The sequence below is a fragment of the Ambystoma mexicanum genome, chromosome 4q (assembly GCF_040938575.1).
Source record: "Ambystoma mexicanum isolate Mex_15411 chromosome 4q, UKY_AmexF1_1, whole genome shotgun sequence".
Lineage (NCBI taxonomy): Eukaryota > Metazoa > Chordata > Amphibia > Caudata > Ambystomatidae > Ambystoma > Ambystoma mexicanum.
In genome coordinates this window covers 423,116,404-423,188,492 of record NC_090928.1, presented here as the reverse complement: position 1 = coordinate 423,188,492, position 72,089 = coordinate 423,116,404, and positions in this window count along the sequence as shown.

Genomic DNA, 72,089 nt, shown 5'->3' with positions numbered 1-72,089 from the left:
ACTGAGGTCATGTCCATTGGAATAGCTTCTGTATTCGTGCCATCTGTGCCCTGCAGCTCCCATTGGCCCCTCTTGAGATGAGCCTGGCTGCTCAGTCACTCTGCCAACTTGTGTGGTACATGCTTATGCTGATGGTTGGTTTGTTTACTGGCAAGGGTACAGGGCTGGTGCAGTCTCCCTCAGGATACTGCTTTGAATGTTGCCTTACACTGGTGTCAAAAGATGGGGGCCTGTTGTTGTTTTGTCTCATGTTTCAGTTCATATTGCTGTACTTGGACCTTCACATGCCTGTGCTGCATCAGTACGGCAATGGTGCCATGCCAAATATGGATGGCCACTCACAAGGCACTTGGGGCCCCTACATTCATTTGTTCGTTGGCATGCATGGGTGACTTGTACATTTCACTGGTTGCATTGTGTGACTTCATTGCACCTACGAGGAGTTGTGCAATGTGGGCAGGGAGTGGTGTACAGGCACTCAGTAGGGCCATTTACGGTTGGTTCACGATGCCGTAATTCTCACCATGGCGGAATGGTACTTTCCGCCATGCTTGATGGCGCTGAGTAAATGTCCGCTAGGGTCAGCATTCGCGTACCGTTGCGCCATGGTGGTAATTACGGTTTTGCATGGCGCGCGTGCGCGTACTTGGTGCAGTTGGCGTTGGCGTTCACTACGGTGTCGCTAATGGCATCGTACTTTACGGTGACGGGTCATAATCGCACCGAGCGGTATTCGATGGCGGTATTGCATTTCCGCCATCGTTTTTCGATTTCTGCCAGGGTCATAATGAGGGCCAGTGTGTAAGCCTTAGCAGGCCCCCAACGCAGTGCAGCGCCAAAACGAGGGACACGAAGCCGTGGAAGTGTGATGCGTTATCTTTATCATATCTTTTCTTTCTGCCCGACACAGCAGGCTTTCTCTGCGCATGGGTGAGCATGTGCAAACCTGATTCACTGTATTCAGTTTGACGAGAGTAGTCTCATCACGCCAGGTTAACCGTGTCCCCGCCAGACACGACATCTCCCCCTTTCGGGCGAATCAAAATCCCAGGCACAAAGCGAGGCCTGGAAACCAGTGTCCCATGGCAGCCAGGCGGGGGTGAGGGGCAGCAGCCCAACAAACAGGGCTGGCTCCCCCTCTCCCACACCATGGCACAGACGACACGCTGTTGCAGCCTAGCATGACATGAAGGAAGGGCGAGGTGAGAAACAACACCTTGCCCTTCCTTCCCAAGTAGACGCTAAGCACCCCGGACGCAGGGAAGTAGGGAGCCAGGGCATAACAAAAGTATGCACCTCCGGGTGCCCAGACAGTCGGCGCCATGCCGGCCTGGGGGATGGCCTGACAGCCCCCACACATACACAACAAGGACCCAGGGCCTAACCCTTGCTCCTGTATAATGAGCTGCATTACAGCAGAAAAGACAGTTTGGGACCCAGCACGAGGACCCAAACACAGCGAGTACACTGCATACGCAGAGTCTCGTTACTTTTTCTTCTGAACATCGTTCCGTTCAGACTTTTTTCACAATCCGACTGGGGTTCGAACTTACTCCGTCTACTTGAAATAAGCAGCTGATCTTGCACAAACGTTTCAGGAACGTATTTACTGCCGACTCCACGTTGCGTTTTGAATTTGCATCGGATACGGCGCGTAATCCAAAAACAGCGATTTGCATGCCCAGCACACCGACAAGCACCACAACCGGAACCATGTAGCCGGGAGTTTTTGGGAAGAAGAGTCGCTGACGGCAGACCGGAAGATTCCCACAGACCAAACACACTGCGAGCTGCGTTAGGTCTGCCAGCATCTGAAGGCGGAGGAATTCATCGATACATTCTAGCAGTACAGGGCCCCGGCCGGGGTTACCTTGACAACGTACTCGCACCACTAAAGAAATTGGAAGCAGGACGACACAGAGCTTCCTTCAAGAGAAGGTAAAACTTGTACAAAGTAAACTTTGGATCGGAAGCAGCAAAGAAAAAGCTAACGTGCCTTTAACAAGCTTTAAGCTTGTTTGGAACATTTGGAACATTTTAGAAAACATTAAGCCCACAGAGCCCGTGACTTACAGAAACACACGAGAGAATATAAAAACACGGGCAGCGTGTTTTCAACGGTGCACAACGACGCAGCAAATTTTAACGTTCACACAGTGGCACAGCAAACAGCAACCAACAACAAGCCAAAGAAGAATATTTCTTTTCATTTCAAACAACACAAAGGGCCTCATTACAAGGAAGGCGGTAATGGTTAACGGCCACTGTTAATGGTAACGGTGACCGTTAACCATTACCGCCTTACTACGAGGTCCCTTAGCGGGTTGGTGCTTTAACGCCTGCTTTTTGCAGGCGTTAAAAACCAACCCGCTAAGGGACCTCGGAGCTAATTAAGGCAACGCAAAATTGCGGTGCCGTAATTAGCGCCTTCCCCATTCCCATAGAGCCCTATGGGGTAGAAATGGGAATGGGGAAGGGCAATGGCGGAAGGGGGATTTACCGCCCCTCCAACCTTGGAATGGGGCGGTAAATCCCCTTTCCGCCAAGGCGGTGCCGGTATTTTACCGGCATGAGCCATGGCGCTAATAGCGCCATGGCTCACCGCCTTCCGTGTAATGAGGCCCAAAGAATATCCCGTAGTGAGATAAGCGCTTACAAGCTTGAAACTAAAACCGTGCAGCAGCTAAGCAAACAAGACTCCAAGCAGACTGGTGGTACATTATAAACAGTACCCTGATTACGGAGCACAACACAGCAATACCCTGAACAAGGGGGACATTTTTCAACTTTGTTTTTTCTCACACTTGAGGAGAGTCATGGCACCCAAGAGAAAGCTACAGGAGCCAAAATCCAAGCCTCAAAGGCACATTAAGGGAGAAAGAATCCCTGGCGGGCAGTTTAAATTTTGCAGCCAGGATAATACCAAAGGGGAGGGTATTCTCCAGGAGTCTGGAGTTTAAAACAAAATCATGCAAAAAAAAACACTTGCACACCAGATTGGGGGAGAATGTGAAAAAGGACTTAAAAGTCTGGGAACATTTTGTCACAGATTTCAACGGGCCGCACTTTGGCACACGCCATTGAATTCAGGGGCCAACAGGGTCCTTTTCACAGATGCAGTTGGGAGCAAGGGCTTTGGGCCCCTGTTAGAAACAGAATGGGTGGTAGGATAATGGCCTGATGCAAGACATGCAGCAGAATGGACCAAAAACATTACCCTGTTAGAAATGTTACCCATCTGGTTAGCTCTATGCATATGGGGCAGGCGCCTAGCAAACACTGAACTCACTGCTTTGTCTGACAACATGGCGGTAGTATGGATTATCAACAAAAGAACAACCAAATGTCATTTGGTGCTCAGAGTCCTAAGAGCCATCACGAAAGTCACACTTTATGAAAACATTGTCATCAGAGCAAAGCACATCGCAGGAGCGGGTAATAACATTGCAGATGCTTTATCTCGCTTTCAGTGGACAGAATTTTAAGAGCTAGCGCCGCACGCCCAGAAAGAGATAACATCAATCCCAGGGGACTGCTGAGCGATACTAGAAGATTAGAAAAATTTGCATCAATGCCGGACGGCCGGGGCCGGGATGCACAACTTCATCCAGGCACCGCAAACACAGGTGCCTGCATTGTTCTGCCTACAGAAATTCCAAACCCTGACACAGGGTCCCTGGTAGAGATGTCAAAGAAAGTCTTGGCGGGCAACACTACAGCTCAATACAGTAAGTGCTTCTAAACCGTATTAAAAGTGACAGGGCAAAACCATATCGAGTTATTAACAATAAAAGACATACATTCTTTTTTAGGGTGGGCTCACAACCAAGGTTTTAAAAGAGATTGGGCAAAATGACACCTTGTGGCAGTATCTTATTTCTCTACCCCTGGGTCCTATATAATGAGCTGCATTGCAGCGGAAAAAACACAGACAGTTTGCGACCCTGCACGGGGACCCAAACATAGCGAGTGCACTGCGTACGCAGAGTCTCGTTGAATTTTTTTTCCACAGAAACCCTCCCACCCTAGAAAAATGGAGACAACAAACAGAAGAAAAGACAGGACACCAGGCGGTAACCACACACAAGTCGTGGGACAAGGAAGGCGGCACCAGCCAGACGGGGTAACCCGGTGCCCAAAAGTACAATATACTATGATATGTGATTATTACTATGTTTGTTATGACCACATCTGTACAAATAAAATCCCACAGCCTTTTATTTGCCAACACCTGAGCAAACGTGTTGTGTGATACTTGGGGGGGGGGGTAAGAAAGAAGAGCATTTTCAGACACCCGAATATAACAATGTACATTTTCTGCATGCATATGGGTCCACTGGTTACTGTTACTGACAGTTGCCCTCACATTTCCTCGATCAGGCTCACAGGCCGTGTAAAGGATCCCCTCTGTCTCATCGGCCACTCCATAGGCTGCCCATTCTCTGTCACCACCTCCTCCTCATTCTCAGCTAATTTCTCTGCAATCTTCCTCACTCGTTTTCTCATCCTTACCTTCCATCTCTTCTTCTCGGTAAAGCCTGAACTGTGACACGTTTTGTTTGATCACTCTGCTTGAGGATCGGGCTGTTAACATGGACCCCTTTATCTGCGTGATGACTAGGTGAGCGGGATCAAATCTTGATACTGATTTCCGTTCCTGATTTCGGCACACAAGACCTGTGTCCCCCGGCTGCAGTGATGATGACTGCGCCCTCTGTTTTTCATCAGCATATCTTTTCATCTCGAGTTTCCTGGCTGCATCCTCAGCCTGTAACTTTGTGAGGTCAGGCTCCTCTCTGTGGGGCAGTCTCGTCTTCACCTTTCATTGGAACACTAGCTCTGAGGGGCATCTTCCCGTTGTCACATGTGGTGAGTTTCGGTAATCTCGGAATATGCTGCACACTGCTTGGTTTAGTGACATCGGACTCAGCTCGTTTTGTTGCAGCACTTTCTTCAAACTCCACATGAATTTCTCAATCATTCCGTTGGCTTGCAGCCACAGCAGCGTGATCTTCCGGTGCCGTATGCCCATGTGGCTCATGAACCGAGCAAACTCCAGGCTACTACATGGAGGCCCATTGTCTGACTTCAGCGTATTGGGGATGCCCCATGCAGAGGATATGATGTCCAGTTCCGGGATTATGGTGCTGACTGATGTGGATGAGATAATTTGTACAAGGGGAATTCATCCATTAGCATCATCCAGTACTTACCCCCGCCAAACGGTCCCAAAAAGTCAACCACCACATGGGTCCGTGGAGCTTCTGGCAACTCTGATATTCTGAGTGGTTCCGGATTGCTGAGCTTCGACGTGCACTGACATAAGCTACATTTCTTTACTGTGTTTTCCACCATTGAGTCGATCCTTGGGAACCACATGGTGTCTCTTGTCTGCCGTTTTGTGGCTTCCATTCCTCGATGCCCCTAGTGTGCCAGGTCCACTAGTTGCTGTTGCAGGTCCGTAGGTATAATGAACACCTCCCGTGCATCACAAGGCCGTCGGCCATGACTGACAGCTCATCCTTCACCTGTCTGAAGGCCTGCAATTCTTGCATCTATGCCTCTTGGTCTTCTTGTCTGGGTCCTAGTTCACTGTCCCTCCATCTTTGTGATGTAATAAGCTCCTTCACCTTCTACAGTATCCTGTCTCTCATACTGTGATCTGTCACCATGATCATCATGAGCGTCTTCGGGGGTGGTTGCTGAGTGAGGAAGTTGATATACTCCTCCGCCATGGATGGGTCATGGTGTGGTTTCACAAGTGTGTGCCGGGACATGAAATCTACCGGATTGTACTCCTTTCCTGGCTTATGGACAATGGTGAAATTGAAGTCCTGCATTCTCAATCCCCATATTTAAACCTGTGAGGATTTCTGTAAATTGTCACTAAGGCCTGGTGATCGGTCACTATTGTGGATGGGTTTCCCAGTAGGAACATCTGGAAAAGTTTGCATGCCCAAACGACGTCCAATCCCTCTTTTTTGGAAGTGAGTACTTTTTTTTGATCTCTGTCAGGCTTTTGGCGGCATATGCCACAATGCATCTGGGACTGTCCCTGATGGGTTCGTGCTGCACAAGGATAGCATGCAGACCTACCAGGCTTTCGTCCACTGTCAATTCAGCGCATTTGGCCGGGTCAAAATAGGCCATGCACTCCGCAGAACCAATAACTCTGATCTGTGTGAACGCCCTTTTGCATGCCTCGTCCCACTGAAATTTGCTGCCTTGCTTGGTAAGTTCTCTCAAAGATGGGCTAATGGTAGGAACATTTTTCAAATATCTGCTGCAATAGCTGTCCATCCACAGGAATGACCGTACCTCACTCACACCCTGCAGAGGTGCAACATTTTCAATTGCACTTACTTTTCCCGGATCAGGATTCTTTTTATGAAATGAGCACTTGTCAGCATTTAACGACAAACCTGTTTGAGAGAGAGCTGTACAGACTTGATGTAGTGCCAGATCGTGTTGTTCTAGATCAGCTCCAAACACCAGAATATCGTTGCTGTAGTTGAAACAATTCTTTATGTGCCGAATTACCTTCCTAATGCTCCCCTGGAAAATGTCAGCAGCTGACAATATCCCAAAGCTAAGCCTTCATGAGTTGCGAAAGTAGTTATGTAACGTGAATGTTCATCCATCTGTATTTGGTGGTATCCCTTATATAGATCAAGCTTCGTGAATACCTTGGCTTCATTGAGAGACACAACATCCTTTCATCGCAGGAGGTTTTTTTGCAGGGGTTTTTACCTTGATATTTTAATGAAAAAAACTCATAACATTTTTAGAGGGGGTGCAGGCAAATATATATATGGGATGTGGGTGTTCAAGAACAGCAAAATAAATAAAGGGGATGGGGGTTGAGGGGAACACTCCCAAAAATAAAAAAATAAAAAATTCAATGAATTTTCTTTGTAAATAAATCTGAGGTAAAAACCCCCACCAAAAAACATCCTGCAATGAAATTACAAGGAACCCATTGAGCATGCTGATCATGGCCTCCAGATTCATGCCAGGATGTCGTTCCTGTTGAATGGTTTTGTTGCCCTGGCGCAGTTCCACACAAAGTCGAATCTTTTTGAAAAACCCTTGTTGGGCACTGCTACTATGTGCAAGACTCACGGGGTGGGACCACATGCCGGTTATATACTTTCCTCCTTTAACATGCACTCAATCTCTTTCTCTACTTGCGGTTGCAGGTGGATGGGTATCCGTCGGAAGTGTTGCGCCACTGGAGGTATTGACCCATCGATGTGAAGGGTGACCGGTTCTCCCTTCAGGCATCCGATTCGATTGAATATTTCTGGAAACCTTTGCATCACCGGGATTTCGTGCTGCATTGTATACATCACGGTAGCATTTCCAGGGCCGTGGGCCAGCCTAGAAAGTTCTTTCCCGGCACTTCTCCTTGAAGAACATGCAGCTCTGACATCGCCAGTCTCCCTTTGTAGTTTAGTTGTGTCGAAAACTTCCCATGGTCTGAACTGGCCCTCGGTTGGCCCACTGAAATAACTTCAGTACTAATGGTTCTAATTTTGCGGATGTGGCGTCTTGCAAAATTTCGATATGCACATGATATTCAGTGTGGTCCCAGTAGTTTCCATCTGCAAATCCGCTATTGCTTCTGTCCATGCCATTTGTAGAATAGTTGGCGAGGGGAAAGGGTCTCGGAGTAACTTCTTCCTGAAGGTGGATGACAAACAGCCTCCCATGATCCTTAACCTAATAGCTTCATCATTCGCAAATTTATGAAAATCGTAGTGAGCCATCAGCTTACGGAATCGAGTCGCAAATGCGTCCATGGACTCACCAGACTTTTGACAGGCCATGTTGAAAGTGTGCCTTTCATAGTCTATGTTGCACTGAGGGTCAAAATACATACATAGCTCATCCTGGAGCCCCTCATAACTCTTGACTTCATCAGGCAGGAATGTAGGTATGAGGTCTTCAATGTCAGCTCCAACCAGGTTAATAAGCAACATCCTGGCAAACTTACCTGGGGCCTTTTCATCCTAGGCGGCCATGTAGTTCTCAAACCTTTGTAGTCATCTCTCCCATCTCTGTTCCATTAGTTGTCGATCTCCCATGTCAAAAGGGCCTGGTCAATGAAATGCAGCTGCACTCGGCTATTCATCATCAGACACACCGCTTGCTCACCGCTGGCCATCTCTCTCCGCACTCCCCAACATTCTGCTGCAATCAGACACAATCAGTTGTGCATGTGTTGGAGAGACTTACAGGCATTCACCACTTGCTGTATTTTCCCTGTATTTCTCTCTCCTTCTTTCTCTATGTGGGGAGGAGGTATCAAAATCCCATCCTTGTCGCCCGTTTTCCTGTCCCCAGTTCAGTAAGACAGTCTGTAAGCCTTCCCAGTCCCACAATGCGCTGCACCACCAAAATCAAGGACATGGAACTGTGGAAGTGTGATGCATTATCTTTATTATATCTTTTCTTCCTGCCCGACACAGCAGGCTTTCCATGCGCAGACCTGATTCCCTGTATTCAGTGTGACGAGAGTAGTCTTGCCATGCCGGGTTAACCGTGTACTTGCTGGACACGGGATGGCCTATAGGGCAATAGGGCAATTCCTGAACTAAAAACACAAAATGCTAGTGTGGGCCAGTTTTTTTGGTAAAAGTGGGCCACTTGTGGGCCAGTTTAATAAGTTACTTCACCATGCCGTTAGTAGTTTTGATGAATGTTACTGAAAAAAATATTCTTTAAAATGCAGAATCTGCATCACGTTTTATCAAAAATCTCCCTCTTTGGTACTACTGAAACAGTCTCTCACGAAAGGAATGAGTTGCCTTTTTTCAACTGTGGGCCACTTTTTCATTGGTGCCCGATACAATTGTATGCCCCAGTCTGACCCTGGACAATACTTGCAAGTTGGAGTTGCAGAAAAGAACACAAATAGGAAAATAGAAGGGCCCCAGAATTTCAAAGGTGGAGGCATCCCACAGGATCCAAACAGCCACATTAAGGATTTGAAAGATACAAGCATCCACTGTGGCATATACAGTGTGTCTCACAATATGTCTAAATAGTGGGTCAGCCATCTTTGAATGGGGGTACAAAGGGCACTATAAACCATGAAAGGTATTTCACCTATAAGCAGTGCCTTTTTCTGCCATCTCCCTCACTACTGGAATCTTTCCTGCTTGCTTCAAGTAAGTCACTCTTCTACATATTCTCAAGAATCCCTCTGCTGACCACAACAGTCAGGCAAATTACTAGCCTGTCTCTCTCCTCCATGATTACTTAAAAATGATTGAGTGCATGGTGGTTTTCAAGAGGATTGCTAGTTGCTTAAAAAGGAACAGACTCTGTGACCACCTTTGTTGGGGTGGTTCGGAAATGTCCCATTGGGGAGGAGGGGTTCATGTTGCGCGCACCATATTTGTGACTGGGGGTGCAGTGAAATGGGTGTGATGTTGCAATTTCAAATGTATCTAGTGGAGTTAAATGTGAATGGGATATGTTACTTTAAGTGTTTATTTTGTGTTCAAGTTGATACATACTAGATTTGCACGCACATAGAAAGACAAATGTCAAAACCGTCAAATGAAATATAAAACACGATCCAAATATGGTGTGCTATGAAGTGCCTGGAAACTGGATGACAGGGAGTTTTGTAATGCGCATGCAAGGAAGGGGACTGGTCATAGAAGGCCCATTGTAAAGGAGAGACAATATTTATTAAACATGCATGCACACTGAGAAACATACAAAGGAAATGTATAAATGTATACGTAGGCTTTGATCAATTAATTTAGACTCTGCAGCCAGCAGTTGCGCTGTGAATCTCAGGTATCTGGAAATATCTGGTTCTGCAGGCTTGAGGGATGGGGGAGGAGTAATGATTAACTGAGCAGATGGAAGCTAGCATCTGACCAAGAATGTATGGCCTGGCAGTATCGCAGAAAGCAGATGTAATCTCTTATAAATACAATGGAACTTGCGGAAGGGGTCCGACCATTTGCTTTGACCAGTAATAAATGTGGGGTGAGATTGCTCTCTCAGGATGTGACTAGAGGCCATGCGTGCCAAATTGGTAGTTGTATAAAATAGAATGTTCCAGGAATGCCAGTAAACCGGGGCGGATAAGATAGCTCTCAATAGTTCAAAGGGAACCTGTTGATTCTGCTTTCTCTCATGTTGCTGAAATATTTATGCGAACCGTGTGCAATTATGATCAAGGTTAAAGGGCTCAGGCAAGTTGTTACTTGTAATGAATCTTGTTTATATATGAATGTGTAACCATGTCATGATGTCACAACCTACCTTGGCCGAATCCCAAGAAAAGGTGTGCTATGAATCCAATCTGAAGATGATAGTTAAGATAATCGAGGATCAATGAGACTGGAAGAATTGGAGAAAGATGGGATTTCTTTGTATAGGTTTTGTCCAATCAGATGTGGGGGTGGATTGTAATAGAATATATGGGAGTGTTTTAACTGTTGTTAAAATGTATATAATGTGTCAACTTATGTGGTTCTATGAAACTTGGGTTAGTTTGACACAACAGGGTCATCTAGCACTTCCTCAGATAACTGTACAATAAACTTGCTTTACGTAGAAATGTGCACTTGTTCCTGGAGTGGTGGGCCTGCTGGGTCATTATGGGCCCAGCCATACACCTTCAATCTAGATTCTGCCACCACCACTCCACAGAAAGGCCCTTGCCCTATCTCCAATTTCTCACTACTGCCCATTACCTCCATCTCCTTTCCTCTGGAACTTTCAGCAGCCTTCAACACTGTGGATCACCCCTCTCTACTTCTAGCCCTCACAAACCTTGGTTTCCAGGCCATTGATCTTACCAGGATTATCTCCTAGCTCCCTGACAGTACCCTCTCCATCTCCTGGACCACAGCCATCTCTGATGGCACTCTCTCCCAATGGGAGTCCCCTAAAGCTCTATCTAAAGCTCACTTCTTGCTGTTCTCTGCTCCTGTCCCCTCAATAACTTCATTGCTTCCTTTGGGTTTTCTTACCACTTTATTGCAGTTGGCATACAAAACTTCATTTCTTTTTCTGCCTTAATCTCGGAACTCTTCAAAGATCGCTGACTGTCTCTTGACCATCCATCACTAGATGGCACTTTGTTATCTTATGCTCAACTCCTCTAAAACAAAGTCATTATTTCCTAACCTAGAACACCCAGCCATCATCCCTTTGTCAATATCCTTTGCACCCCTTACCTGCTCACACCATGTCTTCAATACATGGAAATAAAACCACAGGTTTTACAAGCTCTGGATTTTCTTTGACCGCGATCTGAAGCTGCAACAGTTCATTACCTCCATCACTGCTAGGATCTTGCTAGTGAATATCATGATGATATACCCTCCGTTCACTTCCAATTTAGTTAAAACTCTCACCTTCACTCTGGCACTAAATCAACCGGATTACTACACGAGACTCCTCTAAGGAGTTTGCCTCTTGTGTACCCCTCGACACAATACTCAACTTGAACTCCACACACTATACAACCTCCCCTGTTCTTTATCCGCCTCTATGCATGGCCAGACCCTCTACACATTTCTCATGCTCATCTTCAGTTCAATTAATTGGCTAGCTCTTCCTCTTGAATGGGTGAAGTGGGTCAGGACATTTTTCACAGTTATCTTGAGTGATAACCTGAAGATTATTTTAACGATTACACAAGACGTCTCCTTGTAAGTCTGGTAGGGAATTAAATAGCAGACATATTCATCAGGTTTTCTGCAGATAAGGTGACAACTGACACCAGCCTCTGAGTCTCTGAATGTATACATTTAATTAACCCTTTCAACTATCTGGAGGGTCTGTGAAGGCCTTTGTAATCAGAATATGCAATTCGTTATATCCTTGCGACTTTCAAAATGTTTCGAATGGAGAGGCCATTTTACTAGTTATCATTGAATCATGCTCATCCACATTATTAAGCCCTATGAAGGAACCTCTGGTGTTCGACATGCACCCTGATAGCGGGAACTGGAGCAGGAGCAGAGGCACAGTCTTCTCAAATAGAAAATGGGCGCGAGTGAAGATGCAAACAAGTACTCCAGAAGAAAGAGATAAAGCAGTATGCAAGCAGGGACTCCAGAGACCACTGGGAGAACAAGCCAGTGATGTGGACATCCTTTCCTACACGAAAGACCATGGCCAGCAATGGGACACACAAGCTGCAACTGTGATATAGAAAATTACTCTGCAAGGATCTGTAAGTTAACAGCAGGAATAAATCAGATGATAATAGAAGAACAGAAAGATGTGTACACAATACAGAAATACAGCACAAGTGATGACAAGGCAGGGCAGGGGACCACAATAGTGATAAATACAGCTATGTGATAAAAAACAGGCGGCAACATAGAATCTGTAGGAACTTGCACTGCAAAGATTGTCATTTGCAAAGGGACCACACAAGAACAACATGATGCAGCCTTTGAAGCCATGTGATGACAGTAGATTTAACACTCAGTGCAGACAATTGTAAAGTTAAAAGAAGGAAAGTGACATTTTTGGGCACATGTTCTTGACAAGTGAATGCAACCTGATCTGAGTAAGGCAAAGCAATAGTAGTTGGCCTAAACCTGCGATGTGGGGAATATGATGTTTTTGTTGGGAATGGCAACCTACTGCGCCAGATTTATCAGAGATTATTACACCAAGACCATGCCCAGATGCATCTCCCAGAGCAGGGCAAGGCATTTGCATAGTTGGCAGAGTGTGATTAAACATTATACAAGAAAGAATTACGTTTTCAAATGTAGAACACAGGATATTTTTCCGTCTCCAATGAGCTTATTGTTCATGTGTTCCCTGTTGGGTTTGGGGCCAAACTAGCTAATAAGTATCCAGAAAAAGAAATACTGCCTCATATGGAAGTCATAGACACTCAAAGCCATTACCGCCAGTGATAAAAAGAAGTCCTAGCCTTGGTGTGCATGTGTGAAGATCAACATGTTTTTTAATGAAAACGATTCACAATAATAACACATCACCAGGCGCTGCTATCAAAGCTCAATCCTTAACTCAAAATGCCTCCAACATTTGAACATTGGCAGTTTACAATCCCTAACTGCAATATGAATCACAAACCAGGCAACAATTACAACCTGGTGGACTAGATGTGACATTTTCTGCGGAAGAACACAGCAATTCAACATCACTGGCTGGGGAGTGCGTCCTGCAAGGAGAAAATTCAACCGCAATGTCTCTGCCACAATTAGCAGACTTAACAACAAAGCATCCAACACTCAGAGGTCTACAAGTTGATGTATAAAAATTGATGAAAGCATGCCACAAGTGTGCAGCGTTATAGACCAGATATGGACATGGATGAAATAAGAGCTTTAGAAATCCTATATGAAGAAGTCTCTGAAACAAGTGTGGGTATCATAGTTTGTGGGTTGCGAACTCTGATGCTCAAGAACATATATCACCAGATCATTCACACTGCACATGAAGGATCATGCGGTTCCATATGGTGAAGAGGACAATGGGCCTTGTGACCAATAAACAGGATGATCCAGGACCTCGACGTATGTCAGGTTTGCCCAAGCCAGTCTTAGAAAGGTGTGGCATGTAGCATCTTTTGACCCGTGAATTCCAGTAAATAATTGCTCATATTGATGAATGAATTCTCAAGATGAATTGTAAAGCTGCTGGAGTGTCATTTCACTGCTAAATAAACATTTCCATTGTGGGGAATTCCTGATGGGGTAAAAGCAATGGACTGATCATATGATCCACTTTAGGCTTTTCTAGTGTGGTCAATATCTTTACTCAAATTGTAACTCCTTGAAATGAATTTCTGAAAAAACGAATTCAGTGTTGTTTCCACAGATCTACGTGATTACATCGAGAATACATCATTTAAAAAAAAAGACATTTCCCTGCAAATATATGCAGGGATCCACCGCCGCAACCTCCCTCCACATCCCCCAACCTTAATTATTAAGATAACCCAACCCCCCCGCATATATTCGTGGTGAAATTAATCAAAAGAAATGTGTTGAAATTTTGTTCGATAAAATCTCTTGCGATGTAACCTACCTATACAATTTCCACTAGGTTTATAATTTATTGGCAATCATTTATTCCACATATTCATATCAAAACTGTCACTGAATTACATGCTTCAAGGCTTAGCAAGTGCTACAAAAAATACATAATATAACAAGTAATTTAGAACTTTCCAAAAGCAATTGCCAAATAAAAATACCACTTCACATAGTGTATGGACAAATGAGAGGAAAGAGGCTTCTTACCGCCTCTACCTTTTGAAAACAAACTGATACATTTTGACTGGATTCTCATAAAAGCTATTGTATATCTAGACTTTTACTGTCAGTGAAAGAAAATGTTAGTTACAGTATTTCTTATCTGGAAAGAGAAATGGAAAAAAGACTAGTGCATGTTGCACTGATATTGATGTGCCTGCCTCAGAAGAAAAAAAAAAAAACAGAAGAAACAATCATTAACCACACCTAATAAAAATTAAACTGTTCAAAATGTGTTATTAAATTATATGAAGTCCATTATTTTGTTTCATTAATCCCTTGTGGGAATTGAGAGTTTGGAAAATTGATCCAAATAGTTTCTCTCTAGTTGGTACACCCCTTTGATCTCTCCTCTGGGGATGCTTTGGAATATGTTCTAGAACGCAGGTTTTTAATTTACTGACTATGTGGTTAAACAAAAGGAAATCTTTAGCCAGACTGGATTTCAAGGTATTGTTTACATTATCTGATTTAAGTTCAGTCAGACTATCTTTGAAGTTTTGTGAAGTTTGAACAGAGCATTATAACATTTGACATGGAATTTCAGGCAATATTCAACTAAATCAATTTGTCATGTGGAAAAACATTTGAGGAATGTTTTTTCTCCAGATGAGGGATGTATTAAAATGTCCCTTTCATAATGTTGTTACAACTGGCACATCAGGCATCGAAATGTCTTTTGTAATGAGTTTGTCAAAACGTCTGAGAATCATTTCTTTGTAAGCAATTTTTTGTCACTAAATCACATATGCTAGTGTTATATAGGATGAGCCACTGCAGGCATGTCTATACTTAGTTTCTTCTTTAAGATGTTACATGAGTCCTTTCATTTGATGGGCAGGAACTCACCAGCTCCCACCACCCAGGCTACCTCCTTCCAACTATCTGTAGTGGAACACCAGGGCCACAACTTTCCCACACTCAACAATACACATTCCAACATTCCATCATTCATTCAGACTGCATACATTCCAAAGCTGTCTGCATCCATCCATAAGCAAAGCACATCACATCGCACCTCTTACCTTAATGTAGACACATACAACATCTTCACATATCCACCTCCAAGCTTCATATCAGACAGACCATAGAAATTGTGAGTTGGCCAACAACAACAACCCTGTGGCAACCAAGCACAAGTGAAGGAAATATGCCCTGAGCAACAAACATTGGTGGAAAGAAGTTGGAAAACATTTAGACACGTCTCCCATGCCACATTCAAAGAGAAAACTCATCCATACACATTCTAACCTTCATTCATTCACTCTGACCTCACACATTCCAGACCGGCATGCATCTATCCCTAAACCAAAACACATCACTACGCACTTCCCGTCCTTCCCAAACACACCCAACAGCATCCATCCACACATACTCACACTACATACTCCAAGTTTCAGAATAGTTGGCACAATAGAATTAATGAATAAGAGTTGGCCACCACCATACACACTCAACCACCAGACTGGTACGAGAATGCTACCAAAACATCCAGACAAGCTTCCCATGCCATATTTTAGGTGGAAACTCGAACCATAAACTACAGCACACACACCCACAAGGAAACTGGAAACACAAACTCCAACACACACACAACCACACCATCACTCATCCTCACTCACCACTTACACCGGACACACACCTCCATGTGACATATACTTTTTAAACCATCTGAACCTTGGGGTCTTGAAATATCAACTTACAATGCCCTGCGCCTATATAGGTGTCACATGCTTGTGAAGGTACGGAGACTACCCCTTGCTCCGTTGCAAATATAAAATAAAATGGAAAAACTCCTTCTTCACTCATTCGGCAGCGCCACAGTAAATAATAAAAAACACTGATTATAGTTTTTCTCAGTGCATCATGATGTTTATTTGTTATATCTTAGTAGCCCTTTGTGAGACACGTGTTTCGGCAAGTGCTCTGCCTTTTTCAATCAGGGCTAATTATCATTAATTCAACCATCAACATACAAATAAATAATAAACACAATTAGATGTACCCAACACCAAATCGTAACGTGTACCATAATTGTCATTCATCATCTAATGTCCAAAATGTTCCTAAAAATGTTTATCACAGAAAGAATAGGGAGGGGGATAAGGGTGGATATTTGGGGATTTGAAAAAGACACACACATATATGTACAAGGGAAAAAACTAAGTGTTAGTATAATTCTGGACTTGTTTCTATGATTTTGTAGCTTGTTTACATTCACACTATTTCTGTCTGAATATTACATGCTTAATACTCGCGTGAAAATCTGGCATCTATATTACGATCTAGTCTAATGTTCAGCATAAAATAGGTTAAGGGCTTACCTATAAAGTGTTTCAGGAGTCTCTCAGCGTCAGCAACGAAATGCCACAAACGCGCATTCCTTTTACCCTTCTTCGTGTTGTGTTGGTGTTACCTTGGTAACATTAGTCCCTCTTCACTTGCTATTCCCCCGGCATGTATGGGCGCCATATTTTGGGTTCTACATGTCATACTTCATAGTAAAAATGCAGAGACAGTGCCCAAACTCACAAATTGTTACGAAAAATGTAACACTGGATTATCTGTATTTTATAACATTAATTTTTAATACATTGGTAGGGGATGATTTGAAATAGCATTCATGCATCGCGCATCCCCCAGGCTATTCTATAGAGTCTTTTGTCTGTTTCTATTGTATGCAGAAAGGTCTATTAATGCTTACTTATATTTTCTCCATTTTCTAACTGACAATACATTAGCATTTCAATTTCTGCTCAAATTGCAGGTACTCGTGATACGTTCATATTTAGTCATAAGTAGCATTACATTGGCGTTTTCCACTGTTGTGATGACAATGTAGTGAACCAATTATAAAAAAAAGCCCCAACCTTTTTATGTTGGTTACAATAATAAATAATAAAAAACAGTACTGTGTGCAGTCAATAATTTGAACATTTTCACTGATTTTGGGTAATCTCATGGGATCTCCTTATAGGAATACCCCCATTTCATTGTCTGTGTTAAGTCCGACCACTGTAGATCTGAATCTACATATTGTGCGTTCTTCTTCTTGTCTCAAAATATTCTTTGTTTCCCCCACGTCTGCCCAAGTTTACTTTTTTCAGATCAATGAATCTAATGTTGCGTTTATCATCCATTTGATGGAAGGTCTTCCAATGTACCGCCAGTGGTAACGTTCCATCTTGACTTGCGATTAGGGACAGGTGTTCTCGTATTCTAGTCCTCAGTTCACGGATGGTACTTACAATGTACATTTTATTACAAATGCAAATGATGGCATATATTACGTATTTTGACTTGCAATTTATGTTTTCCATAATAGTGGCAGTGGTTCCATTCATATCTTAAAATTTGTTCGTATGTTCATGTGCATGTATACACATCGTGCAAAAGCCACACTTTCTGAAACCGGGCACTGCTAGTTGTAACCACGTGGTCTGAGTCACTTTATCTTCTTCCGGCAACAGGGATGGGCTTATTGTCATTTTCAAAGTGCGGGCCCTTCGATAGATGACATTGGGGTAGTCATCTATGTGTTTGCTGATGTGTTCATCTAATTTCAGCAGGTACCAGTTCTTACGTAAGATTCTCCTTATTGTTCCAATTGTTGCAATACGTGGTGATAAATTTCACTGTCTCTTTCACTCTCTTTTCTGGTCGTACTTTCTGGATCAGGGTCTGTTGTCTGGTCATTCTTTTCGCCTACTCACATGCTGTTTTTATACATTTGGCCTTATAACCTCTCTCTCTGAATCTCCTGAATAGTAGGCCACATTCCTGATTGAAGGTATCCTGGTTTCCACAATTTGTACGAACCCTGATATACTCACCCTTTGGAATGTTATGCTTGACTGGGTCAAAATGACAGCTTGTTGCAAAAAGAGTTGTGTTCACTTCGGTTTCCTTCCGGTATGTCCTTGAAAGAAACAGTGACATTTTCTTTAATATCGGTAATTATGTTTTATAAGCAGAAAGTTTCCAGTTCTGCTTTACGATGCCAATTGTGCTTTGTGCTGCCCTTACAGTCTGTGGCTATCCTTAGAAAACAAGTTCTGGAGAACCATACATCACCTACCAAGACGTGTCCCTATTGCTATCATGAGATACGAATTGGGTCTGATCTCCATAAATGCGAGAATAACTTGGAACACATTATCACTCTACAGAAAAATAATCATGGACGACACAATTTACGATACTAGAATTGGATTTTAAATATAAAAATCAACCAACTCTGAAGGAATGGGCCGAACAGTGAAACCTTGGACAACATCGATGCCTCCAGTGCGACATTAAAAAACAAATACGGAGGCAGTAAAAAGCAAACTCTGGAACCGAGATTGGTATGAGACAGACGAACAAAGACATCACCACAGACTATTTAAAAAATATATGAATTGAAATTAAGTCCTTGAATAGTCTGCCTAAATATCTGACTAAATTCCCAAATCAAATGCACCGAAAATTATTCATGAGATTCCGCTTCAACTTATTTCATACAAAAGAAAAACTAAAAAGCCGAAGGATCAGGATGTTTGAAGATGACAAGTGCCGGTTCTGTCTGGATACAGACGAGACCCTCCGACATCTAACCCTATTTTGTCCAGCCTTAAAAACTCTAAGAACACGATGTCTAGGAATTTTAATTGCAGCAAGACCGCTGCTAAATGGAGACGATCGATGGCAAATGATGTGTTGGGGACAAAAGACAAAATAAACTTATGCCTTGACCTTAATTGTAGAACAAATAACTGATGTATTACTATAGACCACAACCTCAGAGTGCATTACAAAAACAAAGGAAGAGTGAAAAAAAATTCATTGAGTTTATCGGATTTAAAAAGTTTGTAACAAACTAAATACAGAAATTAAAAAAAAAAGATTAATCTAATATTAAACTTTGAGAAATAAAGAACATAAAAATAGAGATTTTGAGAAGGTTTATGGTCTGAGAACATAAGAAAAGGGACATTTATCAAATATCTACCTTGGAATATGAACACAACAAGAGCAAAGACTTGAAATACCTGTCTGCAGATGATGAAAGGAGTGATTTGGGGCTGAAGACAAAGTCCTGAATAAGGGTATTGTCTGTGGTGAAAAGCAGAGAACTGGTTTTCTTTTATATCAAAAGTCCTCTTTGTACAACTGGAAATACATTGATGTGTTATTGCAATATGCTATGTTAAAATTTAGTTTTTTTTTATAACTGAAGGGATAGCCCCTACTGTGGAAGGAAAAAAGGGCTAAGAAACAATATGGAACAAAGAAGAGCTCCAACAACAGATATATTTGTCAACACTCTCCTAATGTTGGAGTGTCTTGATCATACTATTTTAAGGAAACTTGGACACAAAGCTTCAAAACGTAAGCTCAATAGCCTTTAAATATCTTGTTAAATCATCAAACCAAAACAAAGCTGAGAGGCTAGGAAATAACTTCTGCTCAGTAGTACTTAAATATAATTTATTGTTTTTTTTCAAATTCACCAAAAACGAAATAAATATACACTCCAAAACTATCTCATTCCTAAACAGAGAAATAAGGCATGAATACAACACTATTAATTGTTCGCACAGTAGGTGGGGTTAGTATCATCTAATAGTGCAGTAAAGAAAATGAAATAGTAAACTGATGCATACTAAACAAAAAACAGATACGGTTTTGCTTTTTGATATATTTCAAAAAATGGTTTAGTTATTCTTTGACACAATTGCGATAAGTGTACTGACCAATTACTTGGTCCCCATGTTTGAACAGAGGCTAGTCAATAAGTCTAACCTAAAGATGGATACCCCACAGGTGTACAGAAATAAATTCAAACAGAGCGGTACCCAATTAGTATGATAAAAACAATTGCTCGTGATTCATACACAGTCAACCAGGGAAATAGGAAAAGGAACACCGATTGCATCATCCCTCAATGCAGCCAGGTGCTAAAATTACCCCACTGCATTCAAGAAGATGCAAATGGTCAAATCAAGGTATACAAACCAATTGAAAAGTCAGAGGACCAAAGCCATCGGTCTACGCCAGGGGGAGGGGCCCCCTGTCAGGTTGTACAGGTCAACGGTGCACAGATTGTGCTTGGCCTTGGGGCGTTTCGGCTGAAGAGTGGAATGCCTTCGTCTGGGCCTCAGGTTTGGAGATCTCTGTATGATAGCAAGAGAAAGACAAGAGAGAAAGCAGGAAAGAAGGTTGAGAACTAGAATTGGGTCTCAATTTCTATTAAAAAGGCACCAAAGTGCTGGCTTGATTGATTTAACATTATAAAAGGATATTGATCTATTAGTATTGACCAAATCAGTCAAAATCTGATTTGTATACAATATTGGAGCTGCTGAAGGACCAACCTGTGGGTGTGTTCACCGGACTTCGCCGCGACGGGGAGAGTTCCAGTTTTATTCTAAAAAGCTGTCAATGCCATATAGGTGAACCGCTCTGTTTGAATTTATTTCTGTAGACCTGTGGGGTATCCATCTTTAGGTTAGACTTATTGACTAGCCTCTGTTCAAACATGGGGACCAAGTAATTGGTCAGTACACTTATCGCAATTGTGTCAAAGAATAACGAAACCATTTTTTGAAATATATCAAAAAGCAAAACCGTATCTGTTTTTTGTTTAGTATGCATCAGTTTACTATTTCCTTTTCTTTACTGCCCTATTAGATGATACTAACCCCACCTACTGTGCGAACAATTAATAGTGTTGTATTCATGCCTTATTTCTTTGTTTAGGAATGAGACAGTTTTGGAGTATATATTTATTTCGTTTTGGTGAATTTGAAAAAAAACAATACATTGTATTTAAGTACTACTGAGCAGAAGTTATTTCCTAGCCTCTCAGCTTTGTTTTGGTTTGATGATTTAACAAGATATTTAAAGGCTATTGAGCTTACGTTTTGAAGCTTTGTGTCCAAGTTTCCTTAAAATAGTATGATCATGTTAAAATTTAGTAGAAGGGTATGGGGGATGGTGTTAAAATGATGTGAGGTAAAATGTCTCCAGCGGTTGACAGGACCAGTAACATATATTTATTTACAGGGACAGCCTTCCAAGTACTAGCTGTAGACATTGAGTCTGCATTGGCTATTTGGCCTGTAGCATGTGAAGCTAGATTCCTTTGTGTTGTACATTGTCTGCAGCGGTAGAGCCTTTCTCGCATCCTCTACGACCAGTGACCCACACTCATTGTCAGATGTTCACTAAAATTAGCCTTGCCTTTGGTTTGGGTGACGGTGTCAAAATAATGCGAGGAGAAATGTCTCCACCGGCCAACAGAACCTTTCGGCGGTGTCCAGTAAAGTTTCGAAAACAAAAGGATCGAGTGCATTCGACCAAAAACCAAAGGATCAAAAAAATGTTTACATTTTTTTTTTGTTGCTATAGTTTAGCTTTAAAAGGGTGTTTTTCGATCCTTTTTTTCAGTTGAATTGACTGGACCCTTTTGTCATTCGATCCTTTTGATTCGGTACTATAACCTATAACCACCTTTGGCATATGTTTATTCACAGGGACAGTCTTCAGAGTATTATATGCACTCTCCTCATCTGTGGGGTCCACTCAGCCAATAGCATATAATGCTTTATTGATTCATACTGTCAATGGATTATGAAATGTGTGTGTTTTTAGCTTCCTAGAGGACCAGTGATGCACCCACCCTGCTTACAGTGTAATTGAGTAGTGGTCTCAAAATGAAGTCAAAATGAAGTCAGGCAAGCATTTGCCTGTGGCGGACATTACTGTTCATCTATGTTGAAAGTACTTTGTATGTGATTGTATATCTATATTTTGATGAAATAACATTACAGTCTGTCTGATGTTTGGCTACTCAGTATGGATGAACTTTAGAACATTTTAAAAAGCAACACCCTACCAAGTGTGCAAGAAGGAAGGAACATCAAACTGAGTACTATCCATATGACAGCTTTCACATTGGCATCTATAACAGTCAAACTAAAGAACACCACCGTCCTTTTTTCCTTATAAAAACCCACAGGAAGTGACAACATATAGTTGATAGGGGATATGTACTGTATCACTTCCATTACATTTGTGAGGTCACGTTATGTCACATATGTACATGGTTCACATAAAGAAAATGATCATGAAACCTTATAATTTCTGAGCATCAACATCCACTAATGTAATTGTACGCTTTTTGTTTTAGGTGCCCTCAAGTATATATTTCTGACTGTGATCTTACAGATTATGAATTTCAAAATTAGTATATTTAGGAGCACAAAAACCTGTGCCCATGGTGGGCCTTTTTATTAAGCTACAATGTATGATGAAATATGAACCCTTGCCACATACTCTCAGAAAGGTGATCATTACAATCTGTAAACAAATCAGTGGCCCATATGATATAGGATCTCAGTTTAGATAGTTGTGGTTGTTGCTTGCCATGTCACATTTCCTTGTATGCATTGGTATATGATAGCAAACATAATTTGTGTATAACTGAGTACAAAGTGACACATTGGAGTTTACGTGATTTGTTGGTAACAACATTATTTTTTTAAATTTCATGAATTTCACCAAAAGAAAAAACAAACAATTCATATAATAATGTGGTTCATACAACAAATGCAGGTACCAGTCTACGGACTCCGGTCCACTGTCTTCCATGAATCCACCACTTATAGGCTCTTTAGGCCACAAACCTGTACCATCTGTTGAAAAAAGTGTTTGAGTCAAATGAAAGGAAGTATAATGTATACTGTTTTTGTTTATCTTTTGAAGATGTATACTCTGCTAAAATCACACAACGATAGAAGTACCGAAGCCGATGGTTTAACAACATATATAATTAGGGTGAGTACTCCCATAGGAACCTCGAAAAAATGAATTGCTAATAACGTTTGAGTGAAGTATTTGGCTGAAATGTACTCAATTAGGGATGTGAACATCCCCACCCCCCACCCGCCAGACTGCACAGTTTGGTAAAGAACTGTTAAACAGTGAAAAAGTAATTAAGAAAACAAAACAAACAAAACAAAAAAAACAAAGTTGCAGCCTACTTCACATTCATTTTCCCATAGGCAACAAAGGTAAATCCTTCCCAGACCGCACAGCTCCAACCGCTCAGTGGATCTGGAACAGGTCCGAAACAACGTAGACATGAAGGATTGACTTGATACCTTTTTGTGGTTTGGGGTTATTATGTGCCGTAGAGTTTTAAATATTTAATGGAGAAGGGGATGCCCCCTTCTCCAAAATAGTTAGCTCTTTCTCATGGTATGGGAAAAAACTGTTATTTATACAGCTATGTCAGTAGTGAAAAATGGGCATTGCTGGTGAGAGTATAGCCATCTGGGTCTCCTATCCATGCAGTAAACGACAGCAACCTTGCTTAGTTTCAAAGAAAGGAAAGGGCCAGACCACTCAGGCCATGTTGCCTAACGAATCAGCCCAATTTACAAAACCACCAAAAACAACATGGCCTGAGGGGGCTGGCCCCTTCCTCTCTTTGAGGCTAGACAGGGTCGGTCCCGGTTACTGCATGGATGAGAGACAGTCCACAGTCCCGGATGCAGTGTGATTTCTTAGTTTTAAATATCTCATAACACACTAAGAAAACACACCGCATTCTGGTATTTGTAGCCTCACAGTCAAGATGGGGGGAATAATGCCACAATTGCATACTTTTTGCTTAACATAGTTCTATAAGAATTTATATTTTTGAGGGACACTATGGTAAGTGTACTTTTCAAGTTATCTTTGTAAAGCAGAGTAGTGTTGAACACCAAACATGTGGGTGAGGAGGGGAAATGATGAGAGGGTAAGTAAGTCGTGAGTATTTGCCCACGATGTGGCAAGAGAGTTTGCAATTCTGGACACTGGTGCAGTTATGTGCCCCTGATTGTGGCTGCTTTTCAGGGAACAAGTAAATGACACATGTTGGTGGACAGCCATTTCAGAGGGCGGACACAACCCCTTGGGGTTTTCTTGAGGTTGGCAAGCTAGCTCAAGTCATTGGGTACCAGGATTTTACTCAAGTTGTTATGCTCCCAGTGCAGACTCTTACCCAGAAGACCACAAGCACTTGTTTTGTATTGGGATTTTGTTTTCCAGGGAATAGTTCACAACATATTGCTGGATTTAAAGGGTGAGCACCTTTTATACTTTGCCAGAATATTTATGGGAACATTTCTCCTGTCATGTTATTTTTCTGGTGTTCATTACATTTTTTTAAAGTCGAATGCTATTTTGCCTTGCACACTTTCTTCTAAGGGGAATGTCAATTGAACTACACAGGCTATGTTTCACTTTCAGATATATGCTCACTTACTGTGCATATTTTCATGGGTGCCATCTTTTGATTTTCACCATCGGTGCAAAGGTACCTGGGCTTATGTTATTCCTTTTACCAGTCATTTCTTTCTGCTTAAACCTGCTGCTTAAATGTGGTTAGTTGGGGTTGTGCGTTGTATCACAAAAGTCACCAAGAGACCAGCCATAAATCTAGGGGCTTATAGCACACTGCTTAACCAAAGTGTGTGATCCTTGGCAAATCATTTAATCTCACTGCGCATTGCCGAAAAACATTGTGAGTTCCCAAAGCCTGACATCTTTTATACTTAACAATACCACTGTCAAAACAGGTCAAAATCAGTTTGTGATTGATGAAGATCTTTGAGTGATGGTTGCAAGTGTTTTAAAATATAGATCGGTCATGCCCACTGGCAATGGCTGAAGCCCATGGCTATTGGTCTGGTATTTTTCTAGAATGGACAGAGGGCATGGCCAAAGGCCATGGCTAGTGGTCTGGTAGTGTTCTCAAATATACAGTGGGCACGGGCGTGGGTCGTGGACACTGGCTGTAAAGACTGGAGGGGGTGTCTGTACTCCTGCTCTCTATATGGCAGAGTGGAAGCACAGAGTACCCCAGCCAAGATTCTCTATAGGGAAGCTATGGACGAGCAATCAAGGCTTAAGCTCTCAGGGGGTAATGCAGGCTGGTTCTTAAGTACAGAGTAGTCCCCGAGTCCACACACTATGTAAGTGATAACACAGTCTTTATATAAATAAAGTTCAAGTTTATATACACAATCACAATAACACACTTTGTGTTAATCTACAATGGTAAATATATACAGTTTCTATGTGGTACCACAATGACTCCTTGATTCCAATAAAACACATTAACTGTACTCAGTTCAAATGTCGCACAAATCAATTAATAAAGTGAACCAACAATAGACATAGGAGGAAAGCAGGTTGGTCAAAACAATAGGCAGAATACTGGGCCCTCAAAACCAGGCCCAGTTTTGTATGATGACCCCCCCCACCTGGGCAACCTCTAAACAAAGATATAAAACAAGCCCAGTCCATACATTGTCTATTAGAGTCGTATTTCCCCCTAGAAGGGTTCCACCACCCCAATGTACCTGGAATAGCAGAGTTCGACATCGGGTCATCGATGGATCCTTCTTGAGCAGCTCAGTTTAAGGCAGTGGCCACGGATCGTCAAGATCCCTCAAAGAAATGGTGAACAAAGATGTCGAGGAAGCAGCTTCAGTCCGGGAGGTGCTCGTCGATGATAGGTCGCGGACGTCCTGCTAAGAGGAGGAATGCAATACACCTCGAAGACGATAGTTTGTTTCTGCAAAGAGTCTTTCAAGAACTTCCTTTTCTGCTCAGCTTATTTTAATCTCTTTTCTCATTCGCTGTCTTTCCTATCATGTTCGTCTTGATCTTCCCTTTGCCTGACTTCCTCAATGCTCTTCCCATGTAGCTTAAGTAATATCTGTCCTCCCATCCATTCATTCTGTACAAGCGTACTTCGTCAGTTTTATCCTTCTCTCCTTTCCATCACTTGATGTCTGGTTCTATGTCTGTTTCTACATTTGATTGCTCACTTTTCTCTTCCCCATTTTGTAAGACCTCAAAGATCTACTCTTTTCTCTTAGTCTCCTCTGTACTATCGTCACTACTATAAGCAGGCGGTTCGTATATCGGATTACTATACCCCGTCGCCGCTTTCAGTTCCTTTAATGGATGTAATCCTACATTTTCTGTGCTATCGCCTTTTTCCTCAGATGAGGCAAGGGGAGCAGAAGGCTTGACACCTTCCTCCTTACACTGGTTAAGCATCCACTCCTCAGCTGGTGGATCCTCTCTCTCTTGTTGATAGATTTTCCAAAGTTCTAAAATAGCTAACTTTTTTCCAATTTCTTTCCCGTATACGGAGCATGCAAGTATGTGGTCATGTGTTGCAATACTGCTTTCGGCAATGATCTCCCTTGTGGCCATGGCATGAACATCTTAGATGCTGTGCCTTTCGCCCATTCTGCATTGTACTGTATGATCTTGGGCATGTGTTTTGGCAATGTCTTACATAAATGAATCAGAGGATTAATGTTTCCCATTGTGAACAGTCTCAATGGACTGTCAAACCTTACTGGTGTTTACAAAAAACGTTTTATGAAAACAACAAATATGAGCACTCTCCAACAATCGCAGCTCAAAACCTCTATTTTTCAATAATCACAGTTTACCTCTGAGTCGGTACTGACAGTTTCTTTCCTTGACCTTTTCTCAATTTTCCTTACACAATTGTCGCTCTTCAACACCTTAATTTACCACAAATACACAAACAGACAGACTAGTCGACTCTTCACATTAATTCTTAGTGATCACTCTTTAATTGCGCCCCTAATAATACCCTAATTGCAGAATTTTAATTGTTATCTTATACAGTGCTGTACTGTACGTAGCCTAGTTTACTTCAACTGAAGTGTATAACAATTTCTTCTGAATCCCCTTGGGTTAAGAAACTTGGGCTCTCTCTTGTTACACAAAACAAATCTCCCATTACTTTCTCCATTACTTTCTAAATTACCACAATCCCATCCCCTCAGTTTGCCATTCCCCTTAGTCTACTCACCATTTGTTCGTTCAGCTTGTGCCCTTCGGTATCGACTCCCTCCTCCAATCGTCCAATTTCGCCTTCCGTCCGCAAAGCGCCTGTGGAAACCAGGTAGGGATTTCGTCAAAGAGGGACCCTGCCTACCGTCTCGATTTTCTTTCAAGAATTCTATATTGGCCGCTCTCCACAGGAAACCCTGCGATCATCCGGCTAGATGGCAGACGGTGTCTGATTGTCCGAAATACTGGAGTCTGCTGGTTCTTTCAAACCAACTGACATGCTGCCAAGTGAACCCTTATGGTCCTTTTAATCGAGTCAACACATTCTATGATGTATGGGACAGAGAATAACTCTTACACCAAATAATAAGACCGACTCAGGAAGTTGGCAAAATGTCTCTGTTTTTTTCTCATTTATCTAAAACAGGGAGTTACAACGGACATCAACGACATTGCACAGCATAGTCTCAAAGTATTTAATAAAAAAGCATTCTTATATAACAGAAATGTGTCATACGTGACGTCATGCAATGTGGCAAACTAAGAAAACCTACGTGAGATTGTAGTTGGTTCAAGGGAAATATCTTGTATGCTTTCTATAAGGGATTGCATTGTGATTGGGGGTCTACAGTCAGGTGGAAAACGTATGCCCTCCCCTAGTGCATTTCATCTTTAACAGTTATTAAATACACAGCATATAATTGGCTCTCAAATTATAAGGCCCTTTGCTACATGGCTCTCTACAATTGGTTGGCACGCTTGTACCCTTCTGGAACATTCGATTCACTGGCAGCACGTAAGATGGTACCCCAGGTGCTGGTGGGTGGACTTGATCGTACCTCCCCACCCAATTAGCCCAACATATCTAATCACTCATGCCTTCTGCCATTCAGATTGTCTTTGAGCTTGTCCTTGTAGTAGCTTGTCATCTCTGGGAATATAAAGGGGTGTGAGAATGTTCTTATCAAGGTTCAGGTCTGCATCCCCACTTCTATTTCCATCCTGGCCTCATGTGACAGTGAGACCGTGAATCGTGCCATATTATAGCATTTAATTGTCTTAAATAAAGAAACTTGGAACTCATGGTGTTCTCTATTTGCAAATTAACAAGGAACGCCTCGGCGTTTCACATTCACTGTTCTTCAAGGACTGATAACCAGTTTTGGCTGCATTAGCCTTTGACACCAGGCCAAACAGTCTTTCTTTGGTTCATCTTAGAGCTTTAGCTTATTATTTCAATGCAACACACACATCGCTATCAATCCTCTTTTCTCCACGGGTTGAGCTTACTAAAATTGTGGCATCGAATGTCCAGATTCTATATAATGGTAGCACCGCCTGCAGTCTATTCACTACGTATAACCAGCCTTTACGATTCCTTGATCTACTTGCATTACAGCATCTGTACAGTTATAAAACAGCTTGCATTTTCTGCAGTGCTTCTTCAAACATGCAATCTTCATTCTGCACATGAAAGTCTTCTCAATTCTTTACTTCGCCATCAGATTCCATAAGGTCTATGCATTATCTTCTTCGCTCATCCTTCTCAGTGCGTCATGCTAATTTCTTGTGACATCACCAGCCTCTCCTTTTCACATCTTCACACTTCTTCTTCCCTCAGGAGACTGTCATCTCTTTGAGGATACATCATATAGGGTTTTCTCAGTGGATACCTTGTCTCAAAGGCTCTCCATGGGATAGGCACCATTACTGATGTTGCACATGTTCCAATTTCTGGTTTCCAACATATAGGCAGAATAGGGGCGGGACTTCCTGCAGAGGCATTCAGCTGCTCCTCTACAAGATGTTGTCCTTAATGGTTCTGGAACAACAGGGAGACAGCTGTTTTGATGTGACCTTCATAGAGCGGACTACTTTAGAGATCTCATCCGTTCTGATAGGTGAGAAGGCGGAGAGAATGGTAGGGGTTGGGAGAGAGGCCAATGGAGGGAGTGGGAAAGGGGGAGGAACGGAGAAGGGGGAAGAAGACTGAGAGATCAGAATGTCCTTAGTTTTAAAAGTGAAATGGGTGGCCAGTGCAGTACAGCGGCTGTGTGTTACGCTCACCTGGTATCCACGGGAGCGCCACACGATACTGGATGGAGGCCTAAGCACAATCCCGGACCCCTCTCTACTTGGTTATGTGCCAGATGTTGGGTGGACTCCCACCTCCCTCTGGTCCAAATCCCCTCCCTGGGGTTATTGCCCACCTTAGGTTTTTGTGCATTGAACTCTCCGTCCTGCGTCTCTGTGCAGGGGCGCGTGGCTGGTGCAGGCGTTTCGTGGACCTAGTTGCTTCACTGGTCCGCGTGCCCTTATATCGGGTCCAGACCGGCTGTGACTCCGACTCTGCTTGCTGTCTTCCAGGTGAGTTATAATGTCTTTTCCGTCTTTATTCTGTCTCTTTCTTTCCCTCCGTTTTCTCTGTCTTCTCGATGTCTTGCTCCACTACGCTGTTCCCTAACAATGTCTTTTTTTGTTTTCACAGGGATGGTTGCGGTCTCGGAGTTGCCGCACCGATGGTGAAGTCCACGGTGAGTTATTGATGCACAGAGCGCTGTGCTGTTAATTGGTGTTAATTGCTAACCTGTGTTCTCTTCTCTTCTTTGAACAGGTTGCGGTGATGTTCCGGAGTGATGAGCGATCAAAGCGCTTCTTGCCCAGGTAAGTGCTTTGTTAATGCTTTCTTGCCCAGATAAGTGCTTTGTTAATGCTGACCTTGTTCCTTCTGGCTTGCAGCTTGCGGTGAAACCCGAAGATGGGCGAGGTAAGAGAATCGCAGGGTGCTGCCTGGACTCGCTGCTTGCCCAGGTAAGAATTGTTATTAATGCTGTCCTTGTTTCTTTACCTTTGCAGGTTGCGGTGAACTCCGGAGATGGGAGAGGTAAGCGAAGTGCAGGATGGATTCAAGGCCGGTTACTTCACAGGTAAGTGTTCTTGCTTGCTATTGCTGCTCTTGTTCTTCCAGGTTATTAATGAAATCCGGATCTAGGGTTTCAGGATCGGGCCACCGGAGAAGCAGATGAGCTTGAGCTGGACACGGTGAGCATTACGCTGCAAGAGTGCAGAATAACTCGAAGCTTGTACTGCTATTTGGGTGTGGTTTAAATAGCCCAGGTAAAATAGTTCTAGGCCAAGTAGTTCCAGGCCCAGCCACACCCAAAACACTAGACCGCATGGCTTGGTTCTAAAGAACTGAGCTGTGTAATAGGCCTCCATGTTGGATTAAGGTCCCAAACTGGTATTGCTTTATTCCTGATAATGAGCCTGGCTCCGATGTAAGATCAACAAGGAATATCGAGGCTTAGTACCACCAGAAATTGGATCCGCCAGTCACAAAGTCATGAATATAAATTTATTCTGTACAGATTCAAATATCAAAGCAGATAGCTATCTGGTTCCCAACACCTCGCAGTGTGTACCAGAAAACACTGTGAGGGGAGTGAGTCCTGGTCATCACAAAACATGCAGTATTTATACACAGTCTTGGGCATAGCTCAGCCCATCTCCAAACTAATAGGTTACAAATTTGGGTTTGTGCCCAGTTCACATAACAAATATACAATATTGGTTTGTACTTTTGACATGTTGTCCCATCCTTGAAGATTCAATGGTGATGTTGGTTCTCCAGTTTAGGTTGATCCTAGTTTCGAGAAACAAATTCAATAGCTTATGGCTAAGGTACATAGTCCTAGTTTGTCTACCATTCAGTTCTTATGTTTGAATATGGCTGAGGCTATTTAATGCAGACAACACATTAAATTGAAGTTCACTTTGACTCCAAGGTTCCTTAAACATACTGACAAACTTTGTTGTAGACAGCTGTGTGGATCATTAGCTTTTTAGAGTAAATCCTGTTTCAAGAAATGTACAAAGGATTCCTTCAAATACACACAGCATTAGTTTACATGAATTGTATATCACTGTTAGAGGGAGGATGAGTTTTGTAGACATAGATAACACTTTGAATGAGAGTTCATTCTGATTACATGGTCTGTTTGCACAGGACAAATAGTCTGCTCTGCCAGCCCTAGTGTTGACATAGGCTCAAAGGTTGTTTCTGCTCTGGGAGCTGAAAACATGGTTAATAATTACTAACCAAAGAGCAAGAGTCAGAATCAAGATGGAAGATATTTTCCAAAATGGCATTTGAAGTCAATTCTAATTAACTGCAGGTTTTAATACAAATGCGAAATGGCTTAGGACAATATTCATAATCAGATGATATTTATGCGAATATGGTTTAACACCAAAGGCCGGTAGCGATCACTGACCCTAGGGTTGTACGCATGGCCTGCCGGGACCACGCCGTCGAGGCCGGTGAAGAGGGGGCGCATCAGCGAACAAGAGCCTCAAACAGTATCCCCCGGTACTCATGCAGTGAACATGCCGGAGCAGGCCAAAGAGTGTACGGCTGCCATTCACTACTGAACATGACCGGAGAGATCCATTAACAGATTTCCCTCACAGAGGATTCAGGAAGGGCTGTGAAGGGGCATACAACTAGCTCGGAGAGGAACAGAGTAGACAGTACTCACAGCTACACAAGGAGACAGTCCGAACATCCTGAGAATAGGCCTCATACAGACAGAGCGGCACTGACTCCGAAATCAACAAATAGGGCGGGTCACATATGAGGGCAGAGCAGTGAAATTTCAAAAACAGTGCCAGCGAGACCCAACAGCATAATTGCACAACACGTGGGGGAGGGAGTGAGAGACAGGCCATCCACCCCTCACGCAGGTGCAGTGAAAAAGAACCATAGGAGGATTAAGCCACTATGGAATAAAATAGTTCTGAGTTGCAGCCATGGTAAATCCTAAAAAGCAAGCGAAAATAGAACAATATGGGAAACTAGGCACCTCCTCTGCAGGAAACCCTGAATAGTCCATTGTAGCACCTACTATAGACAGAATGATGTTAAATCAATCCTTGATCACACTGAAGGACACCAAGGATACGCTAAGTCAGAAAATTGACGGCCTGACTAGCAAAGTGGACATATCAGGAATAAAAATTGAAAAACTATGCAGAAGAATGATGGAGGTGGAATAATTGTAAATATACAAATACAGTGGGCCTCATTAGGACCCTGGCGGTCATGGTTTGAGCGGTGTCGGTAAGGCATCGGCACCGTTCATACCGTCCTGCCGCATTACGAGTTCTGCTCGCGGGTCCCAGACAGCCCGCCAGGTGTTACCTGGCAGGCTGTGCGGCACCTGCGAGCAGAACTTGTGATTATCAACGGGCCGGTGCAACCATGCTCCCCACCCCCATTCTGCCCTATGGGGCAAAATGGGGATCGGGAGCCCGGCAATTCCGCCACCCACGAATGGGCAATTACTGGCCCATTCATCTTGTAATGGGCCGGTTATTGCCCTTCGTGGGTTGATGGGCCGGTACCGAGCATGGCGGTAGCTGTGCCTGTCTAAAAGGGAGTGCACATACATGCTAAGGAAGTGATGCAGTGATGCATGGATCACTTGATTGATGACATCTCTGCGTACTTATTAGACACCTAGGGTCCCATTACAACCCTGGTGCTAAGGCAACAACGGTGCCGGTAGTCCTACCGGCGCCGTTGTTGCCTCACGGCCTCATTACGACGTCTGCTCGAGGGGCCGTCCTGTACACCTGGTCAGACCAGACGTCCAGAGCGGCACCCGCTAGCAGAACAGGATGCTAACAACGCCCCCAGCATTAATGGGACCTTTGTTAGCATCCTCCCCATTCCCATTGAGCCGGGTCCCGTGAATGGGAATTACCGGGCCCGCAAAGGTCGGAATGGCCCGGTAATTCCCATTTTTCAGGACCCGGACCCGAGTTTGGGGGTAGCCATGCCCCTAAAAACGGCATGGCTACCTCCAAACTCGTAATGAGGCCCATAGTGTACCACAAGTCATGGAACTGGTGTTGCACAGAGAAACATACACGCAAAACTATAAAAGTTACAAGGGAACTTATGTAGCAAGTATATAGGGGTAGGTGAAAGGGCACTAAGGGGAGGGTGGGATAGTATAGAGTATTAGCTGCTTTGGAGAATGACAAAACAGTCAAGGCTGCAACAGAGAAAAGTACACATGCAGCAAAGCTATTTGTCTGCACTTTCTTTGCGTCTAGATTTTGCTAACTATGCACATCTTTTTATTGTTTTTTCTAGCACACTTAGTTAAACACTTTTTTTTTAATAGCAGTCGGAAGGGTTAGGGTGTAAATGGAGATGCATTAAGTAATGGTTAGATGTAGGAGGGAGCAAGAGATCCACCATATTCTAGCAGGCCCAGGGTAAATGTTGCAGAGCTGCCATTATTTAGCGAAAGGCCACGTCTCACAGTAACATTGAATTTCTGCTGACAAACAGTGGAGCATTGAGCAGCAGAGGTCAGGATACGAAGGGAAGGCCACAGTGTTCAATTAACAGTTGTGAGGGAGAATTTTCTCATAAGCATGGCAACGCAAGCCCGACAACAGGTGTGTTCGCATACAATCATTTGAAGGATGCCCTGCTAGGCACATGAGGCCCCAGGCAGTGGTTACTATGGTAGATGAGAATAAAATATGAGAAATTGCTTTTCAGCAACTGTGCCTCGCAAAGTTTTTTCTAAGTAGATCTGGCAATGGCGCAAGAATGTAGGTGGGGAGGTAGCAGGTGCAGGGATTGATAGATGAAGAGGACCAATCAAGAGGCTGGGATGGGGTGTACTGAGGGCTGCAACAATGTCTTTGACCTTGCTGGTGTTCTTTCTCGATCTAGTTGGTCAGTTTCAGTCAGAGGATCCAGCTCGCGCTATCTCCAATGTAAGGGTCCAATTAGCAACAAGCAGATGATCAACTTGCGTACCAAATGATGCAACCAATCATGGTGTAGAGTATTCTGTTTGCCAGCATATTCTGATGTCATTGTGGGGTGATGGGTGTAGTCCCATGATGTCATGGTGTTATGTTTTCAATTCCAAAATTGCACCGTCCAATCCAATTTGGTTAATGTATAGGGTTCTTTAGGGGCTCCTGACCATGCAGCCAATAATAGTGTTAGAATTTCCCTAAAATGTTGCAACTGTAGAATAGTATAATTTGTAGTTCTCTCATTAAAGAAATGTAACATGCCAGGGGCAGTTGAGACTGTCTTTCAGTTCAATTCATTTCCACAGAGCTGTCTGTTTTTTATCGTCCAAACACAAGGGAAAGAAATTGCAGAGTGGTTAATGTTTTAGGAAGAAAAGGAACCACCATGTAAAGAAACAAGTAAAAGTAATAACCCGGGTACCATCCCACCTGGCCTACCCCCATACGGGTTCTACCCTACCTTACAACCAGCAGCATGCTATACCAACCCTTGTCGTAAACCTCCATCTGAGGACCATCCAGGGGGAGCAAAGAAAGAAAGGAACACGGGCAGTACCACTGCCTCGGCTGTCCCCACAGGTAACAAAAAACACACACCAGCAGACACATGTAGAAGCACACGACTATCGGAGATAGAGGAGAATGTGTGCAGGCAGATAGAAGATGTGCTGAAGGAAGCAGAGGGGTAACTCTAAAAAAGGGGAGGAGGAGTGGTGCACCACAGTAGTATCAGAAACTTGGACTTCAAGGAAAATACTGTTTAAATTGGACAGCAAAAATTGTCCAGATGCATACATCTCCTCAGTAGAAGCAGAAAATAGCGACTCATCAGCAATAACTGTATGATAGAGGAGCTCGAAGTAGAGGAGGAGGCGACAGGAGGAACTTGGCCATTTTAGGAAGAGAATACAAGTAAGGGACAAGAGAGATAGAAGAAGAGAGAAAAGGAGAAAAGGAGAAGGAAAGAAAAGGAAAGAGAGTGGGATTGACAGAGCAGCAGAGACTGGTTGCAGACACTCAGGAAAAGAACAGGGAGAATGGCAGTGGCAAGCAACGTGAAGTGTAAGAGTGCGACACATACTCGGATGCAATTGCCCTTGCTACAGAAGAGTTGAGGGTGACCCTAGTGTGGACTGTCGGTGAATATGGATCTGGACAACTTAATGTACAGCTTGCCATCCCTCGCTGCAGGGTCAGGTAAATGGATTTATGCTCTTATGGCATGGGTCAACCTAGCTACAGGGGACCTGAAGAGCTTGTTCGCCACCTTAATGGGCAAACAGGCAGACATAATATGGGAACAAGCGCAATATGATGAAGTAACACTGATCAGCAAAGCCCACTGTAGCACGCCATTGAATAATTGCTGAGCACATGTATCGAGGATATTAGGGACCATGTACCCAGGCACCTAGAGATGCAGGCAATTTTAGCACACACGATGAAGCAAGATGAGGATCCTGCACAATACATTCAACAGATACAAGAGATATGGACACTAAAAACACGACAATCGTGGACACAAATATTCCTGACTTTTACCATATGCTGGTAAGGGGTCTCCCCGCCGATGTACGGAAAGCATTAGAGAAGGTGGTAGGAATAGAGATAAAAGGGTGGCCCATAGCACAAGCACACATAATATACTTTTGCAGAGTACGACAAGATAAAGAGAAAGAGACAGCAGCAACACCATGAAAGCTGAAACAAAATCAGTATAGAAAAAGTAAGCGAAATGCATTTTGGAAGAGCAGTATTAACAAACATTGTATCAGGCCAACCCGAGTCCACTCCACAGGGAGCGGGCACTCGCAGGGTATGTTCAACAACAAGGGAATTATCCACAAGCCGAGGGTATGCCGAGCAAGCAGGATTTGCCCAACAGGGAGGATATTATCCACAAGGGGGGTATGGTCCACAGGGTGGATATGCCCCAAAATGGGGTATTATCAGGAGGGAAGGGGGTACTCTCCGAAAGGGAGGGGGATAGGATTTGGATATGGTGGAGCAAAACCGAGGTTTGGGTGCCTTGCTTTTATTTGTGGGCCAGTGCAACACTTTGTGTGGGAATGTAGGAGCAGGCCTCAGATATCGCATGGCCAGGGCCATCTATCCCCCTCTGCAACAAATGGAGACCGCGCAAACCCAGATTCAAGCACCATCGCAACAGATGCAGCCAAGCCGGGATGCAGATGCAATTCTCAGGGGCGCCATAGCTGCCCGCAGTTGCCCTAGCCCCAAAAAACATCATTCAACAACAATAAATGCCCCAGCACCCACAACAATTTCCCTACAGGCACAAGCAGTTGCAAGCACTGACTTATCAATGTGACAATAACTTGTTAGCACCCAACACAGTACCACATTATATGGGAATCCCAGTGTTCAGAGGCAACCTCTTCACAATCCCAGGGTCAAACATGATTACCCAATAGGCCAGCCCACAGAGGGCTCTAGCGTGCTCAGTCTGTTTGGTAAATGTCCTGAGAGGACCCAGAGGTAGCAGTGAAGATAGGTTGTAAAGAATTTAGATTTTTGGTCGACACAGAAGCAATCAAATCCTGTATTAGGGAGGTTACATTTCCTGTGTCAGAAAAAGTAATGTACACGCATGGATTCTCTTGGGCTGTACTAACCGTGCCTCTCACCATAGGCACACAACAAATCATAGCACCCTTGCTGTATTCAGGGAACACACCTATTAACATATTGGGAAGGGACATCATGAGTAAATTAAACATGACAATTTTGGTCTCCGAGAAGGGTATTGTGTGCTCCACCTCAGGTATATATTACATGTGCACTGGCAATGACGAGTCTGTATTCACAGTCAGCTCTTTCTCTTCTTCACACACGAGAGAGGAGCGCAGATTTGATCTGGATCTTTTAGTACCCCCTATTTCCTCTGAATGGGAGCCCCCACCAAAGTTGCAGCCTTCTTGGTGAAATGCCTGCTGACTCCCCCTAGCAAGGAGGCGTGGAACAAACTGAAAGAAGAGTGTCCCAGGCCGCTCCTCCCGGACAAAGTATCCGACACCCCAGACGTAGATTCTAGGATGTTGACCTGTATGGCAAAGTACTCTAAGGACATCCGGAAAGGCATTGACAGGTCATGGTGGGCCTGTCAGGTCAAGCTCCCTGATGTTGTGGGTTCACTCTCGCTAAAATTTTAGACGTGGTAGAGGAAGCCAAGAATGGCGGTGACAGAGATGCACAAGTACTGACAGGATGGGCTCAATGGGCCGCCTGGTTAGAAGGAAATGCCAACTACACAATCGTTGAAAAATGGTGCTGGTCCATACTGGTAAAGATAGACCCAAAGCTGGGGGAGTTGGCCTTGTCTAAAGCCACAGCAGCAGTGATAGTGTCCCTCTTCGGGGACGCCTTTCTGAATGACATGACTACATTTATACACACCTTTGCCGCCCTGGATAAAGTGCAAACCTCCCTGAAGAAAGGATCGCCCCAAGAGATATTGGTCAGGCTGGCAGAAGCTGTGGCCGCTCAGCCAGTTGGAGAGGTGGACAAATGCCTTACCACAGAGGATCTTGGCAGATCCAAGAAGCCAGAAGACCCAACACCTTCTTCCCCACACGGGGGACAGGAAGGGGTAGAGGTTAGATGGGCACCAATGGGCCCCCTTCCATTACCGCAGGTGAGAGTGCAAGCAGACTACAAAGCCAAGCGCAAGTGTACAGCTATCAGCAATTGGCGGCAGACTCACTATGAGCCTGCTGAAATGACAAGAGATCTCAGGAGATGTATGGGTTCTGGAAGCAATACAAGACTTCCACCTATCGTTTTGTAAAGAACCCTAGCAGGATGAGCTACCAGAGCCAATCTGCTGCTGGGGACTAGACCAAGAGTTCATGAGACAAGAAATAGCAACGCTTTGGGAGAAAAAGGCAATAAGACCAGCCAAGCACAGAACTGCAGGGTTCATGAGCAACCTCTTTCTGGTAAAGAGGAAGTTGAACTTCAGGCCAGTCATCAAACTGATGGCACGAACAGCTTTTCTCCTCTACTGGCACTCCAAGGTGGAAGGCATCCATCTTCTAAGAGACATCCTAAAAAAAGTAGATTGGTAAGCTTACATAGACCTGCCGGACGCTTACCTAGCGGTACCCATACATGAGTCTCACCAGTGCTTCCTCCAATTTAACTGGGAACGCCAGATGTTGGAATTCACCTGTGTCCCATTTGGCCTGTCCTCTGCTCCCTTGTACTTCACCAAGGTGTTGAACCGGTGCTAGCAAGGTTGTGTAAGAAAGGAATCAGACTGATCATTTATTTAGGCGATATATGCCTAATGGCTCAGGATGAGCAACTCCTGCAAGCACAAGTATCAGAAACAACAAGCTTGCTAGAAGATCTTGGGTTTCTAGTGAACTGGAAAAAGTCCCAGATCACTCCCATAGAGAATATGGAGCTTTTGGGTTTTGTCCTGGACCCAGTGCAGGGATTCCTGGCCTTGCAGGTATAAATGGTCAACGATATCAGGAGAGAAATCAGGACTGTCCTTTGAGGGAACTGGCATGAATAGTATGGAGGCTAGCCTCATCCATACAAGCAATATTTCCAGGCCCCCTACATTTTTGGGCCCTGCAGTGTCTGAAGAACAGCACCTCACAGAGGGGCTGTCTTATGAGCACAGAGTCCCCCTATCGCAGGACGTGAGGACAGAGCTATCCGTTTGGATACAACATGTGGAGGCCTCGAACGGGAGGGCCTTTTTCAGTTCTCTGCCAGATTTGGTGATCGAGTCAGATGCCAGTCACAGGGGCGAGCTAGCCTGCTGAGGACTGATCATGACTGGGGTTCACTAGTCAGCCTCGGAGAGAGGTTTACACATCAACTGCCTAGTGCTCCTAGCGGGATAATTTGTGATCAATAGCTTGACCCAAGTTAGAGTGTGGTGCTGCATTCTCCTCAAAATTAACAATGTCTCGGCAGTGCGCTATATCAATCGGCTGGGGGGGACGAGATCCAAAGTCCTAGCAGATTTGGCCAAGGATTTCTGTCAACTCTGCCTGCACAAGGGCCTGGGGGAGACTGCAGAGTATTTGCCTGTGCTCACCAACCCGGTGGCGGATTGGAACTCCCGGTACCTCAGACTCCAGCGACTGGAAGCTGGACAGGATGACCTCCCTCGATTAGATGGTTCTCAGGGGCCTGAGCAGGACAGACCTCTTTGCCTCCAAACTGAACAGACAACTACCACAGTCCTTCAGTTGGAGACCAAAACCAGAGGTGGGCGCCACATATGCTTTTATGCAATGCTGGGGACCCGGCTCACAGTACGCCCTTCCTCCCTTCATAATGATTGTCAGGACATTGGTGTGCGCGAGACAACAGAGAGCAAGAGTGGTTCTATGCACCCCAGCATGGAAGAGCTAAGCTTGGTTCCCTAATTTGCTGGAAATGTTTGTGGAAAGTCCAATCCTACTGCCAGACCGTGCGATTATACTTCAGGACCCGAAGGATCTCCCACACCGGCTAGTCCTAGAAGGGATCTGAAGCTGATTGCATGAGTGATTTCAGCGGTGCCTGTAGAAAGCCAGGCCTTTCAGGAGATGCTAATAGACTCAGCCCAGGCTGCTGTGGAGGACCTTGTAGTTTTAGGAGACCAGGACTCCAGGATGGGTGGCACAGCTGGTTAATGGCAAGAGATACGCATCCCACTTTTCTGCACAGGGGAAGGCCTACAAGACAGTGAATTCTTACAGATCAGCCATTTTGGTAGGATACGTGCCTGTGCTAGGTGCCCAGATCGGCAAGCATACGTTAGAAGTCAAATCTATTAGGGGAATGAAGTCCATTCAGTAGGTCTTTTTCCTCAGAGGAGTGATCTTTCACGTCAGGAGAATAACGTGCATCAATTCCGTGTCCTTGGCAGCATTCCCTGACCAGCATAAGCTGTGACCGTTTAGGGGCCTCAAAGAATACGAGGCCAAGACAACCTCCCTTAGGCCGGCCGGGGAGAGCCGGGTTTTCATTGCGCTGCCTAAGCCCTTCAAGGCAGTCTCTGTAGCTACGGTAGCTAAGCCGGTCAGATGGGTTATGCAGCAAGTCGGCATAGATGTGTATTGCTTTGGAGCGCACTCAGCCTGAGGCGCTATGGAATCTAAGGCTTTTGCCTGCGGTGCTAATCTGCAAGACATTATGAAGGCAGCAGATTGGTCAAGTGAGTCCACCTTCAAGACCTATTTCAAGCCAATCAATCAAGTAGCCTTGTTACTGGAATACGAGCTTCCGGGTCTTGACATAGAATTCTAATTTTCCATACTATCATTCAGGAAAGTCAACATTTTATTAAAGACATAGAGGAAAAGTATTATATCCCAGCGCAATCGATGTGGAGTAGTATCAGAGGGCACATAAGTGAGGCTCAGCACGAAAGGTAGGCGCAAGCAACAAGGCACAAGTTGCTAGGGAAAATAGTTTTGTGATTGCACTCCCACAGAGTAACGGATTGTCCATCTGTTTGTCTCCTCAGGGACTGAGGCTAAATCAGAGGGCTCCTTAAGACGTAAAGACAGGATAGATTTCAGCTTGCAAAGCCAGCTTGGCCACGTTGGGCGTTGTCAACTCAGAAGTTCAATTGTCGCTGTTGATCTGTTTTGGTTGCAGAAGACTGCAAGGGAGCAGCTAAAAAAAGAGGAAATGTGTAGGCAGTCCAGAGGTTTACGCCGGGACCCTCGCACTGATTGGAGGTCTGTGTCATGTGGCACTAGTGAAGGAGCATTCGAGTTTCTGCAACAGACAAACTGCCATGTTCGAGGAAATTTAGTTTTTTATCTGTATTTGGGTTGATATAAAATCAGCATGTATGTTTCTGCTCAAGTTGCATTGCAAACTGTATAAAGCATAATACTTTCCCTCTGTGTCTTTAATAGAATTATGACTTTTCTGAACGATAGTATGGAGATTCTGAATTCACAAAGAGTATTTCAATGGGAAAACTCTTTGTGAATCAGGCCCTGTGTATTTTTTCCCAGAATCCTACTACTGCTTATATAAAAGAAATCTGAATTCTGGCCATGAACTGATTGCCAGAAATATTCAGATTTTCTAAACATAACCGTATTCAATTCATTTAATTATAATAAAAAAAGTGCTTCAATGTTTCCATGCAGCAGGTGTTTTTACACAATCTCCAAATGATTCCTCATGATACTCCATGCTACTCCCCACAATCTTATAGGTCTGTAATCAACTGAAATGCACTTTTCTTAACGCAACTTGGAAAATGCTTGATATACGGCTCTATTTACATACATTCGGGAAAAAGCTTTGTGTATTCTACTGATAAAATGTTCTTATTTAAAAATGAATTATTTGTACACTAATCACTTCTTTGAAAATTATTTATTTTGGTGCTGTGCAGGGCAGAGTTAGCCCTACTTGTCCCAGAAATGGTACATTTTCATTTTTGAAAAGGAAAAGTTCCTTGGAAGCACCCAAATCCATTTCCACCTGCAGTATATAAAACAAAGATAAGATGTACTATTTACTGGACTCCAGACAGGGTGTTCCTGAGTGTGCCCGTGGATCATGCCATATCCATGGTGGCTATACTAATAGAAGATACAGGGGAGAGTAGTGGAGATAGAGGAGCAGTGGTCAAAGGATGCACAGGAAATGATTGATTCGATACCTGGGTGTTTATTGGCAACTCATGACAATGAAGTAGGATATATACACACTGCTCAACCACTAAGGATGAAAGTAGATCCTTTTAAATGGTTGCCCTGTGCACCACAATATCCCTTGTAACCTGAGGCAGAGGAAGGAATTATCCCAGTGATCAAATCGTTTTTGAGGCAGTGAATTATCGTTCCGGCCAGCAGTATGTGTAATACTCCTTTTTTTCCTGTGACGAAACCCGGGAAGGATGTATATCGTTTTCTACAGGATCTATGAGCTATTAATGGCGTGGTGATACCTTCCTTTTCAGTGGTGTCAAATCCAGCAACCATCTTGTCATGTATTCCACCAGAAGCCACACATTTATGGTGGTCGAATTATACTCAGCCTTCTTTTCAGCACCCATACATAAGGACAGTTAGTATTTATTTGCTTATTTGCATAGGGGGGTCCAGTATACATGGTCCTCTTTGCCCAACGGGGTATACAGAGTCCCCAACCATCTTCTCACAACAGTTAAATAAAGATTTAGATGACATAACATTAACAGGAAACTCTGTGCTCAAACAAAACATCAAAAATGTCTTAATCACATCTCTCATACGAGGTTTGTAAAGAAGATACTACGGCCCTGCTAACATCATTGGCAGATAAAGGGCATAAGGCATTGAAAAAGAAGTTAACGTTATGCGCCCTTAGGGGGCACTGTTTGGAACATGATATTATGAAGGGATGTTGAATGATATCCGCCTCACGGAAAGAGAAACTTTACAACATACCAAAGCCGCAAAGCATAATGCAAATGTGAGCTTTCCTCTGCCCTCTGGGGTACTGCTGGCAATGAGTCTCAGGATTTGCTGAGATAGCTAAGCCACTGCAAGATTATACCCGATTAGATACAGTTGAATCACTGCAATGGACACCAGAAGCAGAAGAGGCTTTCTCAAGAATAAAACGGTTATTAGCTAAAGCCCCCGCATTTGGATTACCAGATTATAAAAAGGGATTTACCTTGTATTGTGATGAAAGGGATTTGCTTTAGCAGTACTTACCCAGAAATGCAGGATTCATCACTGACCCAGAGCATGGCTAGAGCATGCCACAGTAAATAATTGGATCCAGTTGTGGCAAGAATTACACCTTGTCTCCGATCAGTAGCTGCAGCAGCTCTGGCAGTGGAACAAAGTGAAAATATTGTATTGGGGTCACCGTTAGAGGTGTCCGTCACACACACGGTAGTATCAATATTGTTAAAAACCAAATTGCAGCAAGCAAATATCAAATGCTTTTATTGAACCCTTCCAATATCACATTGACTCGATGTTCAGTTTAAAGCCCAGCATCAGTGCTACCAATTCTATTATAGGGGGAGCCACATGATTCCACCTCTCACAATTGTTTTTCAGAGACAGAATGCAAGGTCATGCCTTGTGCAAACCTCTTTGAGGTACCGCTGCCAGAGACAGATTTCAAGTATTTTGTTGACGGGTTGTGTTTCAGAAATCAGTGGTTGCAGGTTACATGGTATGTGCACCTGGAGAAGTAGTGGAGAGTGGGAAAATGCTGCAAGTGACATCAACTCAGAAGGCCAAACCAGTGGCCTTTACAAAAGCCTGTCAAGCGGCAGCTCAACAATCTGGCAATATTTAAACCAATTGGAGATATGCCTTTGGTGTAGCTCTTGACTTTAGTCAACTCTGGAAGCAGAGATGATTCATGACTTCAACTGGTACACCCATTAAAAACAGTGATTAGGTGTTAACATTGTTTGATGCCATAACGTTGGCTGAGCAGTTTGCTAGCATCAAATGTGCCGCCCACCAGACTCTGGATGATATTATTAGTGGTGGAAATGATTTTGCTGATCAAGCTACCAAATTGTCTGCCACCTTAGAGGGCAACATAATATAACAAGTGTATTTCTAGTGCACACGTGCAACCCTAGCTCTGCATCTTGGCACTACTGACAGATAACAGATGAATGTTACCCAACTTAATGGCACTCATTTTTATCAACCTCTGAAGGATGAAAGGTTTAGTGAACCAGCCAGGATTTTAACCTGTGACCTTGAGGTCAAATATCCTTGTATTAGATGCATTTGTCCACTGAGCTACAGACCTGGCAGTGATGTGTATATTTTGCCGGTGCAAGCTGTACAGAAAGGGACATCACATAAAACGATAGAGGACATTGTGCAAATTGCAAGAAAATGTGCCTATAAATGAAAAAGACAAATGGATAAGAAAAGGGTGACTGTTGCATCAGGACTCTCTGTGGCGAGATGAACAGGGTCGATTAGTGGCTCCAAAAATATTATTGTTGCACCTAACAAGAATGTATCATGGGCAGGCAGATGTTGGTAGAGATGGGATGACAATGCTAGTCAGACAATCCTGGTTTGCACCACAGATTACAGCTATGAGTCAGGAATATTGTCAAAGATATGTAATATGTTTACAAAATAACATGTGGAAGAATGTGCCGATCACACCCAGGGCACACCCTTCACCGCAAGGCCCATTTGTGGGGCTACAAATTTATTTTCTCCAACTATCAACATTTAATCACTGGCAATACCTGCTAGTAATTGTAGAGGTTTTCTCAGGATGGGTGGAGGCACACCCTAGTTGAAAGGCAGATGCAGTGACTGTCGTGAACATTTCGAGTTGCGAATTTGTGCTCAGATTCGAGAGATACCAGTAAGGATTAACAGTGATCAGGGAACTCATTTTGTTAATAACATTGTCAAAACACTATTATACTCTTTGAAGGTCCATCATAATTTGCATTGCCCTAACAATCCTTCAATCAGACAGGGCAGTTGAGAGATGAAATGGAGTCTTGAAAGAAAAAAGAATTGGGCAAACTGTGCCAAGAAACAGGGTTGAAGTGGTCAGAGGCACTCCTGCTAGCTATGTTCAGCATGCAAAGCATACCTTTGAGGAAATGCGGGTTGAGTCCATTTGAAATCATCTATGGAACACCTATGAGATTACCTGTATCACGGCATGTGAAAAATGTACATTGTAAATGGATGCTGTTAGAGGTGGTCCTAGAAGAAGTCACTGGACATGGCCAACCAAACGCTAAACTAACCTATGTATTTTCTATATGTAGTTTGCCCAAACCGACCAACCTTCATAATCGATAAGTTTGCAGGAGGGAACCTACGTTTGTGATGTCATCTCACAACAAAAGTGAGTGACACAGGCTTAGAAGCTGAGAACGACAGTAAATGTGCCCTATGACTGTAACCTCCGTTCTTGTGGCTGGGAGTTTTGAATGCACCCAAGTGTACTCTGCTTTTATCTGGGGTGACTGCTAGAGGAGCCCGGCCATGGTGTACAAAGTGCTAACAGAAGCAGTCGTTAGGTTCTTTCGGCAAGAGATAGCCTTGTCCCGCTGCATGCCGAGGGGCAGTGTGGAATCCCGCTTAAACCAACATTCAAATTCATAAGTGAAAAAGCACAAAGTGGTTGACAGGAGCCATATTTGAAAAAATCCTGCCCACTTCCTGTGGGACACCCATCAGCCCGGACGGCAGGGTGGCAGGTTGTTGGAGAGCCAGTGCCCAAGAGACCTCAGCAGATCATGGAATGTAAGTATAGACTCAGCTATATGACAATTGTGGGGAAAACAGATTTTTTATGGGGTGGTGGTAGGATACCTGTTTGTTGGGCAGTCAGTTTGGGCAGTGTGCTTAGACAGTAAGCTTAGCCTGCGGAAGAAGAAAACTTTGGGAAAAAAAAGATATGGTGGTTTACCTGGATATATTGGTTAGCAGTAAAGCTGACCTTATATTACGGAAGGTGGTTTCCTATGTTTCTCTCTGAGATGTAATCCTACAAGGCAACGGTACAGAAGTGGGACCACAATATTGGTTGGTTTACTCTCTTAGAAGAGGCAGGAAGATAGCTGTGTACATGTCATGTTGCATGTTGTTGTTGTGCTGTGGTAATTCTTCCTCTATGGTAATGGCGACATCACTGTTGAGGTTGTGTAATAGGATTTTGAGTGCGCGAAATGTGGTGAAATTCGGTAGACAGGTTTTCCATCTTGGTGAGAATTAGTGTTGTGTCAGTAGGGCAAGATGTGGGGAGCACGCAAGTGCAATTGTAAGTTAACCCTTCACGTCGGAGAGCCGCAAAGGGGTGGTGTGCAGAGAATGCCTGTGTTTATGGTGTTGAGCTGGAGAGGCTGAGAAAAGATATGTTATGCCATATTGATAAAAGTTGGATGTGTCTAAAACCTCGAGTTGAGGTCAAGTAAGTATTTGACAAAGTTTTGTTTAAAAGTAACATAATGGGAGACACGCTGCTCCAACACTTATGCCAGTCCCTTCCGTGATATCAAGACAAAATACACAAGCATAGCTCCGAATGGACTTGCGACAAAGATGGCAAGTTGGCCAAGCCATGGCCCAAAGACAGAAGTTTTTCCAAATGTGTGCAGCAACAGACGAATGGCACCTTTATTCAATTGTCTGCATATTTAGTTTTTATTAAAGTTAACATTACCAATATTTGTGACTGTATAATTTACAGATGGTTTGATAGATACTCTGCCTGCATTTCAGTGTGGACACCGCTTTCCCTCTTTGAGTGATCCCCTTCACTCACCTTGGATTTCCGGTGCCTCACACGCTTTGCACATGGTGTGGATCTTCTAGTGGGCCCACTTTTTGATGTAATAAATGTATTTTCATCACAATGTATTTCTCCTGTAATATATTGATCCAAAATGTGGTATAGGCTTATAATAGTCTGAACATGAATTGTATTGAATTGTGATATTATAATAAAATGACTATGTATTATTTTACAAAATGACATAAAATTGGTTGTCTTTTTGGTTTCGCTCTGGGCACCCTTCCTATTTATCTTTGTCTAGGTTAACACTCATGGTATTAGAGTTCTTATTTTTCTTCCGCTTGACATGACCTTTGCTTGATTATTGCCACATATCTGTAGGCACCATATAAGGGGAGTAAATTAAATAACCGATTAGCCATATTAGAATTGTGGAAGATGTTTCAGGATGAGGACAGGGATCGGCTCAGTGGCATTGGATGCTGAGCCAACAGGACGTGGAAGGCGAACAGCCCGCAGCGACAACGCCTCTGCCTCCTCCGGCTACTCCTCCTCAAGCAGTAGGTGCAGATTCAGCAAAAGAAAGCAAGGATTTTACCCCATGAAAGAATTAAGAATAGTACCAGGATACACAAAATCCCATTTTTGCTGCACCAGCTCATAGTTGCAGGGACGCACCTGATAGCATGGCACAAGCAAGTAAGACAGCATAACGCGGCATAAGCAAGTAAGACAGCTCAAGACAATAGCAGCGAATGCAGGAAGAAAGATGCAGGAAAGACAGGGCATGCTACAGGCCAAGAGTTAGTAACACCAACCGAATGGATAGGTGGACAGATATTGCTCAAATGAGATGGGAAGCCAGCAACTGAAAATGGGGATGTGGATAAGGGAACAGCGCCCAGAAAAGACAAGGAGGAGGAAGTGAAAGAATGGGCGGAGATCATGGAAAAAGTGCATAGGAGAGAGAGGGCAGAGAAGAAGGAACAGGAGAGGGTACAAAAGGAAAGAGAACAAGTAGAAGAATGAGTTTGAAAAGAAGGAGTGAAGGAAACAGAGAGCTAGAAGAAATAGCAAGGAGAAGGGCAGAACATATTCTGTCATGGAGCACTCATGACAGTATATTTACGTTCACATACAGCCCCGAACGGTCTTCTGATACACTCAGAGCCAAGAATATTCCTTGAAAATATCCAGTTCAGAAAAGATTGGTCATTTATTGCTAATAGGTCCATGAGAGATTGGCTGCTTTTAATAATGAATACAGCCCAAAAAGTGTCAGAGGATCTTATGTGCCATATTTTGCACAAGCAAGACAAACTCAAGACCAAGACAGTAATAACAATCTTTAAGAAAAAACTCAAAAAACTAGATATTGTCCAGAAGGAGATCAAGTAATTTAATCTGACCAAGAAAATCCCAAAACTAAAAAAAGATGTAGCAACTTTCTCTCATGAGGAAGTGTACCCATATATCACAGAAACCTACTACACAGAGGCAAACCAACAAGACCAAAAAAAGGGTACTTTTAGAGGCGGTAACACAATCATGACCAACAACAGATACAAAAGATATGCAACCCCAGGGAATTGGAGTTTCTCAAGTAGTGGCTCAGAAGAGGACAACAGAGTTGGTACATTGCTCCAGGCACAGACTGGCAGTAGAAACAATGGGGTATAGAGGGGCAGAAATAAATGTACATTTTCAGATGGAATCACAGATCCAAAATAATGCACAGAACCCTACTGCACCCCTTTTCTACTGCAGAGGGGCCACGGACGGGGAATTTGTCAGAACGATTCCCCATGAACCACACGGAGCAGAGGGAGAGGCAGGTTCCAGCCACAGAACTATCAGTGGCAAACGTGCCAACCTATGTGCTGAATGAAACTGAGGTTAATGTGCTGCAGAAAGGCCTCTCTTTCGTGCTGAAGGCATGCTATGATCCATTCACAACCATATTGGGAATAGCAAGGCTATTGAGAAAAGTTTGACTAAAACCATTTGTTGGGGGCAATGAGATTAGAACTGAGTGATGCCACATGTGCACAACACCCCTCCACTGTCTAACCTGCAGGAGGCAATATAACATCACAATCAGTAGCATTCAAGAAAACTCTTACAAAATCAGTGGAAAATATAGAGAAACATGTAAAACTCACATTTAAAGGATGCCATTTAGAAGAACAGCATACCGTTTTTTGTTGCGCATTGAAACTCGTGAGCTACTTCAGCTGCTCTACCTCTTTTGATCACCAATTTTCTGGCACTTCACAATAGCTCATTACTCTTGGGATTTCACTCATCCATGCCATCTTCTACCAAACCAGTGTGAAAGTGCACATATAGAAAAGGAGCATTAAGCATGACGACAACTAATTGTTGTCTGGTAATGTGAGGTTGCCATGGAGTGCTGTACTCAGCACTGTAGGAGGTGGTGACTCATAATTGTTATTTTTCATAGATGTGTCCTTTCTTGCTATTAAAGTATTACTCATTCCAATTTAAATTATTATGGCACATGCACTTCTTCCAGTTTTTTCTCAAAATATATCTCTTAGCTCGTCAATAAAACTCACACGTGTGGTGATGCCGAATTTACACGGGAAGTTCAATGTTATTTGTGATTCATACATGGTTCTGAACGCTAACAGTCTCTTACAGAAAATGAAGCTCAAATGTCTGTTCTCACTTCAGACGATACAAGTCATGCACAGTCATCGACCATGCTTGACAAGCTCTCGATTGTAAAATGAGTCTGCAAGATTATTTTATTGGCATATGTCTACACATGAGTCTGCAAGATGTGTTATTATTATTATTATTATTATTATTATTATTATTATTATTATTATTATTATTATTATTATTATTACTACTATTAACCATTGTCCTGGCCTGTGCAGGCCAGTGCGGGGAGACTTGTGATATTTTTATGCCAAGCTTTCTACATCTCGCCCTCTTTGTTTTGGTCCTGGGTACTGATGAGGTTGGGGCTTTAACAATAACACCACGTAGTAAAAAGCAGACTTCCTTACATTTTATGCAGTGTTGATAGTAATGCAGGGGTACATTTCTGCTCGGTGTGCAAAACAGGTGAAATCCACACCGGTTCCCACTTCTGCCCATTCAACAGCAGCCACATCTTGGTTCGACTTCTCAGGTATTTCGGCCGCAGTCAAAAAGTTTCACCATTTGAGGTTTTGTGCACGTACACCGGAAAATCCGTGCACCAACGACCGATTTCATCCACATGCATCATTGCACCTTTCAAGGACCCACATTTCGTGCCTACCGAAAAAGCTAATTGTTGAATTGCCATTTAGAATGGATAGCCAATGGGTGACGGCTTTGTGCTGTGTGACACGAAAAGATTCATGTGGTTCCATTTCAGTCACAGTTCTCTATTAGGCCTTAATAGCAACCATTAGGGAATTGCCAATATGTTATTTTATTTATTTTACCTGTTACCTTTGTGCCAGTCATTTGAGGGCACACAGGTAACAGCCTTGCCTAGTCTAGTATAAATGTGTGTGCTTTTCCTAGTGTGTTCAGTAGCAGTTGGCTTCCTCTGCCACTCGGGAACGTGACTGGCTTGTATACATGCTGTTTTCCAAGTCAACATTCATTTTTTATTTGCGTTTCTTGGATTTTACAACTGCTTAAACATATGTTTTCTTGAGTTAAAAAGAAGAAGAGAATGGAATCTTGGACTTAAACCAAAAAGATGGTGGTCATTAATGCTGACTCCTGTTATTGAATGGATTCGGAGATCTGTTTCTTTCGAATATGAGCTCCGTTCGTCAGTAGGTTTTTGGAGAAAAGAAAAGAGAAAGGTGAGAGTCCTTCTGATACCTTTTTGAGTTTAGAGAGGAATAAATGGTGAATGATTGGGGAATAGTTTGAGGGTGCCCAGCTGGGTCCAAATGTACCTCAGGCGAAGCTCTTCTTGAGCTGACCTGTGTAGATAGTGAGCTAGGTTCTAATTGTAATTTTAAATGTTTTTTGCTATTACACTATTATGTTTGTTAAGTGCGATATTGGCAGTGCTTTTTGTGGTTCAAAACTTACAGAACATCCTTCTTGTAGGTGGGCAAGTGAACCCTTTGGATTCGAGAAACAGAAAACGCACGTTATCCGAATTCAGGACCCTGATAGATGGGAGTTTGTTTTAAAACTCTATTGGGTAAGATGTAGACTCTATATCCATCCTTCCTCAAGAGAAATTGTGGGATATATCTCTAATGGTCTTCTCCCTTTTCTCTCTTTTCTCCCACTCCCACATCCTGCCCTATGCATCCCACAGGGCGACTTTCCACTCCTGGATATTAGAGACCTAGTTCTCCCAACAAGAATTGATCAGACCGCACAATACAAACCAGTGCATGTTAATAGCCCTGAAGAAAGTGGTGACTTCCATTCTCATACCACTGAAACCGGTCGCTTCTTCTGCGACCTGAGTAGATGCACTCGGATCAGACAAGATCCCTACATCAGATTGCTTGTAGATTCCAACATCAAGAAGGGATCACCTTTCTCTTTTCTTTTCTCCAAAAACCTACTGACGAACGGAGCTCATATACGAAAGAAACAGATCTCCGAATCCATTCAATAACAGGAGTCAGCATTAATGACCACCATCTTTTTGGTTCAAGTCCGAGATTCCAGTCTCTTCTTCTTTTTAACTCCTCTTTTTTGAAAGAAAACATATTTTTAAGCAGTTGTAAAATCCAAGAAACGCAAATAAAAAATGAATGTTGACTTGGAAAACAACACAGTAAATAACATAAAATAAAACTTGTGGAACCTTGAAGGCACAACTCAAAAACCGACTACCTTGGATTAATTCTAAGAATGAAGTAATAATTGAATAAATATGACTCGGATTCGAGTGTGATGCAACATTAGGAAAGATTCGAGGTCCCGATTCCCAACCTAGGTTCTAGTTTTGTGGATACCTGGCTTGTATACATGACAAAGTGACCAAGGTGACCACAACGACCAGGGTGACCACATTGACCAGGGCGACCCACGATGACCATGCTGCGCTTGTTCTGCTAATTCACATTGTTGGATTGGTAAGCATGGCAGAATTAACTTTAGTATTGCTCATGTACTGGGGGGGTCTTGTACTTTAGTTGTTTTGTCTCATAATTCTGCATGCTCCTTTCTCTACTTTCATTAGGGACCTGTGTAGCATGGGAGGGTCATCTTGTGTATCGCTGATGCATTGGGGGGTCCACTTCTGTGTCGCTCATTCATTGGGGGTCAACGTATGTATCGCTCATGCATTGCGAGGCTTGTACTTGAGTTCTGTTGTCTCATTCTTCCACTTGCCTCTTCAACCGCTTTCATTGGGACCTGTGTAGGCTGACAGGGTCAACTTGTGTATCGCTCATGTATTGGGGGTCATCTTGTGTATCTCTCATGTATTGAGGGTCGGGTCTTGTACTTGAGTTGTGTTGCCTCATGCTTCCACATGCCCCATACCCCACTTCCTTTAGGGATGTGTGTAGGGTGGTGGGGTCAACTTTTACATTGCTCATGGATTGGGGGACATGTGTAGGGTAGTTCAGCTGCTAGTAGTCTGTATATCTTCCTTTTTCACAGGACTTGAGCAAATTACATTTCAAGAAAATAGTCAAAAATCAAGGACCAAACTTAACATGAAAGAAAAGGAAGCCAGGAGTAATACAAACGACTCCTGGAACTGGCTAGCGGGTGCATTGAGCATCTATAAATCCAGCTACCGCCGGACAAAGTGCGCAGCAACCACAAAGCAGATGCGCACATGGAACACATGTGGTTTTGCACACTTCCTTAATAATTCTTCAAAAATCCTTGATCCATTTGACATCATATATCTACAGGAAACATGGGTAAAAAAAGCATGATGTGCAGAAGGTTATGAACTAGAGTTAGACCCGGCTATCACTCAGACCAGAAGACGGCCGATGTCTGGGCTAATTAAAGTGGTCTTCAAATATTAAGCACAAGTAATCCATCCCCATACATTCAATTTACCAACATAGAATCGAAAGGTAATTCGAGTGGAAAGAGAAAAATGTCCACATTATTAATATTTATTGGCAACATGAAGCCACAGGAAGGATGGCCTTCATAATGAAATATGTGCTCTGTTGGATAATATTGTATCTGACAATTTCAATCCTCATATTTCCTGTGTGGTGATCTTAACATTGAAATAGTAAGAACGGAAACCCAGATTAAAAATGGTTCTGCCAAAAACAACAGGGAAACCCTACTTAAAATAACATGGTTGGAAGAGATGTAGGTGAGAGGAATGAGACTACTCAATGGAAACATCAAGGGAGATGCCTCACCAAATGCAACATGGGAAAGAGGAACCCAAAACCCAGTGCTAGATTACTTTTTTTAATCTCAGACAATATGGCAAATGACATCATCGACCTAAAAGTGATAAAAACACAACAAAGTGATCATAATCTAGTAAAAAGTGGCTTCTGATGTGAAACGACAACTCAGCCCAAACCCTGGAAAACTTGCCTAATAATAGAACCTGGCTGGAACCGCTTGAGAATGGACAAGGTAAAGATTAAAAAAAAACTGACAAAGGACATAAAGAATAAGTTAACAGATTCTGAAAGCGAACTGATAGAATACAGTCCACTTTTGCAAATATATAAAGAACAAAAGATGTGAGCTGAAAAAGCCTTTGTTAAAAAACATGTCTATGATCCAGAATTCGTGGCCAAAAAACGAGAGCCGAGAAACATCTTGAGAAACCATACTGCAATCCAAGGAGAAGAAAAACAGAAAATGAAAATGCAGTATACAACTGGCTAAAAGGGCACAAAGAATTATAGAACAACGTGACGCCGAAACCATGTTGAGAAGTCTGGCTCAGAGAAACTACAGAGAATTTTGGGCCATTATTAATGAAATGGAGAGGCCTTAAACTAAGGGCCAGTGTAACATGCTGACAGAAGAGCAATGGACCACCCATTACACAAGCCTGTTCATGAAACAGAGTACATCAATCGACCTGGTACTCCCAAGACTTAACTATGGAATCCCTCAATCACAAGAGAAGACATTCATAACAACATCATGAGACTTAGCTCGTCAAGTGCCCCTGGCCCGGATGGCCTGAGAAACTATATGTTAAAAAAAGATCCACAAGAATGGGCCGATTTCTGTTGTAATCTCTTAAAAATATACTAAAAGAAGGAAGAATTCCGTCCGCTTGGAAACTTGCTATAATAGAGTCTATTTTTAAAAAGGGCATAAGATCTGAGCCGAAAAAATCTACCACCCATAGCATTACTTGATGTGGAAGGAAAAATCTTTGCCACTCAACTCCTTGTTCAACTAACAGCTTGGATCAAATCCGTCCGAGCCTTTGATCCTCGGCAGACAGGATTTGTAAGAGGTGTGGAATGTTGTTTAAACCTGCTCATTCTAAACCTTCTAAAAATGGAGGCAATTCGCAGAGGCACTCCCATCTACCTAGCCTTCGAAGACCTGGCACATGCCTTTAATGGTGTAGATCGGGAAATGTTGTGGACTAAAATGGTTAAAAGAGGCTGCCCAGCAAGCTTACTCCTGGCAATTAAGGAATTGCATTCTAATACACTCATTCAAATTCGATTAGACCAAAATGGACAATTATCATCTCCGATAAAGACCTTCCGAGGTGTATAAAAGGGCTGTCCCTTGGGCGCAACACTTTTTAATCTGTTTATAGCCGACGTGGGATTTGCCCTTGAAGAACCACAATCGTTCACACCGAAAAGTAATGGAACACAAATAAACGGTATGATATATGCAGATGACTTTGTGCTCTTGTATTTGACTCCAATACGTTTACAGAAGTAGTTGGCTGCTCTGAAACAATACACTGATAAAAATGGTCTTGAAATTAACGTCGAGAAAACAGGATCTAAGAAAAGGTCTAAAAAAACGTTCAATGGAAGTTGGGAAAAGAAGCATTAAAATGCGTTTCTCAAACGCAATACCTAGGAATAACAATGAACCAAATATCACTGATGAGCCTATGAAGAGAACATTGGTAATGAAGTGCAAGCAAATGGCTGCCCAAGGGGCTATGATCCACAAAAAATTTGGTAAATACTCCTTAAAACCAGTGGTAAGCTTCTATAGAAACAAAGTAATTCCTGCACTCATTCACGGAGCTGAGACACTGTTTGGTTGCCCGTATACACTGTGGGATCAATGTGAACATATATTTTGGAAGCAAATCCTCCAACTACCTCAAGGCTTCCCTACAGCCTGCATGCAATACGAGATTAGCTTGACTTCCATCAATGCTAGAGTTACTGTCACCATATAGAAAGGTCTTAGGAGCGGATAATCTACCACAATTTTGGATTTTGAATACCCCTATAGAGGCAGGACAAGACACACTTCTATATAGGTGGACTCAAAGTTGTGCAACAATCCCCACAGAACTGAATACCAACAATGAAACTCTGAGTCAAAATCCGGATGCGGTAAATAAAAATGATGGCAACAAGATTGGATCAACACAATCGACCAGAGACAACAGCATAAGTGCATGAGGAACTCTGCATTGGAGACGAAAGCTCTGAATAAGTTACCTAAATACATGGAATAATTCCCACGTAAGAGGCTAAGAACAACGTCCTTGAAGTTCAGACTAAATCTGTTTTAGACTAAAGAAATAAGGAACATGAGGAAAGAAAATCTAGGCGAAGATCTCTCGTGCAGATTCTGCAAAAACCCAGAAGTGTCACTCAAACATATTGTCTTGTATTGTCCAGAGTTAAAAGATCTGAGAACTAGACATATGGTGCTTGAAATCACGAAAAATCCATCATTAACAGGAGACGAGTGGTGGATAAGAATGTACAAAGGAGAAAATAATAAATTGGTTTTTGCGCTGTCCTTCTTCCTCGAGGAATTGAACTAAAGAATGTCAAATCCATGAGTTTAATGGTCTATCACCCATGTGAATTGTGTTCTGGCTACTCAGAGACCGGTTGAAACATAGGAAAGGAATTGTTTTCGATGGGGGTTTGGACTACAGGAACGTGGCTACATCTAATTGTGTATCAGCAGTTTAGGCCAGTCCCTTTCCTTTTCATCATGCCTTTGTTTACTCTCCCTCATTTCCAGCACCCTCATCCTTTTGGTTGGTCCTACTATCTCCAATGTATTTTTGCTTTGGTTTTAAGTGATACATATTCTATCATGTAATTGAGTAGCCTTGAAAAAGTATAAGCTGATATTTAATCATTGTATTTGCCATCAAACAATTGATTGTTTTTGGTGAAAACTTATTTTGTCCTTTTAAAGGTTTGTAACAAACTGAAAAAAAAATGAAAAAAAGAAAAAAAATACCATGGCCACCCCCAAGCATCGAATGTCTGCTGCACTTGCTTTGGCAGATATATTCAACAGGGATTGTGATGCCCCTCTGCATTCCTGTGGGTCAACAGAAACACTGGCTATGGCACGGGTGACAAGTGACGTTTTAGCCATGAAACACACAGCGGCAAAAGATTGCTGAGTCACAGGTAGTGCCAGCGGAGAGAGCTGACACAAAACAAAAGATCAACAAACAAACTATGTCTGGCTGAGGACTTAATGGTTAAAGATTTTGCTGTGATTTAAGAACATGCGTCAGTATTTTTACGCAGAGTTTGCTAACCTCTGCATTACTCAGTAGCATCAAGCATATACTCCCATGTCACTGCCACCAACTGCACACGCTCAAAAACTGATTGCAGCATTACCCGTTTCCATAGAATGTCTGCAGTGTGGGCTTACTGCTGACAGAGCAAGGAGCAACACTGCAGTTTGTTCCTTTTGCAAAAAGGAGGTGAGCAGAGGCAAGGCGGGGTCACTTCTCGGCACAACTGCCCATAGCCCACATGAAAAACCACCACAAGCGGGTATGGATGCAAGTGGGCAGGAAGAGGAGCAAAACGTGAGTGCCCTTGCCGCAGAATTAGCTAATATGTAGTGTAACAACAACAAACGCACAAATTGCAGGCAAGGTGTGCCAGGCGACACTTACAGAAGCATTACAGAAACAAGCATCTTACATCCGCAAACATCCCATCGGACAGAGACTTAAGGCTTTCACGGCAAAGATGTTTGTTGTTAATCTGCTGCTCTTATCCTTTGTATAGAAACAGGGTTTCCAAGAACTGATGTCATGCACTGAACTAAGGTGGAATATACCAAGTTGGAATTAGTTTTCCAGGGTTGTCGTTCTAGCTCTTTATAAAAAGGTGGTGGAAGAGCTGCGCAAGCACTGCATGAGTTGGAAGGCTCACTTCACCATGGACTACTGCTCAGAGCACTGATTACTTCACTGTAATGTGACACTGAGTCTCCTTTGGTAAGCCACACTCTGATCTGATGACAACAAACAGGACTGATGGGTCCCCAAGCATGCCACCCATGTCTTTAAACAACCAGCGCCAACAATCAATGCTCCGCTTGCAGAGCTTTGATCTGATGTCATACAAGGCACTAGACATTTGCACAAAGCTTGAATTGGTTATTGCAGAATGGCTTGGTTCACACTCTCTCAAAGGTGGCTGTGTTACTGCAGATGGTGGTAGCAAAATGGTGTCAGCCTTGAACCAGGCCGAGAGAACCGACATTCATTGTTTTGTGCATGTGATCAACCTTGTTGTGGCATGTTTCCTAAAAGCCTTGTCGAAATGATGCAGTGTTCTTGCAAGATATGTACACACTTCGGCCGGTCCAATACTGTACGCAATGCATTAGCCACACACCATCTGCCACACCAACAGATCAAGGTGGAGGTTATCACTCACTTGAATGCCATCCTCTATATGTTAGAATACCTCCTTGTATTTGTAAAACTTTAGTGTTTTTGTGTTTTTGGAAAAAGGACAAAGTGGTGGGTTGGTGGTCTTGTCATCTTCCGGTGGGGCCTTGTGTCCTCCTGGTGTGAAAACAAAAGACAAAGTGGCGTTTATTTGGGAATGTGTATGTGTGTTTGTTTGTTTGTGTGTGTGTGTGTGTATGTGTGTGTCTGTGAGACAAAGATAGAGATTGGAGAAAAAAACTGTCAAGAGGTACTGATCCTTTGCTGGAGCGCTTGTCTGTCAGTGCTCTCTTATCTTCTGCCAGGACCCCATCAGCACCCCTCGCCCCTCCAACACCACCACTCGATCACAACGGCCCTCTGTCCTGGGGAGAAAACAAAAGACATAGTAGTGGTTAGTTGGGAATGTGTATGTTTGTGTGTGTGTATGTGTGTGTGTAGATGAATGGATTCTGTACTGCAGAGGTTCACTACCAATCTGCATGAAAAATGCCTCTGCTCCCTCACAGCATGCTCTGTCCGAGGGGAGAAAACAAACGACAAAGAGATGTTTAGTTGGGAATATGTCTGTGTGTGTGTGTATGAGAGACATTGGAAAAACACAGTCAAGAGTTACGTATCCTCTCTTGGAGTGCTGGTCTGGGAGGGCTTTCGTATCTTCTGCTAGGGACCCGTCGCCACCCTTTTCCCCTCCAACACCACCACTCGATCACAACGGGCCCTTTGTCCTGGGGAGAAAACAAAAGACAAAGTAGTGGTTAGTTGGGAATGTGTGTGTTTGTGTGTGTGTGTATGTGTGTGTGTGGTTGAATGGATTCTGTACCGCAGAAGTTCACTACCAATCTGCATGAAAAATTAATGTGCAGGCCTCAAAAACAGATAATACCACGGTAAATGTGCTATTCGGAATCATGTTGTTTGAAGAATTCTAGAATGCATTGTAAGATCATTGACTGTCAGAGCCCTAGACATGGTTTTTCCTCCTCATTCAAACTTTTAATTTCCTCAGATCTTCAAACAATGTTAGGGATATGTTCAAAATGTTTATATTCTGTGGATAGTGCTGGAAAAATATGATCACCATCTTCCTACCAATCCTTAGAAGAAGAAATTAAGACAAGTGGATAGAGGAGAGCTTCAAGTACTGAAAATGAAGACTATTGGGGAATAATGAATGGGTTATTTGGGGATATTAGCATCCGGATTGTAAATTCATCTGTGCTCTTATAGCAGCATATATTGACAGAAGGTGAGAGTGCCTTCTCTGAGATTTTAAGTCATTGCATTAATGTCACTCATTTGTGTTGTGCTCCCCCACAAACTTGCATTAGAGCTATGTAGGAAAATCCTAGCAGCTGGCAATGTCACACTTGAGCCTAAAGATTGAGAATAGCATTTGATTTTGAGGATCAGGACCATTATGGATATCAGCATTTTTGTCTCATGTAGGTACGCTATCAAACTGGTCGCATATATTTAAACTGTGTTGTGTAGAATACTTATCAATCCCATAGAAAGCACTTTGCAACTCCCTACTAACATCCTGCCTTTTTTGTCTTACATGAAATCACTTTGGAGGTTTCTACTAACAGCCTACCTTTGCTATATTTGATGAAAAAATGATTTAGAATGATATAAAACGACAACATGACCATTTGATTGAACTGGGTACCATCTTTCTAAATTACATTGATGACATCTAAATCATCTTTCAATTAGATGACGATTCTATGTCAAGACCAGAGGCGAGCATTATGCTTAAGCTTCTTAATCTTTCCTCTTCAGCAGTTTCAAAACTTTAAACTTTTCTTATCTAAAAATGTTTTTTAACATTAAGGAACTACAAATCTCCATCACTCCTCTCAATCTTGTAGTTCCTTCCACCGACTACCTTCCTAGTGTACTTCATATCTCACATTCTGTCTTGCTCCCGTCCTCTTCTTTTTCTGCTCTTCAACAAGATAAGTACACTCTAAGCTGCAGAGCATATCAAGCTCAATTACAGACATGTTTGTTAGTACAGGAATAGTGTTTTTACATTATATGTAGTGTGGAATGGGTTAGTTTGCATAGAAAATGTGCAGCAATCACATTTTGTTCCGTAATATATTTTTACTATGTGCAGTCAGCACCATGACGAAGTGTGACAATCAGAGAGCATGAGCAGGGCCCATGCTCACCTCGGTGCACTTCAGTGGCCTGCTTGCCCTCTTGTATAGAGCAGGAAGCTCTTCCCCACTGGCTGCAGGAAGAGGCTCCGAACACTGTAGACCAGCGTATGTGCTTTGACCCCACCCTCAATACATGAGAGATACTCATGTAGATGGCGCTCGCTCACACATAACTCTAACGAGTGAGAAAGAGAGGTAACTTTGCCAGCTCTGGATCCTCGAGCAGCCTTGCACAAAGATTCAAGTGTTATAAGTTTGCATCCGCCTAACAAGCTGGCTAACACATTTAACAATGGAGCAGTAAAGTTCCAATTCGACAATCTATGCCACACATGTAGATCAGATCTAGCCCCATAGCAGACTTAGTGGACATGCAACATAGCCTGCTAGTTCAGGCACTGGCACATACCAACACCCTTCACTCGCATTTACCACAGGGAAGAGTAGTGAAGCAGTGCCCAACCCATTTGCTTGAGCAAATGGAGGATTATGCATGCAATGAGACTAATGCAGAAAAAGAGAATGACATGGCGCTCCGTTGTTAAAAAGTGCTGGGAATTCGCCAATGGAGGCTGTGGCAGAAGGGGTGCATCCCCTTCAAAAGGGGTTGGCTACTCTAGAGACCCTAATTGGTAACACCATTGCTATGCACACGACACATACGCTACAATCACCCAGAAAGAGATGAATTAGCAGGGGAGTACTCAGACCTGGAAGAGGAAACACTCTTCTACTCCCCTGAGTCATAGTATCAGGGGTGTAAGAGAGTGCCCAGAGGCTGCTGATGCTTTTCGGAAATTGCAAGATGATTTCCACCTGAAGTTAGCAGTGCCAAGACTCACACCACCTTCCCCAAGGGGACGATAATATGGGTGATACAGGCGATGATGCGGATAGAGACGTATCATCACAGGAAGATAAACCTGACTCTAAGGCAGAGCTGAAACCCACTAAGTGGAGAAACAAAGCCAGAAAGGAAATGAATCTTGAGGAAGCAAAGACTGAAATTGGTGACATGTTCGACCTGGACAGTATCAGACACCCAAGGTTCACAGATTGGCAGCTATCCCCTTGGGTAGCCCTATAGATGTCACAGTGTCTGAGGAAACCTCTGGAGAAGGAGACACGACTCTGCATACAATCAGAATATCCCTGATCAGAGTTATCACGCAAGGTAGCAGAGACGCTGAGCTAGACACCTGCATGACCACATTTGTCACTAATGCTTCAAAAGACTTGCGTGAAGTGATATGATAAAATAGGTTATTTAAACACGCTTAATACCCAGAGGTTTCTAAGCACGGACCGGGGATCAAACCTGTGTTGCTCCACGTCGCCTTGCTTCCAAGGTGAGCATGTTGCCCCTGATCTATCCTCCCGAGCTGGATAGATGGATAGATTGTCAAACAGCTGTCAGGAGAAGATTTTAGACTTGGGGAACAAAATAGGCAAGTTCATGGAAATGGCAGAGAGAGCCAGAGACACCAGAGAACCAGTCATCCCGGATATTCTAGGCAGCTGGGCACTAAGAGCTGTCTGCCTCCTGGGGAACAGAAACTGCACCCTAGCCTCAGAGAGAAGGGGAAGTTTGTAGCTTAAGATTGACACTAAACTAGGAGATCTGGCATCTTATGAAGCAGGAGAAGCCGCTCAGGGTCTTCTATTCAGCAAAGCATTCACCAAGGAAATGGTAAATTCGTCAGTACGTATACCGCCTTGGAGAAAGCCCAATCCTCCATATAGAATATCTTTTCAAGAAAAGTTTTTGCTGGGATCGGTCGCTTCAGAGGTCAATGACCGGTCATCACACCTCACATAGAAGAGGTGCCGCAGCCCAATAATGGGAATCTTGACAGCAAGATACATTTTTCCCAGGGAGAGGTAGAAACACCAAAGGACGTGGATGTGGCAACGTCCATGGAGCACAACTAGGTGGGACCCCTCAAAATATCCTATCTCTCAGTAGGAGGGAGGATGAGATGGTTATAGCGAAGTGGCGTGAGCTATCCAGTGATGCCTAGAAATTTCAGACAGCGACAGGCTGCTAATTAAAATGTATCGACATTCCCACAAAGGAAAAGCCCACCCCTGCTTATAGACCTTGTAGAAAGAGGTGTGGCTATTATAACGTGAGTTGCAACAACTTTGTGCCTACAGAGCCATAGGGTGAAGCAAAGAGCATACCCCAAAATGTATCAGCAATGTGTTCCTAGTCCACAGGAAGGGCAAAGTGAGACATGTGATGAATCTTAAAGAACTCAATGAGTGACTAGTCTACAGGCACCTCAAGATGGAGGGCATATACCTCCTCTGGGATATCCATAGAGAGTAGGGCTGGCTTACCGAATAGACCTGAAAGACACATATTTAACCATACCAGTAGCAAGGGAAGACAGACCATTGCTGGGCTTCTGTAGGGGGGGAGAACAGATTTAGCAATTTAGGTCTCTACCATTCTGGCTCTCCTCGGCGCCATGGGCCTTTCCCTAACTAATGAGACCCGTGACAGCAGCTATCAGAGAGAAAGGGATCATAATGATACTATACCTAGACAGCATTCTGATTCTGGCAGAAAACAGGGAATCTTAGATAGTCCAGACTCACTGGGTGAAGAACCTGCTGACTTCTCTTGGATTCCTTATGAAACAAAATAAATTGGCCAAGAGACCCAGCAAGAGGATGGATTTCCTTGGCTTTATAATAGACACCAGGAAAGTGACACTGGAACTTCCAGTAAAGAAGATGAGAGATATTAAAAAGGAGATCAGAGTGTGTCCCAAGAAGACATTGATATCTCTATTTAAATTTGCAAGGACAGTGGATCTGCTGGGCTCCTCCATTCAAGCCATATGTCCAGGTCGTTTTCATTACAGGGCCCTGCAGAGATTGAAGATCTGACACCTACAACAGGGTCTGAAGTATTACCAGTTGATTCCCCTAGACCAGGAAGGGAAAATGGAGCTAGAGTGGTGGCTCCAGAACATGGAAGCAGGGAATGGCCAAGCCATTTTCGGGTATGTGCCAGAATTATCATAGAATCAGACACCAGTTTGCATTTCCACCATTCATAATGTTGAGCTGGGCTAGTGAAGATACACAGGGAAGGAGCAGAAGTAGTAATTGTAGCTCCAGCCTGGAAGTCACGTCCTTGGTTTTCTGTTCTGATAGGACTTTCCCTGGTTTTCCCACAGACTCTCCCTCCAGACCAGGACCTGGTGATGGACCCGACTGGGAAGTTTCATCCTCTGAGACTCATGGGGACTCTGCCACTGTTGGCATGAAGAGTGTTGGGAGAAGATGGAGCCTGCTAGGTGTTTTGGGCCAAGCTGCCCAGCTTATCAAATAATCATGGGCATCCTCCACCCTCAGCAGCTATAATTTTGCATGTAACTAGTGGGATGAATGGTGGCATGGACCAAGTATTCATTCTGTTTCTGCCCCTGTAGTACACATACTAAATGTCCTAGCATCACTGGCGGTCGGTGGTAAAACGTTCAGGAAACTAGGAGTTTACAAGTCAGCGATCTCGGCCGGTCATACTCTTATTGATGGCAAGGCAGTAGCTGATCACCCAGCTGTAGTGAGGCTGATCAAAGGAGTATGATTTTGCTTGCTGCCTTCCAAGCTATGCATATCTTTGGGATGTTGACGTGGTTCTCAGATTCTTCATTAGTTGGCCGTCTAACAGATTTTTGTTAGTGGCGCAATTGTCAGACAAGCTAGCTATGCTTCTGTGTCTCTTTTCATACAGGAGAGTTTCAGACATCGAAGCACTTGTAGTGGATATGTACATTTATGGGCATTAGGGTGTGACCTTTAAAATTGCCAAAAGGACTAAGACTAACTCATCCATGATCTCTTATCCTTACTTGACCGGACAGCCACAGCTTTGCGTGGCTGCCTGCATTAAGGAATATGAGCTTAGGACAGCCGTTATGCGAGCATCAGGTGAGATGCAGCTACGAATAGCATGCAGGAAACCTTTTAAAGCAGTAGCAGTGGTGACCATAGATAGGTATGCATGTGATTATTAGATATACACAGGCTCGGAGATCACTCTATGAGAGGCTTTTAAAAAGCATAATGCTTGCCTCCAGTCTTGACATAGAATGAACATTACCCAGGCTTACAACTCGGGGAGTCTTGGTTCTATTAAAGACACAGAGGTGAGTATTATTCCTGCCCTGCACATGCACTGTTGGGTTACCAAGTTAGTTATTGTGATGCCTTTGAGATGTGTGGGTTTTGGTGCATGCCCCCCCAATGCTGTTTTTCTGGACATGCTGGAGAAGTGTGAGATAAGGGCAGGGAACCCTCTTTTTTGAAGGGGGCTTGACTCCAGAGGGTTAAGTCAAAACTGTAGAGAGAGAATAGAGTCAAAAGCTACCCTTGTCATTAACGCTCTGGTAGTTTTCCATGGTAAGCAGTGGAGCTAAAGTAGCGTATGTCAGTTTAGCTCATCCAAGGAACACAAGGGAGTGAAATTATTTACAAACATAAAAATGCAATTTATTGATTTCTCAAAAACAAATGTTTAAAACAGCGACATCACCAGGTAATTCAGCGATTGATCCACGATTTGTTCATTCACTCGCTTAAAACACCAATCACATTGGGCTCTTCTAAATTGTTGCAGAGACCACCAGTCCATCCAAAGGACCTCAATCTTTTCGCCAGCGATATATTCTACAAACTGGCCACCTAACGGCGTTCAGCCATGATGCTCCCACTACCCTAGGTATGTTTTCTTTTCGCAGTGTCTCCTTGGAACACACCCTGCAAATATCTTTTGTGTATTAATACCAACCTCCCGTCCATCTTACTATCTGTAGGTGCCTGGCACTCCTCTAGCTCCATTGTGCTTCAAGTTTTCCCGGTCCTGAAGACAGTACGGTGTAACTCCCAGCAGTTTCCATCCCTCCAACCGCTGGCAGCTCAATCCACTCACTGCACTAGAAACACCTGATTTATGTGTGTTGACAATGGTTACGTGTTGCCTCATTTGTTAGCAACACATGAAACTACAGTCACTTCAGTTGTACTAACCCACCTATATGCATAATCACTTGAGATTTGTATACAATGTTCTTTCCTGTGCCTAAGATGGCATATGTCTGTGTTTTAAACATTTGTTTTTGAGAAATCAATAAATTGCATTTTTATGTTTGTAAATAATTTCACTCCCTTGGGTTCCTTGGATGAGCTAAACTGGCATACGCTACTTTAGCTCCACGTCTTACCATAGAAAACTACCAGAGCGTTAATGACAAGGGTAGCTTTTGACTCTATTCTCTCTCTACAGTTTTGACCTAACCCTCTGGAGTCAATGCCCCCTGCCCTTATCTCACACTTCTCCAGCATGTCCAGAAAAACAGCATTGGGGGGGCATGCACCAAAACCCACACATCTCAAAGGCATCACAATAACTAACTTGGTAACCCAACAGTGCATGTGCAGGGCAGGAATAATACTCACCTCTGTGTCTTTAATAGAACCAAGACCCTCCGAGTTGTAAGCCTGGGTAATGTTCATTCTATGTCAAGACTGGAGGCAAGCATTATGCTTTTTAAAAGCCTCTCATAGAGTGATCTCCGAGCCTGTGTATATCTAATAATCACATGCATACCTATCTATGGTCACCACTGCTACTGCTTTAAAAGGTTTCCTGCATGCTATTAGCTGCATCTCGCCTGCTGCTCGCATAACGGCTGTCCTAGGCTCATATTCCTTAATGTAGGCGGCCACGCAAAGCTGACTCTATTCTCTCTCTACATGCTGGAGAAGGACAGAAGAATGGCTGAGGGACGGAGATCAGTGAATTGACAGAGTACACGAGCGGCTCATTGCCATTGATTGTGAAGGAGTCACATGAAGTTCGGATGAGGGGGTTATGTTTTGTTGGCAGTCATCTCAGTTGCCACAGGAGACAATTGTTGGATGTACTTTACGTCAGAGCATGAAAGAAGAGGAAGGGACCTAGACAGGATGTGAGATATGAGGTCCAGGAGGAAGGAAGTCGGTGGAAGGAACTACAAGACTGAAAGAGCTGATGAGGACTTGTAGATCCCTAATGTTAAAAAAATAAATAAAAAATGAATTTTTAGATAAAGTTTAAAGATTTGAAACTGCTGAAGAGCAAAGATTAAGAAGTTTAAGCGTAATTATTGCCTCTGTGTCTTTAATAGAATCAAGACTACCTGAGGTCTAAGCCTGCGTGTTCTACATTATCATTCCAACATTTACCAGATATAATTTGTCTTTAACCAAATTCAAAAATGGATGGCAGATAATTGACTTGGCCAAAATAAAACCAAAATCGTGTTACCACTGCAGCCCACATACAAAACAACCAACACCTTTAGGCTGACATCCCACTATCTAGGAACAATATTAAAACTCGAATGAAAATGGAAACTTCAGAGGTGATTTTAGATTCCTCGCTCTCTGTGATTCCTCAGACCAATCAGGCTCTGAGTTCTTGCAATTATTACCTGATACAGTGAAGACAAATTAAACCTCTTCGGTCTGCAGAAATTGTGCTCACATTGCTTATTCTTTTATTCGGCCTAAGTTAGAGTACAGTCTATATAGGCTAAAAGTCCTCCAAAATGTGGGTGTGTCTGTAGTAACTGACTCCCCTATTGATACTTGTATTTACTCAGCTGCAATAAAATCTAGAATAGCTTTTAAACTTCTCATCATAGCATATAGAGTGCCAAAACTATCTTAAGCAATGAGTGAAGGTACATATTTCCTCTCACCTGCAAAGGTCAGAAACTCTTGATACATTATTTTAATTAGCCGATCTAGAGCGCTCTGGAATTCTTTGCCAGAAAATATCCGTTCCACCAAGGAGCTCTATACATTTAAAAGAAAAGTGAAAACAGTTCTGTTTTAGGGTTTGTTCCTGTCATCAGAAGTCTCTAGGTCGAGCAATGTATGAACACTGCGAGATAGTGCCTTCTTCCTTATCAGATACAAATACAAATACATTGCCCCTCATTAGGATTTAGACAGTAAAATACAGGTAATTCCATTGTGTCGATGGTACCATTTCTGGCAACATGACTGCCGGAATCACTGGAATATTCCAAGTCTGTGGGCAAGTGCTTCCCCCCTTGCCAGAAACTGTACTACCGGCATGCCAGAAATACTGTCTCGGACTTCAAAATGCTGATGATTCTGGTAAAAATATGCCAGAAACAACGATAAAGGCACCTCTACTGCCGAAATAACCGGCACATGTGATTCTGATGCCAGAATCACCGGCATCAGAATTACCGGCACTGGAAATAGCATCATCGCTGGAAATGGGAAGCTCGCTATGGAACATTTTGAAAAAGAGAATCCACTTGAAATCAGCCACTTTCTGCTGCCATCGACCCAATGCAGCACTGCAGACATTCCAGGGAGTGGGAAATCTCAGCTGCCAGATGTCTGACTCCACAAGCCACGCTTCACAGAGCCGAAACTCACTGCACTAACAACGTAGTGCAGATGCACTGTTTTGGGCTGACAACAGGCGCACCAGCCAAAAGCAAAAGTCAGCCATAGACAGGAGGTGGCAGAGAAGGTCTCTGTAGTGGGTCCTGTGCCCTTTATGCCCCGTGACTCCCACAAGTGGTAGGACGACCAGCGGCTGCAGGTGAGAACATCCTGTCCACCCATTTCAGGGAATTCCAAGCCACAGGAGGAGGGATGCCGTTACCCCTGACCCTGATGCCCTGGGAGGAGACGTGCAGCTCAATACTGCACACGGAGTGCATCGAGGGACTCGGGGCAGCAGAAGTCAGAGCGCCGGGACACAAGGTGATGATGGTAAGTACAACAAACCCCTTGTAAATGTCAATCATGTGACCAAAGGAAAATAAAACAGGCAGAGAAAAAATACATGGCCAAAGGAACATGTCTAACACATGTCAGCCACAGCAAATGGGCCAATCACACATATACATGCCAGGGGTTGTGGGCAGAGGAAGCCATGCAAAAGCACCATAGACAACATGCAGTGCCCCACACGTGTACAAATGTGTAGTGCCCATGTGTGCCAAGCGAGTACAGGACAATGGGCATAGTCCGAGCGCACACACAACTACAAGCCACCACGGCACACCAACAGTCATTGTGCACCCCCACCACTGACATGTACAAGCACGCATTAGAGCAAACCGAACGACCAAACAGGATGGCAGGAGCAGGACGCACGCAATGTAGCATTAGTATAATACAAGCCCGCAGATGTGACTGACTGAAGACTAACTGCATGCTCATCTCACCCCAACATCTGGCCCGGCAAGTGCAGGAGGGAAGGCCACACCACCATCACCACCTATACAGCCCAGCCACCACGCACGGCCCAGCCAACTCTACATGTGACCCAGTCAACTCTACCTGCAGCCCAGCCATCTCTACTTGTGGCACAGCCAACTCTACATGTGGCACAACCTACATAACCTACGGCCCAGCCATCTCTACCTGTGGCCCAACCTACTCTACCTGTGGTGATGGCTGCAGAGCCGCAACAACCACTGCCAGAAAGACCACATACGTTCCCAGTGTCCCCACCATCACTCCCATGCACTAAACAACCCAGATGGCACACCTGGCACCGGCCTACCCTGGAAGGTACGCCAATGAGGAGGAGGCAGATAAGGGAGTCGACAATGACAAATCGGATGAGCACACGCCCTACCGGACAACATCATTCAGCCCATGGCTGCAGGGATCCGTGGGATGGAGGGGCATGTGGCAATGCTGACATGGTGCAGCAGCAACTCAATGAGTCGCCTCTTATGGGGGAATGTGTGAAAGCCATAAACCACAGGTGTACACAGGACCTGGGATGCAGCAGCACTACACCTGTTTTACTTTCACAAAGGGTCTGGGAGAGCAATGAGGGGATGCCAGCAATGGCAGAGTGCTTCTCCCACACACTATAGGCCGCCCTGGAGTGCTTGGGGGCCCAGGGATCTGACCTGCCCCCTAGTGTGACCACCGCAGCAAGCTTGCATTAGGGCAGCGTGAGGCACCTCTCCCAGCGGCTAACAGGCACACCTGGGCCAGGCAAGGGCCCCGTGGGCAAGGAGCCGAAAAGTTGCATTTATGTTATGGCATTTGTTATTTTGTGGTGTGTGCTGCAATGGTGTGTGGGGAGGGGGGTGTGTGTGTGGGGAGGAGGAGAAGTATGTGGGGACAGGATTTGTGGGAAGGAGGCACAGGGTGTTAGTTGTACTTAAAATATTTTCTCAATACATCCTGGTTTTCACTTGTAGCAATGAGTGTACATTCCTTCTTTGTGTGCAAGCAATTGTTGTGCGTGTGCATCATATGCAGTAAGGTGCATGGATATTGAAGAGTGGAAGGGGTACTCAGAAGAAGTTATCAATGCATTCTTGTTGGGCCATGTGCCCATCCCTGGCATCCAGGTGCATGTGCCTGGGCCTGGCTGTAGCTGCATCGTCATCATCATTTTCGTTCTCTGGTCGTGGAATGTCCAGCTATGGGGGTAGCGGTATGTTACGCCTGACACAGTTGTTATGCAACATTGCACAGGCCAGGACTATCTGCCCCACTTTCGCAGCCTTGTACATGAGTGCACCCCCAGACCGGTGTAGGTATCAGAAATGTGCCTTCAAGAGCCTGAATGTCCGCTCAATGTGTTCCCTGGTCCTCACATGCGCCCCGTTATATGCCATTCCCTCCTGCGTCCACGGATCCTTCAGAGGGGTCATCATCCACAGAAGCAGTGGGTATCCTGAGTCACCTGCAAGGGGTAAGGACACAAGGTTAGCCTTATCTTGCATGTAGCAGGACTGGGTTAATTAGACATATCTCACACCTACACTGTATGTTTAGGTTAGCCACTTCATGCATCTGTACTGATGGGATACCTGAGCCTTGTGTTTCCTGCTGCCCCCTGATACAGGTTCTGTTTAACATCTGTATCATGCTGCGTTCTGCTCCCTGAGACAGATTGTTGTGGGCAGGAAATGTATGACACCAAGATGGATTATTTAGGTGTGGGAAGTGTCTCAAACTTTAAAGGATTGCCGGGGTCAGGAAATGTATTGCCACTGACAGACCATAGTGGAAACGTACCATTGTGCATTTACAACCTCAAACCCTGAATTGAACATAGCCATGCCTCTACCGCTCACTAACTGCATGCACTTTACAACACCCAATGTGAGAAACAACCATACACAATCATGCATCAGCACCACATGACGGCTACCAAGCCAATAACGCCCCTATGGTCAGTGACTTGTTTCTTCAGACCGAATCTGCAAACTGCACATCAAAGCTCTCTTGCTCTTCTCCATTTCAATCCCACTGACAATCTGCCCCAACACTTATTCCATTGCTGACCCACCAGAGGGCCATGAGGCTATACAAATAGCAACAAGTGCACAGTACAAGACCCATTGACATTGACAGTAACATGTGTGAATAATAATGTCCGGCATTGGTGTTGCCTGTGATGGCGGAATGTGAACGGTCAGTCTGTGCATGCATGCCCCATGTAGCACCAGGACAGACATCCAATGGCCCTCGGTGGCCTAGTAATTGAATCACTTGCATTTGAGGGGTAGCACTGTTGCATTCTGGTGCCTTTATTGGATTGCATGTGGATGTCCTTTGGAGTTTGAAATGGCCGGGTCACTGACTGATACATCTCCAGCCATATGCTAATCCTGTGTGTGGTGGCCTTCCAATTGAAGCTATCGCTGGTTGGTCCTGCATGCGCAGGGTGATTACCGGACATGCATTTGTGGCATAAACCCCCCCCACCACCCTTTGTCTGTGACCCATGATGCAAGGTAGGTGTAAATGTACATGTGGTAACCCAACATCCAAGTCCTTTGTCCTCCATGACGTGCCTTTGGCCACCATGGAGCGGTGGGTTGGTCCTGGGTTGGTCCTGGGTTGGTCCTGGGAAGCGGGCATAGCAGTTTGTGATGGCCAGGTCGGCGTCACAGGTCACCTGGACATTCAGGAAATAGTACTGCTCCTGGTACCTGGAGACCTCCTCTGAGAAGTGGGGGGCCCCCAGCTCGACGTGAGTGCAGTCCAATGCTGCCAGCAGATTGGGAATGCCCGCAATCGCATAGAAGCGGGCCTTGGTAATGTCTACCTGTGCCTGGGTGGTTGGGAGTGCGATGTGTTGAGCCACGTGTCTCAGGAGGGCCTCCAGTACCTGCACCAGCACTCTGGAGAATGCAGGCTGTGATATGCTGTGCCACTGGTTCACAGAGTTCTGAAACATGCCAGTGGAAAGGAAGTGCAGGACCAACACCATCTTCAACAGTGATGGTATGGCTGTCATGATGCCGATCCTGCTCCCAATGTCATCCTGGAAAAGGGTCAGGAGTTAAGTATTGTCTCCATGTTTAGGCAGTTCCGGATGTGTGTCTGGCTGTCTGTCACAGCCCAGGATGTGGCCCTTGTGCGGAGAATCACAGTGCCCCTATGCCTCGCCACTTGCATTCCAAGCATCATCCTCCTCCTTATCCTCCTCATGTCCCTGGCCTCCTGTCACCACGGCTGCTGCTGCAGCTCAATCAGCTGCACTCCAGCATGCAGCGCCTCCATGTTCATGACAGCAACAATGAGTGGCAGAATGGTTGTGTTGGGAAGTGTTCATTTGAATGCAATCTCAGTCTCAAAATGATAGTGTCCAGCTCGCTTCTTGGTGCTCTCCGTCCAGCACATACTTTTTCTCATTTGCTTTGGGGGCCTCCTTGCCTACCGCTACCACTTCTTCTTGGACTCTTCACTGGGTGTTGTTAAACCCACCTGTAACTAGTTACATATGTATAAATACCTGTATTAAAGGTCTAATTTCTGGTATCCCAGCAGCAACCCAGGGGTCAGCATCTCCTCTTCCCTGCACCTATTCTCCCGGTTGGACTTTCCCCACCTTAATCCGTTGACCCGACGAGATGGGCCTATTCCCATTACCATCCTCCATACTAATGCACCTCAGAGAAAAAACAGACAGTAACCTCACGCTCAAACTGCAGGTGAAAGGTGTTGTTTTTGTCATCTCTGCACTGTATGATGCATCGTACCTTACTTATCTTTTACAGGAGATTATCGCATCTGCCGCATTTAGGACCTGGCTCTTTTTTTGTGCATCTTGACTGAGCTAGTACACCTCTTGGTTGAACTATTACCCCCAGACAGGTAGGTGGGGGCATCAATAAAGCATGTGAGAAGACAACAAGACAGTACTGAGCACGCACGCAAAAAGGATTCCTGTTAACTTGCATGATATGATCTACATTCACTTATCGCCACTACATATCAGCCATGTCTCACTGGTACGTATTGCACTTCATCTTAATGGAAGATAGCCATAGCCTACCCAGGGCACAGCCACCCACCCGCATACATCTACCACAATCCACTACTCTAACTCATATTGCACATCACCTCTGTCACCAGAGTGCCAGAGTGCAGCTGGGTCCCATGAAAAGATTCTGTCTAGCTGGGCACATAGTCAATTTCCTTGACTTGCAGACTCTCTCTACGGCCCATCACAGCACCCATCTAGTAGCTGGAGCTTCATGGGTCGCGACCGGGGACTTAACCGGCCGTGACTACCTTCCTTCTTGCTAAAAAGCACACACACTTTATAAAATCCTCTTCTCAATTTCTCATACCTCGACTTTGGTCCTCCAAGAGCGTTCAACCAGAGCGCTTTGGTGCCATACCAATGGCATTAGGCACTACACAAATGCCAATAGCATAAAATACAGGGCCGTGGCCATGATGTAACTAGTCCTAAAATGACTGCACTACGCAAACAGCGAATACCTGAAACTCCTAGAATACTTAATGGAAAAACCC